A 60948-nucleotide genomic window follows, 5' to 3' on the forward strand; every position below is an offset into this window, starting at 1 on the left:
CGGTAAAAAAGTATCGATTTCTAATATTTTAAGACGAGCCAAAAATTCATCGATTATACATTTTAATAGTACATTGATTACAGAATCATTTGGTACCAAACAGACACCAGCGTACAAATTTTTTAACTTGATATACATAAAATAAGGTTGCGTCGCATAGGGTCAGCGGTAAAAAAGTATGGATTTCTAATATTTTAAGACGAGCCAAAATTTCATCGATGAATCTTTGGATAGCAGAATCTTTTGATAGCATGCAGACACCAGCGTACAAATTTTTTAACTTGATATACATAAAATAAAGTTGCGTCGAATGGGGTCAGCGGTAAAAAAGTATCGATTTCTAATATTTTAAGACGAGCCAAAAATTCATCGATTATACATTTTAATAGTACATTGATTACAGAATCATTTGGTACCAAACAGACACCAGCGTACAAATTTTTTAACTTGATATACATAAAATAAGGTTGCGTCGCATGGGGTCAGCGGTAAAAAAGTATCGATTTCTAATATTTAAAGACGAGCCAAAAATTCATCCATTATACATTTTAATAGTACATTGATTACAGAATCTTTTGGTACCAAGCAGACAACAGCGTACAAACTTTTTCATTTGCTATACATAAATTAAGGATGCGTCGCATAGGGTCAGCGGTAAAAAAGTATCGATTTCTAATATTTTAAGACGAGCCAAAAATTCATCGATTATACATTTTAATAGTACATTGATTACACAATCATTTGGTACCAAACAGACACCAGCGTACAAATTTTTTAACTTGATATACATAAAATAAAGTTGCGTCGAATGAGGTCAGCGGTAAAAAAGTATCGATTTCTAATATTTTAAGACGAGCCAAAAATTCATCGATTATACATTTTAATAGTACATTCATTACACAATCATTTGGTACCAAACAGACACCAGCGTACAAATTTTTTAACTTGATATACATAAAATAAGGTTGCGTCGCATAGGGTCAGCGGTAAAAAAGTATCGATTTCTAATATTTAAAGACGAGCCAAAAATTCATCGATTATACATTTTAATAGTACATTGATTACAGAATCTTTTGATAGCATGCAGACACCAGCGTACAAATTTTTTAACTTGATATACATAAAATAAAGTTGCGTCGAATGGGGTCAGCGGTAAAAAAGTATCGATTACAAATATTTAAAGACGAGCCAAAAATTCATCGATTATACATTTTAATAGTACATTGATTACAGAATCATTTGGTACCAAACAGACACCAGCGTACAAATTTTTTAACTTGATATACATAAAATAAGGTTGCGTCGCATAGGGTCAGCGGTAAAAAAGTATGGATTTCTAATATTTGAAGACGAGCCAAAATTTCATCGATTATACATTTTAATAGTACATTGATTACAGAACCATTTGGTACCAAACAGACACCAGCGTACAAATTATTTAACTTGATATACATAAAATAAGATTGCGTCGCATAGGGTCAGCGGTAAAAAAGTATCGATTTCTAATATTTTAAGACGAGCCAAAAATTCATCGATTATACATTTTAATAGTACATTGATTACAGAATCTTTTGATACCATGCAGACACCAGCGTACAAATTTTTTAACTTGATATACATAAAATAAAGTTGCGTCGAATGGGGTCAGCGGTAAAAAAGTATCGATTACAAATATTTAAAGACGAGCCAAAAATTCATCGATTATACATTTTAATAGTACATTGATTACAGAATCATTTGGTACCAAACAGACACCAGCGTACAAATTTTTTAACTTGATATACATAAAATAAGATTGCGTCGCATAGGGTCAGCGGTAAAAAAGTATGGATTTCTAATATTTTAAGACGAGCCAAAATTTCATCGATTATACATTTTAATAGTACATTGATTACAGAACCATTTGGTACCAAACAGACACCAGCGTACAAATTTTTTAACTTGATATACATAAAATAAAGTTGCGTCGAATGGGGTCAGCGGTAAAAAAGTATCGATTTCTAATATTTAAAGACGAGCCAAAAATTCATCGATTATACATTTTAATAGTACATTGATTACAGAATCTTTTGATAGCATGCAGACACCAGCGTACAAATTTTTTAACTTGATATACATAAAATAAAGTTGCGTCGAATGGGGTCAGCGGTAAAAAAGTATCGATTACAAATATTTAAAGACGAGCCAAAAATTCATCGATTATACATTTTAATAGTACATTGATTACAGAATCATTTGGTACCAAACAGACACCAGCGTACAAATTTTTTAACTTGATATACATAAAATAAGGTTGCGTCGCATAGGGTCAGCGGTAAAAAAGTATGGATTTCTAATATTTTAAGACGAGCCAAAATTTCATCGATGAATCTTTTGATAGCAGAATCTTTTGATAGCATGCAGACACCAGCGTACAAATTTTTTAACTTGATATACATAAAATAAAGTTGCGTCGAATGGGGTCAGCGGTAAAAAAGTATCGATTTCTAATATTTTAAGACGAGCCAAAAATTCATCGATTATACATTTTAATAGTACATTGATTACAGAATCATTTGGTACCAAACAGACACCAGCGTACAAATTTTTTAACTTGATATACATAAAATAAGGTTGCGTCGCATGGGGTCAGCGGTAAAAAAGTATCGATTTCTAATATTTAAAGACGAGCCAAAAATTCATCCATTATACATTTTAATAGTACATTGATTACAGAATCTTTTGGTACCAAGCAGACAACAGCGTACAAACTTTTTCATTTGCTATACATAAATTAAGGATGCGTCGCATAGGGTCAGCGGTAAAAAAGTATCGATTTCTAATATTTTAAGACGAGCCAAAAATTCATCGATTATACATTTTAATAGTACATTGATTACACAATCATTTGGTACCAAACAGACACCAGCGTACAAATTTTTTAACTTGATATACATAAAATAAAGTTGCGTCGAATGGGGTCAGCGGTAAAAAAGTATCGATTTCTAATATTTTAAGACGAGCCAAAAATTCATCGATTATACATTTTAATAGTACATTGATTACAGAATCATTTGGTACCAAACAGACACCAGCGTACAAATTTTTTAACTTGATATACATAAAATAAGGTTGCGTCGCATAGGGTCAGCGGTAAAAAAGTATGGAATTCTAATATTTTAAGACGAGCCAAAAATTCTTCGATTATACATTTTAATAGTACATTGATTACAGAACCATTTGGTACCAAACAGACACCAGCGTACAAATTTTTTAACTTGATATACATAAAATAAGGTTGCGTCGCATGGGGTCAGCGGTAAAAAAGTATTGATTTCTAATATTTAAAGACGAGCCAAAAATTCATCCATTATACATTTTAATAGTACATTGATTACAGAATCTTTTGGTACCAAGCAGACAACAGCGTACAAACTTTTTCATTTGCTATACATAAATTAAGGATGCGTCGCATAGGGTCAGCGGTAAAAAAGTATCGATTTCTAATATTTTAAGACGAGCCAAAAATTCATCGATTATACATTTTAATAGTACATTGATTACAGAACCATTTGGTACCAAACAGACACCAGCGTACAAATTTTTTAACTTGATATACATAAAATAAAGTTGCGTCGAATGGGGTCAGCGGTAAAAAAGTATCGATTACAAATATTTAAAGACGAGCCAAAAATTCATCGATTATACATTTTAATAGTACATTGATTACAGAATCATTTGGTACCAAACAGACACCAGCGTACAAATTTTTTAACTTGATATACATAAAATAAGGTTGCGTCGCATAGGGTCAGCGGTAAAAAAATATCGATTTCTAATATTTTAAGACGAGCCAAAATTTCATCGATTATACATTTTAATAGTACATTGATTACAGAACCATTTGGTACCAAACAGACACCAGCGTACAAATTTTTTAACTTGATATACATAAAATAAAGTTGCGTCGAATGGGGTCAGCGGTAAAAAAGTATCGATTTCTAATATTTTAAGACGAGCCAAAAATTCATCGATTATACATTTTAATAGTACATTGATTACAGAATCATTTGGTACCAAACAGACACCAGCGTACAAATTTTTTAACTTGATATACATAAAATAAGGTTGCGTCGCATAGGGTCAGCGGTAAAAAAGTATGGATTTCTAATATTTTAAGACGAGCCAAAATTTCATCGATGAATCTTTTGATAGCAGAATCTTTTGATAGCATGCAGACACCAGCGTACAAATTTTTTAACTTGATATACATAAAATAAAGTTGCGTCGAATGGGGTCAGCGGTAAAAAAGTATCGATTTCTAATATTTTAAGACGAGCCAAAAATTCATCGATTATACATTTTAATAGTACATTGATTACAGAATCATTTGGTACCAAACAGACACCAGCGTACAAATTTTTTAACTTGATATACATAAAATAAGGTTGCGTCGCATGGGGTCAGCGGTAAAAAAGTATCGATTTCTAATATTTAAAGACGAGCCAAAAATTCATCCATTATACATTTTAATAGTACATTGATTACAGAATCTTTTGGTACCAAGCAGACAACAGCGTACAAACTTTTTCATTTGCTATACATAAATTAAGGATGCGTCGCATAGGGTCAGCGGTAAAAAAGTATCGATTTCTAATATTTTAAGACGAGCCAAAAATTCATCGATTATACATTTTAATAGTACATTGATTACACAATCATTTGGTACCAAACAGACACCAGCGTACAAATTTTTTAACTTGATATACATAAAATAAAGTTGCGTCGAATGAGGTCAGCGGTAAAAAAGTATCGATTTCTAATATTTTAAGACGAGCCAAAAATTCATCGATTATACATTTTAATAGTACATTCATTACACAATCATTTGGTACCAAACAGACACCAGCGTACAAATTTTTTAACTTGATATACATAAAATAAGGTTGCGTCGCATAGGGTCAGCGGTAAAAAAGTATCGATTTCTAATATTTAAAGACGAGCCAAAAATTCATCGATTATACATTTTAATAGTACATTGATTACAGAATCTTTTGATAGCATGCAGACACCAGCGTACAAATTTTTTAACTTGATATACATAAAATAAAGTTGCGTCGAATGGGGTCAGCGGTAAAAAAGTATCGATTACAAATATTTAAAGACGAGCCAAAAATTCATCGATTATACATTTTAATAGTACATTGATTACAGAATCATTTGGTACCAAACAGACACCAGCGTACAAATTTTTTAACTTGATATACATAAAATAAGGTTGCGTCGCATAGGGTCAGCGGTAAAAAAGTATGGATTTCTAATATTTGAAGACGAGCCAAAATTTCATCGATTATACATTTTAATAGTACATTGATTACAGAACCATTTGGTACCAAACAGACACCAGCGTACAAATTATTTAACTTGATATACATAAAATAAGATTGCGTCGCATAGGGTCAGCGGTAAAAAAGTATCGATTTCTAATATTTTAAGACGAGCCAAAAATTCATCGATTATACATTTTAATAGTACATTGATTACAGAATCTTTTGATACCATGCAGACACCAGCGTACAAATTTTTTAACTTGATATACATAAAATAAAGTTGCGTCGAATGGGGTCAGCGGTAAAAAAGTATCGATTACAAATATTTAAAGACGAGCCAAAAATTCATCGATTATACATTTTAATAGTACATTGATTACAGAATCATTTGGTACCAAACAGACACCAGCGTACAAATTTTTTAACTTGATATACATAAAATAAAGTTGCGTCGAATGGGGTCAGCGGTAAAAAAGTATCGATTTCTAATATTTTAAGACGAGCCAAAAATTCATCGATTATACATTTTAATAGTACATTGATTACAGAATCATTTGGTACCAAACAGACACCAGCGTACAAATTTTTTAACTTGATATACATAAAATAAGGTTGCGTCGCATAGGGTCAGCGGTAAAAAAGTATGGATTTCTAATATTTTAAGACGAGCCAAAATTTCATCGATGAATCTTTTGATAGCAGAATCTTTTGATAGCTTGCAGACACCAGCATACAAATTTTTTAACTTGATATACATAAAATAAAGTTGCGTCGAATGGGGTCAGCGGTAAAAAAGTATCGATTTCTAATATTTTAAGACGAGCCAAAAATTCATCGATTATACATTTTAATAGTACATTGATTACAGAATCATTTGGTACCAAACAGACACCAGCGTACAAATTTTTTAACTTGATATACATAAAATAAGGTTGCGTCGCATGGGGTCAGCGGTAAAAAAGTATCGATTTCTAATATTTAAAGACGAGCCAAAAATTCATCCATTATACATTTTAATAGTACATTGATTACAGAATCATTTGGTACCAAACAGACACCAGCGTACAAATTTTTTAACTTGATATACATAAAATAAGGTTGCGTCGCATAGGGTCAGCGGTAAAAAAGTATCGATTTCTAATATTTTAAGACGAGCCAAAATTTCATCGATTATACATTTTAATAGTACATTGATTACAGAACCATTTGGTACCAAACAGACACCAGCGTACAAATTTTTTAACTTGATATACATAAAATAAAGTTGCGTCGAATGGGGTCAGCGGTAAAAAAGTATCGATTTCTAATATTTTAAGACGAGCCAAAAATTCATCGATTATACATTTTAATAGTACATTGATTACAGAATCATTTGGTACCAAACAGACACCAGCGTACAAATTATTTAACTAAAGATATTCGAAATCTGAAAGCGCGTGCTGGTTCGTAATCGTTTGTACCCGTTTGTACCGCTTTTCGTTTCGTTTGTACCCCCAGTACTGGGGTGAAAGTACCGGATTCTAAATGTAGGGGTAAGAGCTAACTTTTTTATTTTTAAAGATATTTGAATTGTGAAGCGGATGTTGCCTTCTAATCGTTTGTATATTTAATTGCGGAATCTTTTATATAAAATCTACGGTATAGATGTAAAAAAAATAAGTTGCAGGTTTGATATAAAATTAAACTAAAATTAAACTGAAATAAAATTCTCAATCTGAACTCAAACTAAAATTGAACTAAAAAATTAAACTGAAATAAAATTCTCAAACTAAAATTAAACTAAATTTAAACTTAAATTAAAATTCTCAAACTAAACTCAAACTAAAATTAAACTTTAATTAAACTCAAAATAAAATTGAATATTCTTTGATTGAAAATTTATGTCTCATTGATTAATCATTTTTTATTTCAGCGTAACTAAATAACAAAAACTAAAATGTAAATGCTTTGGTATAGTAAAATAAAAACGTGTGTGTGTGTGTGTGTGTGTGTAAATTGTGAAGTATAAATATATATAAATATATTAAAATGTAAATAATATGTTAAAACTTTACATATATTTTTTATTTTTTTTACCTTTTTTTATTTTTTTGAGGTTTTTTAATTTTTTTACTTTTAAACTTTAAAATTATTTTTGTTTTATAGACATTAAACGAACTTAAAATGAATAATTAAGATGTGGCACATATGTATAATAATAGTGTGTTTTATATTTTAATATATATTAATAAAGATAATTTCTTTTTTGTAACATCATTCTTTCTGATGCCAGTAGCGGCTTTTTATCTCTACAGAGATCATTATGAACTTCCCATTTTCCTGTCAGCCTGCGTATGTTTGCAATATAATGCCCTACACTTTCTGCATCTGATGTGCCTTGATACTCTATAACGGAAAGCAATTTATACATGCAATCATGAAATAGGAGATCTACGGGTACGTGGCTCAATGTGAATGTTCCTTCCCAATCTGATATATTTAAGTTTCTTGCTAGAATGTGAGGAATATCTTAACGAATTACTACTGGAAGGTCACGTAGACATTGTTAAAATTATTCGAGAAAATTGTTTAACATTTTATGTGACTGCTGCAGAAGAAATTCGTAAAAGATTACCAATAAATGACATATTTTTATCACAATTAATAGTTTTTCAACCATTTGCAAGCTTTTATAATAGAGAAACATCATTCAATAACGTTTCTTTCGTCATTAAAATTATTAGCGGTTTTGATGAAGATGCTTTAAAAAAAGAATGGATTGCATTAGCATCAGATTTTACAATGGTAGAAAAACAAAGCCTCACTAAATTAAATTTTGATAATGCTTGGAAAGAAATTTTACAACGTCGAGACACCAATAATAATGCTAAATATCCTAATTTAAAAAATGTTATAAATACTATTAGATCGCTTCCAAATTCTAATGCCGATCCGAAGAGAATGTTTTCTCTTTTAAATAATGTAAAAACAAAAAAACGTAATAAATTTTCGTCGGCTTCTGTTAATGCTATTTGTGTATTTAAATCTGCATTAAAGACGAGGGGAGAAACAGCTATAAACATGCAAGTTAATGAAAAACATTTGTTTCTTATGTCGGCGGACAAATTATATGCTACTGCTGTAAAAAAAATAAAAATATTTTAAAGCTACATGCTGCAGACGCTGATGTTGCCGACATATCTGGTCCCTCGTCTTATTAATAATACATTTTATTTAAAAGATGTCATGCTTAAAAGCATGTAAGAAAATTGTGTATATAAATATATATATACACACACACATACACATAATATATTTATATTGAAGTATATTGGGATGCAATTCACTTTTTATTAATTAATTATATATAATTGACTTTTTATTTCTTTTTTATTTATTTTATTAATTTTTTTATTAATTTTTTTTTATTTTAAATATTTATTTATTTTTATTATTTTATAATTTTAATATTTTTTTAATAATGACATTTCCCAATATACATTTTAAATTTTTTGACTGAAGAAACCACCACTTTGTCGCGGTTTCCGTTGAGCAACAATATGTACGTCGTACATTTCTTCTTCTTCCTCGTCGTATCTTCATGCCTGAAGAATCGTGACATTATGGTCATGTGCAGTGGCGAACCACCGTCGTCCAACGTTGGCGGTCTTCCGCCTCTCGGAGATTCTTTTGCAATGGTTGGCCCGTGATCTCTACGTCGTACATTAGTACAAAATAAATAGGGAATAAAAAGAATAAAATCTTAAACAATATTTATAAATTAAAATATTATTTTATTACAATTATTTCTTTAAAGATAAAAAATCTTTTTTAATAGAAAGGCGTAAGTAGTGATATAAGGAGAGTTCTAACCCATGGAGCAATGAGGGGGTGAGGGGCGAGGGGAACCCAGGGCGCGGGGGATGACGTCACGCGGGGAGGGGGAATGACGTCACGCGGGGAGGGGGAGGCGTCCGCGGGGAGGGGGAAGCGTCCGCGATTTTGGTGCCTGGTCCGCGAGGGGTCCGCGGGGAGGGGGAGGCGTCCGCGAGGTTAGGGTCCGCGAGGGGTCCGCGGGGAGGGGGAGGCGTCCGCGAAAGACCGCATGAAGCTTTTTGGATAAGGGGTCCGCGTGGAGAGAGGAACGCGAAGGAGAGCGCGAGGCGCACGCGAGAGAGATGACGCAAGCGAGGCGTATATGCAAGAGCGAGAGAGATAGTGCGAGATGGTTAGGTAGCGAGATGATGCGGCGATTGAGAGCGCGAGGTGTTGCAGCGAGGCGTATATGCAAGAGCGAGAGAGATAGTGCGAGATGGTTAGGTAGCGAGATGACGCGAAGGAGAGCGCGAGGCGCAGGCGAGAGAGATGACGCAAGAGCGAGAGAGATAGCGCGAGATGACGAGAGGTAGCGAGATGCAGCGAAGGAGAGCGCGAGGTGCACGCGAGAGAGATATCACAAGAGCGAGAGAGAGATGTTGCGAGACGATGCGGCGATGGAGAGCGCGAGAGCTGATGCAGCGAAGGAGAACGCAAAGAAAGAGGTGGACGCGAGAGAGACTTTTTTTTAATAATATTTTTTTTTTAAATTAATATTTTTAGGATGAGGAAGGGGAGAAGATCTAATCTAAAATAAACTATATATTTTTAATATTTAAAATAATTTTTATTATATAACTATGTGTGTGTGTATATTTTACAAAATGTTTGTGTGTGTATGTGTGTGTGTGTGTGTGTGTGAATTTAAAATTTAAAATATAATAATAATAATATATAAAATATAAAATATAAAATATAATATAAAATATAATATAAAATATAAAATATAATATAAAATATAATATAATCATAAAATCTAAAATATAATATAATAATATAAAATATAATATTTACGACAGCAACACATGGTTAAGCAATGCCTGTCTGAACGAGAGTGCCTGGATATGATGAGGCGGTCAAATGTTTGATGCAGCGCGAAGCGGAGGCGACGGCTGGGCGGGGACTCCTGCATAACAGAAATTTGTTATTAATTAATTTAATAATTTATAATTAAAAAGAAATACTTACTAGTTCCAATTTTCCACCACAGGTTCTGGTGGATATGGCTCTAGGCCAAACAGTTCCCGAAGAGCATACATGTTCTCCCATAGCCAACTGTTATTGGCATCCATTTCCCGCGCCTCTGCAGTTTCGCACCACATTTCTGCAAACATTTATCGATGTTCCCACCTCAGCATTCTCACCCACTCTCGTTCAGTTAAATCTTGCTCCACCACGTGTTGCGGCCGTAAATTTTGCACAATGTTATAGATCATCTGAAAAATATGAATATTTAATATATATCTAAACATATTGCAACATTCTGTACAATAGTTTTAAATAAATTGTACAACTTACTATTTCGGGGAGCGTACGGCGCAGAAAACTTCCAGTCATTTTTTTTGTTTTTTTTCACTCTTTTTTAAGATACTAACGTGTCAAACGCTAAAAACTTTATGACGAACATCGCGGAGACAGACCCGCTCACGTTAAAAAGAGTAGGGGAGTAGTATGACATAATAGCTTGAACGCTTACTCGGCACATGAGATAAGAAAACAGATGGTCCGAGACAAAGATTCCATGATGAGAATAAGCATATGAATAATATTTAAAATTGAAACCACCTTCGAACGTCAATAGAACCACGTTCGAATCACAATCGAACCTCGATCGAACCACGTTCAAACATCAATCAAACATCTTCGAACCACTTTCGAACCACATTCGTACCTCGATCAACCACGTTCGAACATCGATTGAACGTCAATCAACCACCTTCGAACCACTTTCGAACCACGTTCGAACATCGATCGAACGTCAATCAACCACTTTCGAACCACTTTCGTACCTCAATCAACCACTTTCGAAGCACGTTCGTACCTCGATCAACCACGTTCGAACATCGATTGAACGTCAATCAACCACGTTCGAACATCGATCGAACATCAATCAACCACTTTCATACCTCAATCAACCACTTTCGAACCACCTTCGAACCTCGATCAAACATCAATCAACTTCGATCGAACCACCTTCGAACCTCGATCAAACATCAATCAACCTCGATCGAACATCAATCGAACCACTCTTTTCATCATTATTTCTCGCGGTAATTTAATGTGGCATCCCGCACGCATTGGATTATACTTGTTTATATTTACAGTTAAATTGTTTATTCGCGATAATGCCCAACCACTATCGCGTTCTTGAAACTCTTCTAGCGATGCTAGTGTGGGGTCGATAACGCGGCGTTTGTACCAATCATGTAAATCGGAGGTGCGAAAGATTTCAAAGTTTTTCATATTGATACTTTTATTAGCACGCTTATCACCCGACACGAACTCGCCATTAAATATAGTGTTCACTTTCACATTAGTGTGTTTTTGCAACACTTTTTGCACGTGTCTGATCACAATGTCTTTGGCCTCCTCTAGAAATTGACGAGGTTCAATGTGATTATAGTTTATTACCGCACCAGTCAAGATGCGGCTCTCGAACGCCGTATCAATCTCTCGGCATATGAGTCCGATGTCTCGCGAACTGCTTCCGGCACTTGCATGTACAAAACGTCTGCGTACCGAATTCTTCAACCCTTCGAGACGCGCGATTTGGGAGACAAGCGATTGTCGAACTCCGATCGATAATCGTGGTCGTTTTATTCTACTTTGTTCTTCCAGTGATTCGATGTATTCGTCACATTGCTGCTCCCACACAATATATTCTTCCACCGAATTCACCCTTGCGGCTTGCTCCAACAAACTTGCTTCCAATTGTGCCATTTTTGAGATGCTCTTGCTGAACCTCTGACAATGATACTAACATGGTATGCCTCTTTACCATCCTTTTTATTTAATCGTAGAGATCATTGGCACTCGAGTATGTTGCACATTTAACCTTGACAATAATTCTAATATTTCATTAAGGATGATGTCATAGCAGCCGTGCATCGGCGCTTGAAAATTGCAATTTTACACATTTTGAACACCTGAGGGATGACAGCAGCCGGTGCATTGGTGCTTAAAATTTGAATATGTTGCATTTTGCACATTTTGACCTTGACAATAATTCTAACATTTCATTTGTGGATGATGTCATAGCAGCCGCGCATCGGCGCTTGAAATTTTGAATATGTTGCATTATTTTACATTTAATATTTCATTGAGGATGATGTCATAGCATTCGTACATTGACGCTTGAAATTTTGGATATGTTGCATTATTTTACATTTAATATTTCGTTGAGGATGATGTCATAGCAGTCGTACATTGACGCTTGAAATTTTGAATATGTTGCATTAATTTACATTTAATATTTCATTGAGGATGATGTCATAGCAGTCATACATTGACGCTTGAAATTTTGGATATGTTGCATTATTTTACATTTAATATTTCATTGAGGATGATGTCATAGCAGCCGTGCATCGGCGCTTTGATTGGTTGAAAATAATTTTGCGTGAGCAATAATCCTCACCCCATTGCTTTGTATCAATAAAAACTTGTAATAATGATTTAGTATTGTATCAATCACTTATGTGAAAGGTTCTTTTAAAATGTACTCCGCCAGCATGAATTATTACGTTCCAGTACAAGAGAGCAATGTTTTGTACAAGAAGAAATGTGACAAGTAAGTTTCAATATTATCTGTTAAATGAATTTTTCAATAAACAACTTTTTTTTGTTGTTAAATAATTATTTTCAATAAAATTTTTGTAGCGCTTCATCTCATCGTGCGGCTCGTATACTCGGAAGAAGATACGTCTTAATCCCAACATCCTATAAATATTTGGAAATAGGAATCAGCGTCGGAATAATATCCTATGTGGAATTGGCTCTCGGTGATAATCGAGGCAATCAAATAATATTACCCATTGAAACATGGAAATCTCTAATGCGTAAACGAGCAGACATTGAGCAGCTAACTGAAACTCCGCTATGGATTAGTGATCTAACACTCAAAGTGGTTAACATGTATACTTCAAAAATTATAAAAATTACTTCATCTGATAATTCTTTGTACATGAAACCATCAACGTTACTACATTTATTCGATTTCGACAAATGTATTGATCATATGTATTCCTAGCTGTGTGAGAATACTCATAGTGTTAATGAAAAATTTAAACAATTTGTAAATATTTTACAATGTGATAATATTCGCGATGTGAGCAATGCCGCAAAGGCGATACGTGATAGTAATATGTTTAATAGCGAATCACTTATAGATTGTGAATTGATAACTTGTGCTATAAATGAAATTATTTATAATGCTTGCAACAAATAAATTATTTTACTGTTAAACTGTGTGTTTAATTATTTCTTTCCCGCCCCTGTTCTATATGTATATGAATAGTATGATGTGCACATGCATTATCAGCAAAACTCTTCATCAAAAAATGATGAGTTAGATGATACTCCAGTTAGAACAGAGAGATGAAGAGTGATGTAGAATTAAAATCAAGAGGGGAGCAACATTATAATATATGTGTCGTGTCATAGAGTAGCAGACTTATACGTGCATGCTCGTGCTGTGCGGTTGCATGAAACTGTAAGATATATAATTCTGCAAGTGTTGTAAAGATGATAACTCTGGAGGAATACATTGAATTACTGGAACAACTTGTGTTGTGCAATGCTGCTGACCTGAAAGAATGGGATTTTTTCGGACTGCCTCCACATAAAATTGATAAAACGATTTACTGGATGTGGGAGCCAGATTGTGATGGTTGTATCAACTTGTTAGAAAGACAATGCCCGCAAGAACTAATGAGAATTTTCGGAATGCAAATCAACCCCAAGAAATTATTAATTGGAAATTTGCAGTCACGGACAACTCGAATCGCGCGACTTGAAGAAATAAGAAGATTGCTTCGCAAACGTTTCTTAAGCATAGATACCAGTGTTCCTGCGCTTTCGACACACACTCCGGTTAATTCAATTGTGCAGGCGATACATGGGCCTACCGGAAACTATGGGATGATCCGAAAAAACGCTCTTTCCTATTCGAGGTGAACGTTAAAAGATTTTCCTATGCTGAGCATAGAGAATCCTCTGAGGAGGAATAATTGTTGTAAGTATTTCTTTTCATTTAAAAATTATTAAAATAATAAATTGATAATAAAATAAATATATTTAATAAAAATTTCTGTTATGCAGGAGTTCCGCCCTGCCGCCTCGCAGCCACCGTCACCTCGCAGCCACCACCACCTCGCAGCCACCACCTCACGCACCGCCTCGTACCACAAGTGGTGATACATGGGTCGATCGTCACGGAATATCATATCGATCCATGTGATTCGATCACCATCGCTCAACACCTCCCCACATCCCCCTATACATTTTATATTTTAAATTTTTTAATTTACACACACACACATACACACACAAACATTTTGTAAAATATACACACACACATAGTTATATAATAAAAATTATTTTAAATATTAAAAATATATAGTTTATTTTAGATTAGATCTTCTCCCCTTCCTCATCCTAAAAATATTAATTTAAAAAAAATATATTATTAAATAAAAGTCTCTCTCGCGTCCGCCTCTCTCTTTGCGTTCTCCTTCGCTGCATCAGCTCTCGCGCTCTCCATCGCCGCATCGTCTCGCAACATCTCTCTCTCGCTCTTGTGATATCTCTCTCGCGTGCACCTCGCGCTCTCCTTCGCTGCATCAGCTCTCGCGCTCTCCTTCGCGTCATCTCGCTACCTCTCGTCATCTCGCGCTATCTCTCTCGCTCTTGCGTCATCTCTCTCGCGTGCGTCTCGCGCTCTCCTTCGCGTCATCTCGCTACCTAACCATCTCGCACTATCTCTCTCGCTCTTGCATATACGCCTCGCTGCAACACCTCGCGCTCTCAATCGCCGCATCATCTCGCTACCTAACCCTAACCATCTCGCACTATCTCTCTCGCTCTTGCATATACGCCTCGCTTGCGTCATCTCTCTCGCGTGCGCCTCGCGCTCTCCTTCGCGTTCCTCTCTCCGCGCGGACCCCTTACCCGAAAAGCTTCATGCGGTCTTTCGCGGACGCCTCCCCCTCCCCGCGGACCCCTCGCGGACCCGTCACCTAAAATCGCGGACGCTCCCCTCCCCGCGGACCCCTCGCGGACCCTAACTTCGCGGATGCCTCCCTCTCCCCGCGGACCCCTCGCGGACCCTAAAATCGCAGACGCTTCCCCCTCCCCGCGGCCCCCTCGCGGACCCTAACCTGGCCGACGCCTCCCCCTCCCCGCGGACCCCTCGCGGACCAGGCACCAAAATCGCGGACGCTTCCCCCTCCCCGCGGACGCCTCCCCTTCCCCGCGTGACGTCATTCCCCCTCCCCGCGTGACGTCATTCCCCCTCCCCGCGTGACGTCATTTCCCCTCCCCGCGTGACGTCATCTCCCCTCCCCGCGTGACGTCATGTCCCCTCCCCGCGTGACGTCATTTCCCCTCCCCGCGTGACGTCATCCCCCGCGCCCTGGGTTCCCCTCGCCCCTCACCCCCCCTCATTGCCCCATTGGGTTAGAACTCTCCTTATATCACTACTGGCGTATATATTGGCCAAGAGTGGATTTTTATATATAAAATATACTTATAATTATTAATTATAATTATTATTAATTAATAATTTTTAATTATTTTTAATTAAAGTTTTAAATATAAGTTACTTAATTTATGTTTAAAATATAATAATTTTATTAATATTATTTTATAATATTAAATATATTTTTTATATTTTATATTTTCTTTTTGCATATTGGGTCGCATCGCCTACTCGCTATCGCCAGTATTCCGGATTCGCTCGAAATTCGTAGCTCTATTCTATCAAAAGAAAATAAAGGACAAAAGATATATACCTGTCCTCTTCTATATGTTCGAAGGACAAGGGTTCTCATCTTTTCGGTGCGCTCTGCGCTGCCGACCTATCCCCTCCACTGCAAGATGGCTGTCGCGAAGTGGCTGTCGCGCGTGAAATCTTGCATCACTGCCTCTATCCCTCTTTCTCCGTTTTCCCTTCCCCTTTCACCTTCCTCCCTCTCATCGCCCCACTCTCACCCTCCCACGATGTCCTCTCTCCTCCTTCATCCTCGTCCTCTTCTCTCTTCTTCCCGCCTGCGCCTATAATCCTAATAGGATATCAGGACGATTCTACAAACTACTGTCTACACAATACGAGCACTGAACAAATCGTATCACGAGATATTGTTTTCAAGGAGGAATCGCTTGGAGAGTTAACGGTGAAGAACGAAGAGACTTGCAACGAGTACACGTTCTCTAATTACGAAAAAGACAAACATAATACTCTCGAGCAAGCAGAAGACATCGAGCTGGTATCTCAAGAAGAACAATGAGGACAAGAGCATGCAAAACTAATCGAGGACAGAATCGAACAAGAAGAGCCTATTTAAAATTGACAACTTTAGATCGGTCTTCGATTTGGAGGCCTTCTAGGTATGAGGTCTAGATAGCCGAGTATAATACAACTTCTTCCCCCTCCCTTACGGTTTCGCTGGCCGTGACACCGACGAGGAAGATGATTAAGTAAGTATTAATTTTCTATAAATAGCTTTAGTTTATTCGTATGCATGCGCACTGCTTTTCTTCCCTTTTTTATTGTGTAGTTTACGTCGAAATTCTTTTCGGGGTAAATATAAATGTGCATGCAGTATTTACTTTCTAGGAAGCAATAAACAGCTTGGAGACTGAGAAATGGATCGAGGCTATGAGGAACGAGTTCAACGCTTATAAGAGCAACAAAATGATCAAACGCAACTTAGACGATCGTACCGAAAAAACATAATCGGAAGCCCATCGATACAAAGTACCCGTGTTCAAAATGTTGCGAGATACATCGCGACAAAACATATCGCTATAAAGCACAACTCTGCGTTCGAGAATTCTTGCAGGAACAGTGTTTTGATTATACAGAAACCTTTTCTCCAGTCATGAGATTCGATTTTCTGCGAGTTCTATTTATCTTGGTAGTTGAAAAAGATTTGAAGCTCGTGCAGTTCGAGAGCTGTGAGAAGAAATTTACATGGAAATCTCTCAGGATTTCAACATCAAGGAAGCAGAAAACAAGACATCGTATACAAATTAAATAAATCGTTGTATGGTTTAAAATAAATACTTCGGTGCTGGAACGAGAAGTTTCGCGGTTCTTAAAAACAGTAATTTTCGAGAAACTTAGGCCGATAAGTACTTATTTTGTGGTTATGATTATGTTGACGGAATCAATGTATATTAGTCGTGGATGACAGGCTAATCGCAGCCAAATTACGTCGATTTAATTGTCAAATCTCTGCGAAATGCAAAATTATGTGTCGAAATTATATGTTCTCGGTGACGGGCACATATTTGTCGGAGAAAATAGAAAGAAATCGCGAAAATAAAATATTTTTCTGTCATCAAGCAGCACATACGAAGCGAATAATTGATCAATTTCAAATGAGTAGGACAAAAGCTATAAGTTGCTTGCCAATCTGTATTATTAATTTCAAACGATTCTGATGAAGAGAGTTAGGTAAAAGTATATATATCACGGTCGAGTCACTAATGTTTCTCGTTGTATCACGATCAGATATTGCGTATTCTGTAAGTAGATATTTAAATAATTACGACCACTGGAAAACCGTAAAAAGGATCTTTAAATATCTAATTGAATGGTCAATGTGTGTCCAAATAAAGTACAAAAACGACGGAAACATTTTCAAATCTATCGAGTTTTCAGAACTGCACGAGCTTCAATTTCACAAGCGATGTGGAGACTCGAAGGTCAATTATTGGGTTACGTGTTATGTGCAATTAATAATCTTGTATCTTGGTCGTCTCAATGACAGAAAACTTGTGACATTGAGCACGTAGACATATGAGATAATCCCAACATGCTATATATTTCCTTAGAATACAAGTTAGGTTAGGTTTGGCAGAACGGAGAGAGAGGCAAAACATCGGTGAATCTGTGTCCTTTTCTTGTACACGTATTGGTGACAGCAATGATCGGCAATCTAACTTCACCTGAAAGTATAAAGTATCGTGATGAAAAGAAAAAATTCTCCTATGTTTTACCTCTTTGTTCTGCCAAAGATATGCATGTTGGGTCTATCTTATATGTCTATGGTTGAGCACAACGGAAGCCGAATACGTAGTAGGTAGTAACGATTGCGAAAGAAGCGATATCACAGTATAAGTACACACAATAGCGACATTGAGCGAGTAGTCGGCATCTTTGATGTAGTTGTCCTAAGTCATATGACCCATTGCCACATTGAAAATTGTACATCGCTTAAATTTGAATGCTCAGAGTAAAATGTAATGTTAGTTTATATATAAATAAATAAATAGAATGTTAATTTTTATATTAGAAATAACTATTTTTAATATCATACACCTTTTCGAATTATAAAAAACAGGTTACATACACAGGTTAATACAGGTACTTAGCCGGGTCTACATTCATCGTAGAATCGTAGATCGTAAAAAAATTGACCAACCACAGTTGATTATTTTTGAAATAATCGACTGTGGTTGGTCAAATTTCTTACGATCTACAATTCTACGACCAATGTAGACCCGGCCTTACAGGTTATAATATCGTATATATGGGCGCAGCTATATCTTCAAATGTATAACCGACGCATGCGTACTGGAAATTTGATCTCACATAGAATAAAGAAGCGACGCTACTGTGTATATTTATACTATGGCGATACGGAACGACTGCGGAAACTATTAAAAGATCTTAGCTGCGTACTCAAGGGTGCGACGATTCTATTTGTCGATAATAAGAGCGCAGTTCGAATAGTTCATAAACGCATCAAACATATATGTAGACATAAAGTATCATTTCATAAGAGAAACTGGCAAAAACGATGAAATAGATGTGCAATATGTGTTGACGAATATGCAGCGAGCGGATATTTTTATCAAAGCTCTACCAAAGAATCAATTTAATTTTCTATGCAATAGTTTAAGCTTAGTTAAGACATCTACGTATTCGGCGGGAATTATGAATTTTAAGTTTTCTCCGACAGTCCTTCCAAATAGATTCTATAGATTGCGCAAGTGCAAGTAAGCACACTCATTCAATCTTATTGTTCTTTGTACATTAGTCCGACTAAAAGCATTCAAAAGAAAATAAAACTCTCTCAAACTCTCATTTTGTTTAGATCTTAAATAGGTACGCTCAATTACGTTAACATTGATCATAAATTTAGATACTCATATGTAGCAAAAGTATTACTATGTTATGATTTTCTTTCTGTATTAACTGAAATTTAAGATCACGAATTTAAGTTTACGGTTAGTACTTAATGTAACGTAACGTATTATGAAAAAGCTTGTGGTTGCCTTTAGTCTATGTGACTTTTAACACAATAGTTGAATTAATTTTTTTAAAGCAATGAGAAATGTAAACGTGAAAATTGACGGTTTATTCGGATGTGCTGCCTTTTGCAATATAATGTTATCAGAGAGCATTAGAATATCTGTTATCGACAAAAAGTAGTTCAAAGAGTCTAAATGAGGAACAGTCGGTTAGTGAATTACAGATTTTATTCGAAAATTGCATATAAAAGTTCATGATAATTTGGCAGCTGCATAGATTAAAAACAAAAGCCTATGATGCAGCTTTAGAAAATGTAAACCATGTTTTGTCAATCACAAAATGTGAAAACTATTTATGAAAGATATTGCAAAAATTCTATATATATTTTATTGAAAATAAAATTGAAATTCTTATATTAAGATCTCATCTTTCAGTAGTGCCTTTCTATATTTAATCCATTTTTTAAGAAGTCGTGTGTCGTATCTTGATCAAAATTGATAATTAATATATTTTGAAAGAAAGAAAAATAAAAGGGACTGGTTGGTTGAGGTTCTCAATATAAGTAGTAAATTTTTCGCACGTTGATCCATCTAGTAACATCCTGTCTAATCATTCTATGTATTACGTAGATATCTGTCATTATTGTCTTATATTTATAAGATTTTTTTTTAAACGATCCTAAACACTTCATGACCTGTCAATCAGCGCCGAACATATGACGTTCTGTAGATCGTGAACAAATCTCGGATAAATATTTTATATATATTGTGACGTGACGTTTTTACGCCCGTCACAGGGCCGGCACGGCCCGGCCGAGGAAGGGTCGAGAGAGAGCGACGAATACTTTTCGTCGACTCGCCTTTAGTTTTATTTAGGTACGTTCGATTCCTTTTCGTGTAATACCGAGTTGAAGTGAGTGGTCGGAGATGACCCAAATGTACCGAAGGGAGCAATCATCGTGGGATGGCGGATTTGCAGCGAAAGTGGACGACCTGGGTGGAAGCGGTGCGTTCGGGGACGCCGGATAACGCACGGTCACGTAAGGTCTTTATTGTAAGATAAATGAAATAAATAAGCAAGGGCCCGTTACTGTCGAATACGTTTTGCAGCCTCGGATAGCGGAAGGAACTAAGCGGATGAGCACATAAAAGGGTTCCGATATCTCGAGACAGGGATGGCTACTCCAATGGGGCCGCCGGCATCGTCCCGAAGAAATCGGAGACTGATCACCTCTCGGCGGGTCCCTCAGCAAGTCGACAAACATCTGAGAAGGAAAAGCAGTTGTTCGGGAGCAGCCATATTATCCGCGCCAACATTCCGAAACGTACCGAGAGCGGTTTCGAAATTACCGGGGCAACGAGGCCCGCAAGGATCGACTAGTGTCGAAATAGGATCAAGGATCGATTATCGGCGGCGCGCGCAGCGCCACAGGCTACCGGCTACCGGCGTACCGCGAGCCCAGAGTCGGGACACTGTTCGACGAGACGGCGGCGTGCGAACCACGTGAGACACCGACGGACCGCAGTAAATTGTAAGACCATCACTTCGAAATCTCGGTAAGAGCGAACTCGGCGGGGACTCGCGTTTTCATAAAACAAATAAGATTATTATCGAGGTTACTGTTGTAACGTCCCGTCATTTTCGCGAAACCATATTTTTGCGCGCTACTGTTTTTCCTGCGCCAATACTTAAAATTTAAGGATAATTAATGATTTTCCTCTTTACATATAATTGTTTAGACTAAAATCAAGCATTTATATTATTAATTACTAACCATACCAAATCTAGGGTCTCCAGTTATCTAGTTCTAACTAGCCGCTACCAGGAACTAGCGATCCGACCAATCAAACGTCATCCGAGACCCCTGAGCGTATACTTCAACTAACCAGTTATTATTAAATGAAACTAACCCTTAGCAATAAGAATATATTTTAATCATGACTAACCCACTTATATATGAATATTCAATATTAATTAAACAATATAATAATATTATTTATGGAATCAGAAACATAATAACTTGTCGAACTTTTACTTAACAATTTAAGACTTATAATAATGAGTTTTAGAAGTATTTTAATCACTGACAGAATTATTATGAGGAAGGTTCCATAAATCCTTATCTTGCGATGCATTGTAACGACAAGCCTGCGACAAGCATTCGATGAATTACTAAAAGTGTTCAAACACTTAATATTTTAAGATTTCATCCGCAATTATATTTACGAAGCCTTATTTCAGTCATTAAATGATTTCGATAACAAACCCAAGATTATTAAGATTTATTGAGTAAATTATTAAATGAAGAGACTTATAAATAAGGCCCAAGTGGATATAATTAAAGAGAATATTTTATTATAGAATTAAGTCAAACGAGAACAAGAAAGTCTCGATATTACGTTATGGAATCATAATTCTATAATTTAGAAATAACTTAATCTTACCCTATTGCATTAAACTCAAGTTTTATTATAAATTATCAATCATTAAAAATTCCAATTAATAACATAAAATAAATTATATAAGAAATGATTCCATAAACGTACAAATGAATATTTGGCGAACTACAAGAAACTTTAACATGCATCTATGCGCAGACCCCTCTAAAATCAGCTCACAATCAGCAAGTAATTAAGTGCCGATCGTAGGTGACAAGCCGCTTCCGTCCGTTATCTCCCTCGCGTTATCGGATGCTAGCGTTCAAACCACAAAAGAATAATAAATTAGACACTTCTTGGAATCGTCGCTCCTCATCTCAAGCTCACCGCCTAACTTCGATATCCGGTCCAGATTATCTAAAACTCGTAAATTGATAGTTGACACCTAGAGCGTTCGCTCCTGCGGGTCACCGTATCGTGACCTCTTAGTACAATTTATTGTGACATATTCCAAGAAAACGTCTTTCTTAGAAATCCCCACCAAAAGGGAATTGCACACGACACTCAGATTTTTCTCGATTTGATGGGTATATAAACCCTTAATTCTTAACTTCATGGCGGCATACCATCATTAGCATCTCACCGTAACTCTACGGCATCTCATTATCGAGATCCCACCGTAGCTCTACAGTACATAATTTCTGTAGCCTTACGATACTCTGTATAAAGTCACGCGTTTGCCGTCAACTGCGTCGACATACTCAAATTGTTAGTCGCGCATAGAATTATAAAGTAAAAGTTAAATAAAGAACTCTTGTGCTTCAAAACTCGAATACGTTGATTTTGCTAAACATCCCGCGACCGAGGTCCTAGAGAAGGGAAGAAGGCGAACGAGCGTATTACGATCCACTGCCTGAAGTTCACAGTCTATCACAAGGTAAGTACTTATAATTACCCAGACTATTTAACACGCCAATTTTAATTCTAAGTTACGTTAGACTGACAATTCTCTTTCAATCACTACCTTCTCCTAAAACAAATAAACGAAATCCACTGTTAAGCATTGCATGCAGCTAACAGTTTCCCGTTGTCAATCGGTATTTATCAAATTAGAATCTAACTACCTTTCCATAATTTATTCAAGGTATCAATATCAGAAACTAGCAATATTAACGTGTAGAAACAGTACTCTTGATATCACTCGGACGTCGTCCAATCCACATTTTACCTCTAGCCGTTGGACGTACCTTTCGTAAGTCCATACGACTCTCTACCATTTCCTCAGCATCCCGTCGTTGTCGAGCACCCAGCGATAGTGCCTGGTGACAAAGCTCCCCTCAACACCCTGCGTTATTTCCATCGTCGACGATAGGCATCCTTCGTATGCCCGAAGACAACTTCTCATTACCTTCTCTCGCCTAATAATATCGATAACAAGAGACAATATATCGCGTAAGAATTCTTAAATAGAATTCTAGAATTAATTTCGCTCTGGACGTGGTCCAATCCTCATTTTACCTATAGTTGCAACGCATACTTTTACCGTAGGCACAAGCAACTTTCTGCCATTTCCTCAACTTCCTTTCGTTGTCGAGCACCCAGCGATAGTGCCTGGTGACAAAGCTCCCATCAACACCCTACGTTATTTCCATCGTCGACGACAGGCATCCTTTGTATGCCCGAAGACATTCTCCTTAACCATCGACCTTCCTTTTGAATTCATATTTAAAACCAAATGAATAGACGTATCGGATATTGATATCTCACTCTCTCTAGTTCCCCTTCATGTTATCTCACGATAATCCTTATCTAACTCATTATAAATATATTATTCTCATCATTGCCTCTACCAATTAATTCAAATGCTACCCAGATCTACTGAATTAGACGTCCAAGGATTAACAAACGATGATGCAAATTCAATTATAAATATAATTATCGGGCTACTAACTGACGTTTTAGAAGGAACTATTGATATCGATCAACTCATAGTCTGCTTAGATAATCTTCATATCCCTGGTGCTCAAATAAGCGTCGAATTCACAGACGATTAAATAAATATCAAATTCATTTTATTAATTAGCCCCTGAATTATTATTATCATCCAGATGAATAAACAACTTCAAGGCTTAATTTGCAATACAATTTACCAATTAATACTCAATTTGATCTATGAATATTTGAATGGTAAAATAACTTTCGATCAAGTCATAACTATTTTAAACGACATCGAAGATATCGCTAATAGATTCGATACTCCCAACTAGTAACTAATACCCCACTCCTGTGACCTACAACATTCCCTAGATCCGTAACTTCGGTCCTAGCTCTCGGCGTCCCAGAGGTATAGCCGGTGTAAGCAGGTTGCCTCACAAAAATAGAGAGCGCCCGTTTTCTCACTAGCCTAGGCATAGAGAGAGAAGGGAGATCACCCAGACGTGACAATCCAAAAAACTTTGGTGGCAGCGGTGGGATTGCCTAAAGGACTGATAAGGATCCTCCTGTATAAAGGTCTCAGGAATTAATCCTCTTTCGCGTTAAAATTCTAAAAATTTAAATCGAAAGTGAATAACGAGTGTAACTTGAAATTTGATCAAATTGTCGCTGACAAGTGTGGCAACAATTATCGCTGTCGCTGACGAAGAGGGTGGCAACAGACGATTACGATTGAATTTTCAATTATATTCAATTCCTTTCCTAAATGATTATCTTGATTTGAGATTTGACTTAGTTGTCGCTGACGAAGTGTGGCAACAACACCAACTGTCGCTGACGAAGAGTGTGGCAACAGTTGAGAAATAAGTTAAAATTTCAAATACATTTTATTTTCCCTCATGCCCAGGAAAGGCGGGCGTCGAGTTCAAATTAAAAGGATTAATTTCCAGATCAAAGAAACAATCTCCTCTTTCCAAAATCCCCTTCCCTTATTTACCAAATTATACAATTTAACTAATAATACAAACGACCCCGAACCACTATCTAACGAAAATAAGAGTATCGATTACAACCCAACGCCAATAGAATTCGAATGCAAATATCCTGATTACAAAACAATTGAACGTACAGATCCCCGTCGCAAAATCTATAAAATTCGACATCTATTCGGTCCCGATTAAGCGACCGAACACTGTAACTAATCTTATTAATATATTTTCTTTCAGCCTCTTATTTCTCTCTAAGGTAAGTGCGCCATGCCGACTACACGATCGCAAAGTTCTAATCCTCCCTCCGAGGCTGAGGAAGGTGTATCACGATCCGAACTTGAAATTTTTAGTCAAATGTTAACAGAAAAAGAAAAATCACTCAAAGAACAACACAAATTACTGCAGGAAAAGACAGACGAATTTAAAGCACTATTACGAGAAATCGAAACAAAAAAATCAGACGACCAGCATGACTCAATATTAACTACCTTAGTTGAGCAAATCTCTCACCTTAGTGCTTTACCCAGACAAGTAGAGATTTTAAACCAACGTATTAATAATAGTCTGACTTCTGATGCATCCAATCAAAGAAGAGCTCATTTTGATTACCTCCCTTCAGAAAACACTCATGCGACTAGTCCCGTCGACATACCTTCTCCGATCCGTTTTAAAGACGTAGTCGATTCTATCCCTAAATACGACGGACACAAAATGTCTGTTTTTCAATTTAGTAAAATCTGCGAACGTGCCCGCGAATTAATACCACAATATCACGAACATTACTTAGTGCAACTTATAATTAATAAATTACAAGGACATGCTTACTCCGCAGTAGAAGGAAGAGAATATAACTCTGTTTTTTCATTAACAAAACAGTTAAAAGCTATTTTCGGTCCAAATAAATCTGTAGATCAGTATCGCGGTGAACTCGCAAACATCTATATGAAACCTAACGAAGATATTTTCGATTATATAGCCAGAGTAAAAGAATTACGTGCAGCTATAATCGACGGAGAAAGCGACTGTTACGGAGATATCGACGAATCCACCAAAGATACCATCGACCGTAGTGTTAGTACTAGTTTCGTTAACGGTCTCCCTACTGATTTGTTGATTAGAGTTAAATTAGAAGGAGCCTTCTCACTCGACCACGTCCTCGAGACTGCTATAAAATTATCAAAAACTCTAGAAGCAGAAAATGCGCGCAAACGGGCTACGTCCATGCATAGAGCTAACATTCCTCCTCGCGCTGATTTCTCGAATAGATCCGGACCATTGCAACAAACAATAACTCATGATCCACAACAATCCTCTCTATCAAAATCATCACGAAATAATATCCCCTTTATAAAACCTCTTATCCCAGGACAACCCGGACCTAATTACCCTACCGAGAAAATCTGTCGCTACTGTAAAAACCCCGGACATCTTATTGACGAATGTCGCAAGCTCGCGTACAGACGCTCCCTCGGAAATAATTCTTCCCCTCCTCACCCTTCTACCAGTAACAATAATCAGGGAAACGCCCAGAGCGTTCCGGTAACAATTGGCGCCCGCCGGAACGATGCTCAACCGGGACGCCCTTCTCTTCTCCAACGCGCACCAGTTACTACAGTGCGACCTCTAAGCCCGACTCATACCTTATCACCAGTATTGGAAGAATAGAAGAAAAAGCAAAACCCCATAGCTTACCCACTGTTGTCCTTTCATCCCCAGACCTTCAGGGAGACTGCCTCTTCATGGTCGATTCAGGCTCTGGAGTAAATCTCATAAAACGACACTGTCTTGATCGAAAAATAAAAATTCGCGAAGAAGATGTCCTAGCTCTTCAGGGACTATCTTCAGAAGTGATGCCGACTTTAGGCTCCGTTGTTATAAATTTTCTTGGTCTCCCTACCTGTTTTCATATAATTCCCGATACCGTCACTTTTCCTCAGGATGGAATTTTAGGAAACACCTTTTTGAAAACACGCGCCGCTACTATCGATTATAAAAATCGATGCTTACATTACGACGATATTAGAATTCCATTCTCAGAGGCAAGTTTTCTCCGCGTCGGACCGCGATCCGTCTCGCCCTTTTTCATTAATATCACTAACCCAGATAAATCATACGGATATATACCTCGCTTCGTGTATAACAAAGATGTATATCTCGGAGAAGCTATAGTCTCTAATATTAACGGTAAAGCTTACCTACCCATTATTAATACCTCTGACCGTGCTTATCACGTAGAGGTCCCTTCTGCCGAATTAGAAGATTTTGACTTTGCGGATACGTCTGGATCCACGATCCCAGACGGTGTCGTCAAAACCCGAGGGAATGAGACGACCGACGGTCCTTCTTCTGAATGCAATGAAAAGGTTAGATACGAAAATATCACTGCAACCTTAGGGCACCCAGTGATTCATAATGATCAATTAGATTTTGAAGACAATTCTACCCAAGTCGTTGCAACCCGAGGGCTCGTAACGACTTCTCCTTTATATATTAATAACCCTTCATATCTCGAAGAAGTTCGCAATGACGAAGCTTCTCGCGATCGCACATCTGCTACTATGCAGCTTCTACGATTAGAACATTTAAACTCCGAGGAGTTCAATAATGTCAAATCATTAATTCATAATCATGCCGACAGATTTCATCTTCCTGACGATAATCTCGGAGCTACTAACGCCACTCAGCATTTCATACCCACTACTAATGAGATCCCTATCCATACGAAACAATATCGATTTCCTCCTGTCCACAAAGACGAGATCAATAAACAAGTTAATGAATTATTATCCAATAATTTAATCGAATATTCCACATCCCCTTATAATTCCCCCGTGTGGATAGTACCCAAAAAATCAGATTCGCAGGGAAATAAAAGATGGCGAATGGTCATCGACTATCGCGGTCTCAATGAAAAAACCATAGGAGACGCATACCCTCTCCCAAATATAACTGATATTTTAGATCAATTAGGATCCGCTAAATATTTCTCTGTTCTCGATCTAGCCTCCGGTTTCCATCAAATCCCCATGGCTCCTAAAGATGCCCCTAAAACCGCATTTTCAACTCCATACGGTCATTATCAATTTAAAAGAATGCCTTTCGGTCTAAAAAATGCTCCAGCGACTTTTCAAAGATTAATGGATAACGTTCTTTCTGGATTACAGGGTAATGAATTATTCGTATATATGGACGACATAGTTATTTACGCCAGATCTCTAGAAGAGCATGAAATTAAATTTAATAAATTGATGCAAAGATTAAGAAACGCGAATTTAAAATTACAACCCGATAAATGCGAATTTCTACATCACGAAGTAGCGTACCTCGGTCATATTATCGGAGATGACGGAGTCAGGCCCGATCCAAAGAAAATAGCATCTATAGTTAGATTTCCCCCTCCGAAAAATGAAAAACACATAAAACAATTTCTAGGATTAGCTGGATACTATAGACGATTTATCCCTCAATTTTCCAAGGTCGCTAAACCACTCACAGACCTACTAAAGAAAAATAATACGTTTAATTGGCAACAAAAGCAAATAGAGGCTTTCGACATTCTAAAACGCTCTTTATGCTCTGAACCTATACTTCAATATCCCGATTTCACTCAACCTTTCATTTTAACAACCGACGCATCCGGATATGCTGTCGGAGGAGTACTCAGTCAAGGGCAAATCGGAAAAGATTTACCTATCGCTTATACCTCCCGCGTGTTAAATAACGCCGAACAAAATTATTCTACTATCGAAAAAGAATGCTTAGCCATAGTTTATTGCGTCAATCATTTTCGACCTTATTTATACGGAAAGAAATTCACTATTATTACTGATCATAAACCCTTCGTATGGTTACATTCTATTAAGGACCCTTCCTCTAGATTATGGAAATGGAGAACAAAATTGGCTGAATACGAATACGAAATACAATATAAGAAAGGGAGTTTAAATAATAATGCAGATGCTTTATCCAGAAATCCACCTATTAATCTCGCCATTCCTCTATTCGTAAATCACGAGTATGATGAACCTCCAAACGAATCATTAGTCGAACCTGTTTCTAGTAACCCTAATATTTATTGCAAAGTTATTAAGACTCCTCCACCTAATCCACATCCTCAGGAACCTGACGTAATAGTAGAAGAATATTCCAGTGACGACGACAGCAGCGAAGACGGCGACAATAAACGAAGAACAGTTATTGACCTACGCGAAGGAGATCACATATATGAAGAAGTACTCCAACTCGCAGAACCACGGGAAACAGATTTAATTCTAGTAACCGAAAGCCGCGACTGTTTATTAAGACAAAAAGACGATCACGTAATTTTTATTCAAATGGATGGAACTCCTTATGATAACGGCGCTAAAGAATATCAACAAGCAAATTTACTACCTGTATATGAGAACCTCACGTTTGAAAGAGTAAATGTACAAACAGTTAAATCAAAAACATTAATATCCATTCCTATAAGATTAAATAATCGTTCGCGCTTAGAACAACAAACGTTAAAAAATTGTATGCGTTCCCTTTTAGATGCCGTAACCGAATTACGTTTAGCCTCCTTTAGTATCAGTAAAACTGATCGTTTCGACGATATACCATGGCGATACGTGATTAGCCAAATTCAAGAATTTTTGAGAGAATTACCCATCCACATTACAGTCTGCGAAAACTTAGTTCGAATTCCCCCTGCCGAAGAACGCGAAACGCTCATTATCGAGAATCATTCCTCCGCTCACGGTGGTCATAAAGGAGTAACTAAAACTTATAACCGATTAAGACCTTATTACCATTGGAACACTATGAAAAAAGATATACAGCATCTTATTCAGAGGTGTCGTCAATGTCAGTTAAAGAAATTAACACGTGTAAAAACAAGACAACCCATGGTAATTACAGATACACCTAGGGCCGCATTCGACAAAGTAGCTCTCGATATAGTAGGTCCTCTCCCTATAACAAATTCTGGAAATCAATATATATTAACTATGCAAGATTTATTGACTAAATATTCTGTAGCCGTTCCTTTAAGAGAAGCTAATTCTTTATCCATTGCTATTGCGCTCACTAGAAATTTCATTTGCATATACGGCGCTCCTAAAGCCATCCTTACGGACCAAGGAACTAATTTTCTCTCTGGTCTCATACGAAATTTAGCTAAAATGTTTAATATACAACACTTTAAAACTACCGCCTATCATCCTCAATCTAACGGTTCTCTTGAAAGATCACATCATGTACTGACAGAATATCTTAAAATTCAGGTCCAGAAAGAGAGAGACTGGGATAGTCATATTAACATGGCAATGTTTTCTTATAACACTAGTGTTCATGAAGGAACTAAATACCCACCATTTGAGTTAATCTTCGGTAGAATAGCCCGATTACCCTCCGCTCACCCACCTGTCGAAGGAAATCTAGAGACTACCTATCGAGATTATCTGACTGATTTATTTAACAGAATACATGACACACAAGAAGACGCACGCAAAAACCTCATAAACTCTAAAGAACGAAGTAAACATTATTACGATCGAAAAGTTAACGAACAAAATTTTCAAGTAGGATCACGTGTATTTTTACTAAAGGAACCTGCAAAAGGAAAATTCGCCGACCAATATACCGGACCCCATGAAATTATAGAAGTTCTACCGCAGTGCAACGTCAAATTATTAGTCAAAAATAAACCCAGAATTGTTCACGTTAACAAGTTAAAAATTGCACATGTTGAACCAGGATAAAATAACATGTATCATCTTTGTTTACAGATGTTGGCAGCGCCAACGAAACATTATTCCAGGACCTAAAGCAGTTATCCTCTTTAACAGCTCTCCATCGTCTGTGACTACGAACTGCCCCTAAGGCCCCGGATCAACTTCAGGTGGAAACAGTTCTCCTTTTTATCAATACTGTTTTACGGATCACCTGACATCTTTTATTAATTAACTAATTAATAAATTTTCCATTTCTAATAAACCATCTTAATTTCTGCTTAAATGCAGCAACCGTACTAAATATTTCTACTTTATACGCATAAAAAAAAAAAAAAAAAAACTTTAACAACAATAAATACTAACGCTATACTTACTAATTGCAAAATGTGCATCGGGAAGAATTTTAAATACAACCCACATCCCTTGTTAAAGCATTTTCCAGAACTATATGAAATAAAATGCCTACGAATATCTGGCTACCAAGCTGAAGAAAGTGGCAATAGACTTTGTATTAAATGCTATAACCGCACAACCCCAAAGGGTTATAAACATATAATTGGTCACGGAGTTATAGACGGAGATATGAGCCCTGCCGACTGTCAAATCTGCAGCAGCGAAATAGCCATAGAAAAACGCTCTGTTTTACAATGTAACGATTGCTTTATCGCTTATATAGAATTCATGAACGCCTTTAAAACATACTATTCTAACAAAATCGCACTTCTAGTTCTGGACACTGCTACCCTGGATGTTCTTTACCTCTCGGTGTACGATAACGACACTGGCTTCGAAATTGAATTGAGAACCCCAACCTAATAACCAAATAATCTATTTACTAAAACAAAATCTATTTTCTAACATTTACATACTCCTACGTAACCTATATTATAACCTTGATGAGTTATCTAGTCATAACTAAGACAATTCTATAAACGGTCTCTAGCTTAACATTTATTAACTAAATAAATCAATAATCTATAACAAAGTATAGAATAAATTATATCTTTATTATAACCTTATAAATACTTAAGTCCAAGGCAAATGCAATTCCGCGTAATTAACTAAAATTAGGAGATACAGTAAACTAGTTATACTACATTTCGTTAAACGTACAGTCTAAAACGTAATATGAAAATTATACGCAGCATTTAATCATTATTAGTGTTCAAATTTATAGAGATAATACATATATATATATTAAATGATAATATATCGTTAAAATTATATAAAATATATATTCTATATTACTACTTTTAACTCTAAGTATTTTAATACTTAATGAAGACATTGAACGAAAACATTTTGGAAAATATACTATACTTTAAGTAACTTTAAAATGTCCTATCTATTTAATCCTAATACGATAAAGTGTCCTATCTATTTAATCTTATATATATAAAATGATAAAATGTCTCTTTATAGCTTCCTTCGATCTTACTACTATAATTATTCTGGCGAAACAATTACATTACGACAAATAACTAGTCTTAAGCAAATATGGCTGACAAATATCTGATTTATTTAATCTTGATCGTAGATAATAAAGTGCTCGTCCTATTTAATAAATAAAAAAAATAATAAAAAAAAATAATAAAATATATATATACGATAATTAATACGATAATAATATAACAAAGTGCATTCTTAAGCTTCTTTCAATCTTATTACGAATCATATATATATGGATTTAAATCATAAGAATATATATATTTTAATTAATGAATCTTAATCATAAACAATAAAATGCTTCTACGGTGTTTCCTCTAATCTTACGAGTATATAAAGTACTTATGAAGGCAGTATGAAATAAAATAACGCAGTTTCTCGATAAGCATAATTTTAATAATTACGTAAAATACATGCGATAATAATTATTATAAAGGAACTATTAAAAATATATACGTTTGCAATCGCGCGCGCGCTCTTCAGAATAACCTGAATCGATGACGCTATCAAGGCAGTTCTGAAACAATGCACAAAAATAATGTAATGTCAAGCAATGAGATAAACCCAAGGCAAAACAAAGTAAAAGAAAGCTTACTTACCTAATTCTTATAGAATCCCGCTTGGCGTAAAACTTCTTCACGGTACTCCGCGTCTTCAAAATCATCGTACCCCGCGTCCTCACACCTCCTCACCGGCGCCGCGAAATCGATCATTCTCTGCACCCTTCTTTCAGCACGTAGTCTACTCATCTTCACTACGTTCTTCCACAAGCATACCCTCCACGGTGGTCCACAATCCCAGTCGTCCTCTAACAAACAAATAAAGGTTACATACATCGAATTATCAATTATATATTAACAAACCGCGTCAATAAAAAAAAAAAAAATTTTTAAAGAACTTACTGAGCATCTCATCGGTGATCAGAAATCTCTCTCTGAACAATCTCTCCTCCTCGCTCCATTCCTCAAATAATTTATTCAGGGAGAAAATATCATCCCCTTCCTCCTCCAGGAAAGCCTCCCAGCGCCGTCTCTCTTCGGCTCTCACTCGCCGATCTTCGCGATCCTTCTTCGTGTATTGATACACAGAAAGAATAACGTCGGGCTGAGAAAGAAAACCCTTAATTATTATATTTCCCTATCTCGATTGCCCCGTTCCAAATTATTAAGCAAATATCAAATATCATTAATATCAGAGGTAATAGCATTAATAATAAAACAGACTCATACACATTCATGAATAACTACTTACGTTCTCCTTATCAAACTCCATCACCAGAATTATCGGTAATCGCCTGATCACCACCCTCGTTTTCGAATACGGGACTTCAATTTCCATTATAAATTTTTCTTTTCTCACAACACTCTTACCACTGCAAAAACTAAAGTGCGACTGTGCGATTCTTCTTCGTTGACCTGCACGTGGAAAACCATTTTCTTTTTCCTCCCATTCCCCCTCTACTCACATACACTTCTACCTATGATATGTTTACGACTTGACACGCCCTTTCTAACTTACCAAAGACGTTAAAACACAACCTTTCCCAGCGAAAAACTACACATATGGATGCAATATCAGACCCTCGCAGCTTGGCGGCCTGATTCAGAGAACTAGCAAAATACGAAAGCGTCCTCGAAAAAATAATAACAAAAAGAGAGAAGAGAATTTTTATTTATCATTAAGCATCTATGTAAGTTAATATAGTATATATTCCTCGCTACGATAAGCTTCACCCTAAATAATTAACATCTACGCATTGGTTCTAACTGATCTAATTAAAGTAATTTTAATGAAATATATATATATCTTAAGTATAGAACGTACATATATACCCAAGTACAATTCTTATATCTTACTCAGTTGCAAAATAAAGTTATAAGACATATAGCATATATATATAAAAAAAAAAAGAAAAAAATAATAATTTACATATTCATAATTTTAGAATAAAACGTGCATATAATCTATTATAATTCCATACTTTACTCGGTGACAAAAGGATACCTCATATACTATATATATATAGATATATATATAAAGAAAAAAAAACCCCAAAAAGCACACAAAAAAAAAAAAAAAAAAAAAATATAATAATAATAAAACAATATATATATATATTTACGTATAATTAGAATAAGAATATATATATATTCAATAATAATCACATATATATATATCCTACTTGATTACAAAGCTATAGGAATACAAACATACACATATAATCATAATTTTAAAGCAATATCACATACACGAACAATTAGATTAAGAATATCTATATATATATACTTCACTATGCATTATTACAGACATGTTGTCGTACTTCGCGATTCTCGTTCTCGTTAATCCGATTCACGCTCTTATTGGATTCGATTGTGGCGGACAACACCTGAATATTACTTCGGTATCGTTGCTCGATGTTGGAGAATGCAATCTTGATATACGGAAACCCAATTCGACTGACGTCTACATGCAACTCTTACAACTCTCGGACTACAATCATGCAGAAGTCATCCAGTGCAAGGTGGAAATATCACGGACAATTTACCACTGCGGAATGCACTCGCATGTCTCCATAGTCCATAACGGAAAGGCAGATTATATCCACGAAACCGGATATACAGTGTGCCGAAGGGCATTCCAAGATGGAACATTCTCTCTCGGAGATAGCAATATCATTCACGGACTAAGAGCTAATCAGACTACTTATCACAGTCTCACCTTAGCCGGACGCACTAATAACGACGGAACCTGCAAAGGCACTCAGTACTCCGACCCTTACGGAACCTGGGACAACGTCGTTGTTCAAGCCGTCGTCAAGATCTCCTTGAGGACATCGCACGTTCCCGTACAATTAAACTCCGGAAAAATAATATTAAAATCCGGAACCATTTGTCTCTTGAGCGAAGGATTTTGCATCGATTCCGAAAACGGATACTCGTATTGGAAATCCTTGCCAACATCTGCTTGCAATTTCCATCAATATGACGTTCTTTATGAGGGTTTAGCAACTAAAATTACAGATAATTCAACTAACCCTCTTTCTCCAATTATTTATAGTCTGACTACGCAGGACGTCACGTTCGCACTTACGAAGACAAAAGAACAACCCTTGTGCGGATACACTTTATTTCGCACAGAGCACCCTAAGCTCTTTATCCTAGAGACAAAGCAAGGCGATACCTTCGCCAGCCGAGGTATCATCCCCGTGGACAACCTGGATATATTCACATATATGAATTCTAAATTCGTGTATGTGGAAAAACACATCCGACAACAAATGACTTCATTATATTATAATGTTATGCAACAAAAATGCGAATTAGAAAGACAGGTAATCACCAACGCCCTGTCTTTCGCTACTCTTCAACCAGATGAATTCGCATATCGCCTTATGAAAGGACCCGGCTATATGGCAGTTACAACCGGGGAAACCACGCACATCGTCAAATGCATACCTGTAGATGTTGTAGTAAGGAAAACAAAGGAATGTTACACGGAATTACCTGTAACCACCCGCAACACTTCCTTGTTTCTCACCCCGAAATCCCGGATAATTTCTAAATATGGAAATCAAAGGGAATGCAGTTTTGAATTACCAACTATGTACCGTATCGAGGATACATGGGTTCAATTTACACCTGAACCTCAAATCAGACAGTTACCTCCGCAACAATTAAAACCAATGACGACATTAACCTGGGATTATTTGACGCCAGGAGCCCTCGCTGTCAGCGGAATATACTCCGAAGAAGATATAGAAAAACTGAGGGATCACATTATGTTCCCCGCAGAGAAACCCGCTCTTCTAAATACAATTGCAAGAGGAATTACGGGATACTCCATTAACTCCGACGCTGTCTCCATGTATAATTTATTGGACGAAGCCTCTCTCAATAAAATTGCCGAGAGTGCCGCCTCACGAGTATGGACCGGATTTATTTCATTCGGATCCGCAACCGCTGGAATCCTTGGCATTCTAATAATTATTCGCATCATAAAAGTCTTCGTCGATACAGCTATTCACGGTTATGCCTTACATTCCGCCTATGGATGGAGCATGCATTTGGCTGGAGCCATTTGGAGCTCTCTCACTCATCTACTACTTCATCTCGCACGAGGACCTGTCGATAGGACCGATAATAAAAAACCAGCCAAGGGACCACCGTCACCTTCTGCTCCTGAAGACCTCTCCAAGGAACCTACCGTAATCATTAATGGGTTTTCAAGACCAAATGATACTGCCTCATCCAACATCGAATCAGCAACTACTAATAATGTTTCTGATATTAATTCATATCAGAATTTAAGAGATCGTTTAAAAGATCTCGAACAAATTCCTTCGAATACATCGCAATTTGTTCTTAAATAAGGGGGGAGGTGTAACGTCCCGTCATTTTCGCGAAACCATATTTTTGCGCGCTACTGTTTTTCCTGCGCCAATACTTAAAATTTAAGGATAATTAATGATTTTCCTCTTTACATATAATTGTTTAGACTAAAATCAAGCATTTATATTATTAATTACTAACCATACCAAATCTAGGGTCTCCAGTTATCTAGTTCTAACTAGCCGCTACCAGGAACTAGCGATCCGACCAATCAAACGTCATCCGAGACCCCTGAGCGTATACTTCAACTAACCAGTTATTATTAAATGAAACTAACCCTTAGCAATAAGAATATATTTTAATCATGACTAACCCTTATATATGAATATTCAATATTAATTAAACAATATAATAATATTATTTATGGAATCAGAAACATAATAACTTGTCGAACTTTTACTTAACAATTTAAGACTTATAATAATGAGTTTTAGAAGTATTTTAATCACTGACAGAATTATTATGAGGAAGGTTCCATAAATCCTTATCTTGCGATGCATTGTAACGACAAGCCTGCGACAAGCATTCGATGAATTACTAAAAGTGTTCAAACACTTAATATTTTAAGATTTCATCCGCAATTATATTTACGAAGCCTTATTTCAGTCATTAAATGATTTCGATAACAAACCCAAGATTATTAAGATTTATTGAGTAAATTATTAAATGAAGAGACTTATAAATAAGGCCCAAGTGGATATAATTAAAGAGAATATTTTATTATAGAATTAAGTCAAACGAGAACAAGAAAGTCTCGATATTACGTTATGGAATCATAATTCTATAATTTAGAAATAACTTAATCTTACCCTATTGCATTAAACTCAAGTTTTATTATAAATTATCAATCATTAAAAATGATTGATACATAAAAGTACCTATATCGATATATAGGTACTTTTATGTATCAATAGACGTTTCTTTTTCCAATTTGGAGTTTATTAAATAATATATTTAATAATAATATATATTTGATTAAATAATATATTTTTAAAAATAATAACAAGTAGAATTTCGTGTTTTGTAATATTCTAATAACATAAAAACAAAATTCTTTTTTTTTTTAATTTAGCATCTATTATATCTCTCATTCATTAAATATATGCGATTATGATATTGTTTTATGTAATAAAAAATTTAACAAAAACTAAATTTTTTAAATATAACAAACCAGGAAATATGGAGACACAGTAAATTTTATATCATATTCCTTTTTATGTTTTATAGCGATTACAAGTCTTTGTCTGATGTTCTTCATTATGTTTCAATTTTTGCCAAATTTTCTCGATGTCATTATACCGCTTAACGAATCTCGAGAACATAGTTTCGCATATTCAGTTGAATATTTTGTCGATCAGAAACGATATTTTTATCCTATTTTAATACATGGTCTATTGGCTGCTAGCTTGGGAGGCGTTGCAGTAATCGCTACTGGCTGTATGCTTGCAGGATACATATTGCGTTATTAAAGGCGACTGGAAGTTTGCCTATTACCGTACGTCATATAGAAAGTATTATTCGTATGGCAGAAGCTAGTGCTAAAATGCATTTGAGAGATCACGTTCAAGAAAACGATATGAATCTTGCCATCAGAATAATTCTCGATAGTTTTGTGGATACGCAAAAATATTCCGTTATGAAATCTATGCGCCAGGTATCTCTTTTTAGAATATCTATTTTTTTCATATGTAGTTTCAATCTGCATTTAATCCGAAAAGGCATTTAATCTAAATTTTTTTCAATACACATGTAAATTTCATTACAGACGTTCCAGAAATATCTATCATATAAGAAAGACCATAGTGAACTCTTATATTACATACTATGACAAATCACTCTAGATACTTTGGCGTTTCAAAAGGCGTTTCACTTTGGCGTTTTGCATGGCGGACGTATCACGACTGTCGAAATTTCAGAGAAAGATTTATTGGAACGGGTAATGTAAAAGATTTAAATGAAATTTGAAAGTTATATATATTGAGTTAACAAAGTATATAATCAACCACAAATTATTTCAATGACTTGGATTGAAAAAATCTTTTTATCTTATTTTAATGTCTAATATTTATATAGAAAAAAAATCTAACTTTATTATTTTTAATATCATAAAAATAATTGATTCAGGTTAATGATCGTATTTTGAGAGATATCTTTCCATCTATCTTTGATTGCCGAAACAACCAAGGATTTAGGAACATTTGTGTATAAAGACTTAACATCCAAGGATCATGCATTCATTATCTTTAATATTAGCGCTCTTAATGCCTCTTCCAAACGACCAGCTATCCCTTACATGTGAAACAGGCCTCTTAACAGACCGAGATATAATGTCCCTCAAGTATACCGCTAGATTGTACGTAGGACTGCCAATAGAGGATACAATAAGTCGCAATGGAAAGTCTTTTTTATGCACCTTTGGTAGGCCATATATTCTAGGAAGATTCCCATTACTGCAAGCCAAACGCTTGAAAGTCATTTCATCAATTATATCGTTTTGTCGCCATGATCGCATTAAAGAGTTTAAGTTATTAGTCAATTTTTTTAAAGGATCTTTATCAAGCTTCTTATAAGTACTAGTGTCCGCAAGTAAAGATGTCATATTGTTTATATAATCAATTCTGTTCAAAACGACCGTGATCTGACCCTTGTCGGCCTTTGTGACAAATAAGTCTTTGTTATTTTTAAGGAATCTATCACATTGTTGGTATTGAAAGCGAATTACGTTATCAATATATTTTGGATGTTTTTTGCTATGCAAAAATTTTTTAATAGAGTTTACAAATCCATTTTTTATAGTTTCCTTAGATTCATCAGATATCTTGTTATTATTCGTTTCAAAATTTTTTATATGTTCTATAGCTACGAAGGCACGATCTTTAGGATTCTGACAATTAAGATTAAGACTAAATTTTTCACCCAAGCACAGTATATTTTGAACAGAATTGGGAAGAGTTTTATCGCTCAGATTTATAAGCCATTTAGATTTGTCAATGTTTTCCAGAAAATTATCCTTAACTATATGTTTGTCTAAAATATTATTGAATTTATCGACAAGTCTGTTTTTCTGAGTATTCATTAGCTGAGATAAACCTTCATAGTTATAAGAGTAAAATTCATCAAGAAAAGAATCAGATAACAAGGATGACAATTCACATTCGATATTATATCGTTTATTTTTTAAAAATCTAATGTTAAGATGTAGATCTTTTATTTCAAAATTTAATAAAGTTTTCTTGTTCTTTTCCATCAGATTATAATTTAATCTAGAGACCCAGTTACTATGAAACGTGAGATTAAACCGTAAATTGCTGATATGCGCCGGAAGAACATCATAACTGCGACATTTTAGTAGGAATTTAAGTTGTTGTTCTGATTCCATGATCTTCCTGTTCATCCAATTTTTTAAACAGATAATATGTTCCTTTCCATATTTTCTCGAGATTTCATCGAAAAAACTTCTTATTTCAATCAACACCATTATTAGGTCCAGGTGTGTAAATAACAAAATGTAAGATGTGATTGCCAGTCGAATTTTAAAAACAAGGTTAAGAGTATTTTATTGACCAACACTGGCTAAAGCAATAATTCTTTTATTACGACGTTTCGACCCTAAATTGGGTCCTCTTCAGGCTACAAAAATTGATCACAATACAGAGTCGTTAATACATTTAGATAACACTTTTGATTTATAGTAATAATATTGTAATTAGTAATACCTATTCTTTAATGTAACGTGGTAAACCCTATACGCACATGATGTTATGTTAAAATGTGAGTTAAAATTGACAGAATCATAGTCAGTATCAATTTTTAATCCAAATGTTTTCCGTAAGTTATGAAAAATGTATATTCTAACATTATTAGATTATTTAAGAAAATTTAAAAAATGTATAAATTTTTAAAAAGTAAAAATATTTCTAAAAATATTTCTCTGTAAAAATATTTTATTTATATTATGATTATTTTATACATTTTAAATATATAAGAAGATATATGCGTATCTAAAAAACAATAAATATATGCCGAATATTTATGCTACGTAATAAATAATACATATAACATATACATATAAAATAATAAAAAACAAAAAAAAATTATGCCATCCCAAGTTTTGAACCTGGGATCCCACAATTACTACTATTACCGTCGTATTAACGACGCGACTTTTGACTTCGAAAATGACTTATTTCTTGGGAATGTAGTTAATAGTTACTGCATTGGCCACTACTACGATATGGCGCTGAAATCAGTGAGAAATGCCGGTCTCGCCAGGTCTTTTTCTTTCATAATAATAACTACTTTCATGCTACCATCTTATTATTTCTTTTATAAGTATATAATTATTGATGTAAAATAAGGAAGCAAATAAAAGCTAATAATAATAAATAATGTAAAAATAATAATGTTATGAATGCTATGTACTATAAAAATGTATATAAATTCTTTATTATAGCTTCCTTATTTTACATCAATAATTATGTACTTATAAAAGAAATAGTAGGATGGTAGCGTAGCATGAAAGTAGTTATTATTATGAAAGAAATAGTAAAATAAAATGGTAACGATACATGTGATATGCAATATACTACATACATGTAATATGCAATACTACTTATATGTGATATATTATATTTTTTTCATAATAATATGATTAAATAAAATCTATATATATTTAAAAAATTCAAAAATAGTGTTAGAAAAATGTATATGATTTCATTTTGTAACGTCGAAATACACAAGACATTCAACTTACCATTTCATTTCGATATAATGAATCATTATTTAATTTGTTTTCCATTGATTGTAAATCAGTTTCAGTTTTTAACGGTAGATCTTGATAGATATCTATTGTTTCTTTTTCTTTGGCCTCAAATGTGATTGAAATTTTCTTTAGAATAAGTTTTTGACATCTTTCTATAGAGTTTAGTTTTAATTCTAAACTTATAAATTTATTAATGACAAATCGTTCGTACGGGTCAGATTCTATAAAAAATATTCAAAACACATGTTGGTTATATTTATAATTATATCCCAAACACCACGTATTTTCAAAAAATGTATAGAATAGAGGACAAGACGTTCTCTAAACATCTTTTGAATATATGTACTTTAAATTAAAGATATATGTACAGATAAAATATTAAATATAAAAAATGTAAGATACATATGTGTGATGTAAGATGTATAAAAATAAAATATAAAATCTATATATATTTAAAAAATTCAAAAATAGTGTTAGAAAAATGTTAGGAAAAATAGTTTAAGAATAAATGTGTGTGTATACTATATAATTCTGAACTACATTATAAATAATCAAGTAATTGAAATTGAAATAAAGAATTATACATATACACTAAAATATACAATATAATATATATATATATAAAAAGTCGTAACTAAAATAAATGAAATTATGTGCATTATACTTTGCTTATTAATCAATGAATTTGATGATGCCTTGTTTTTCAATTGAATTGGCATGTTTGCATTAACTTCATCGACTTCATCAAACAATTGTTCTGCGGATGCATCAAGCACATTTTTATTACAATGCAGAGCTAAAAATAAAATGTTTATGTTATCATATTATTCCAACATAATTTTTAAAATTTAAAAATACTAGGAAAAATTAGTAAAACAGTAAATGTTATATTTTTATAATATATAAAAAATAATCGTAACTAAATAAATAAAATTGTGCATTGTACCTTGCTTATAAAATAAATTTGACGATGTTTTATTTCCTAGTTGAATTGGCAATTGTACATTAACTTCATCATCGGTTTCATCAAACGATGATTGTTCTGCGGGTGCATCAATCAAATTTTTATTGCAATTTAGAGCTGAAAATAATAAAATGTTTTTATTATATTATAAATGTTTATATAATATTTTAATAATTATAATGAATAAGTTAAAATCATACATGAATCATCTGTTCTTTTTTCTATATTTGTGTTTATGTTTGCAAACTTCTTTATTTGTGTTGCTGTACATTTTCTTTCCAAATTATTAACATCTGTAATTCATAAACAGTGTTCTATTATTAAAATATTTTCCCTACTTAAATCTATTATTGTTACTTTTATATTATTATTAGATCGTACTTACCTTTTGGTGCATTTTTTGTAATTTTCGATGTTTTACTAGTTTCTGCAGTCATGGAATGCTTGTTTGGAAACTTTGGAATTTCTGAGACTAGTATCATTTCGTCTGATGATTCATCAGCATCGTTACTTGTTTCGTCAACAATTTTAGCAGCTCTAATTTTTCTCGACTTTTTTAAATTTTCTTCTATATCAGCGCCAGAGTTAATGTCGGATAATTCTTCGGCATCTTTTAGCTTTTTCCTTGCCACTCCATAGTTTTCTGAAAAAGTTTTTTTTAAATAAAACAGTAAATAATTTAATACAAATTTAATTTTATAAAATCATATTTTTTTATATTATTACAAAATAGCAACATATATATAGTGGCGGCCTAAAGCTATTTAATGTATCTTAATTACGATTTTAACATAAAAAGATTGAAATTTATGAAATGTGAGACATTTATTTTTTAAACAAGGGATCTTAAAAAGTTGGCCGCCACTGTATATTTATTATTTATTGTAAAAGAATAGTTCAGAATAATATATACAAAAAATATAACTATATTACTTACTATATTACGAAATGTTCCATATATTTTTCGAATAGGATGCTCCAACCAAGTACATTCTGGCTCCTCCCTCAATTTAACTGCTTTATCATACCGCTTGTTGTTCGTAAAATTTGGCCAAAAAGCTTTTTTTAAGTCTCCACTTAACCAATTATTTGGTGTAACTTGCAGTCCATCTTCGAATTCCACGATTGCATAAAATTTATCAGTCATTCTGTGTCAATGAATATTAATTACTTATATTTCATTGTGTATTAATGGGAAAACTGCGTATTTAACATTTTCGTGTGGCAATTTGACATATTTTTTTATCACATTTTTCAATAGCCATGATTTCAAATCTGATAATGATTTTACGGAATAAATCCCAAGCAACGATGATGAGCAAAGTATATTAAATAAATCTTCCTTTTCCAAAAATTCGTATCCAATAATAACTGGAATATTTCGTTTTTTGCAGTGTGCCACGTTTTCAATACATACTATAGCACCGCAATTTAAACCACAACAATTATCTGCATGTGAGCCAGTTTTAAATGTTATTCCGTTGACATATTTGATAATTTTATATTGTGGATTATTGCAGTCGAGTAAAAGTGGACCATCGTCATGTAATGTAATTAAAGTGGGATGTATCAGGATAGAATCTGACAAATTAGTCAATGTACTTAATCTACTTGATGTACTTAAATTTTCTTTTTCAATACATCTTCGTACTACTTGTTCCAAAGGTTTTTCTGCTTTTTTGAGATATTTTTTAAACACTTGCATGTGGTTCTCAAACCTGAACGCATTAAAATTGTCGAGTAGTCCAAATTTTTTTACATCGTCAACAAGATGTACGAGACTATGAATATTATGCGACACGTTTTGCACTCCATAAATCTTGATAAATGTTTTGATAAAAAAAAGAATCATATCTTGTGCATAAGATAAATGTTCATCATACAAAATTTTTGAACACAAGATTCTAATAATAACATGCAGTGTCATAAAATGGTGTGTACACACTTTTTTTCAATATTGAGTTGAAAGCCAATGGACCTGTATACAACAATATTTGTCTATATTCCGTAGCTTTCCATAATTTAATGTAATCTATTTTGCGTGGCTTTCTTGCGAATTCTACAGGTATCGATGGCTTTAATTGAGTTGTTAGACGTGTTGATATTTCTTCAATGGCTCTATGTTGTAGCCGATAATAGAATTCTCCATTCAACCATAAATACATTAATTTCCGCATAATTCCCAAACACACTAGGTGCATATAATCCATGGGAACATTTGTAACTGCTTTGAAATGAGGTATTTTGAGTAGACTGCATGTTATATCTGGCTTATGATAACTGTCATCAATTTTTTGAATAAAATCATTATCTGATCTAATTGGTGCATCAATTTGTGGGAAGCATATACGATTTCCGACATATTCTCCTTCTGTTGTGCATTTAGTGCAACTTGAATATCCGGAATGCCCTTTTACACATAGCACAAATGCTTTTGCCGGTGTATCACATATTAATGCTTCTATTCTGCATTGTATATTACGACTATTGACATATATTCCATTTTCACACATTTCTGCAGACTCGTTCACAAAATCTTTTAAAAAATCATTAACATTTGCAGGTTTTTCAGTTCCATGATAAATTCCTATTGTAAATACATTATTATATGGAAAAATTGAACCAAGTATGGGCCAAAATTGTTGTTGCGATGATTTTGAGAGTGGTAATCCATCGACATTAATAGCAATTTTTATACTATCAATATTGTTCTTCATGGAGGTTAATATATTCAACATAGACTTTTGCCAAAATGATAGTAAATTCCTGGCTCTACTACACGTATATCTTGTTTTCTCGGAGTTTTTAAAAGTGAACGTGCATCTACAGATAATGATGAAAAACATGAATGTTTTTTTAATCTTTGAAGTAATGCTTTTAGAGCCGTATGTGAAATTTGGTGTTGCACAGCCCAGATAGCAAGATCATTTTTCAAATTGTCATCTGTTACATTTGCATCTTCAGATGCTAAATCAGTTTGTGATTCATAAGAATCGCTAACGGAAGACTGTTGCATGTTTGATATATTGTTACTACTTTCGTTCCACTCGTGAACATTATAATTTTCGATTACAGCATTCTCAGCAGCTTGAATGTTTTTTACTTCTGAATTTACTATAGAAACATTTTCCAAGTGTTCTGTGCATTTATAAGTAATGTTACTATATGACGCTGTAGTCGTACTTAATAAAGCATCGCAAACAATTTCGGATTCTTGTACAGCTAATCTTTTTAAATGTCGTTTTGATACACATGCAGCGTCTTTTTTTGAGCACTTTTTATCCATTTTTTTTCTTTTCTGTTAACATATTGTGAAACTGATAAATATATTAACTATTAAATATATAATTTAATATTTAATTATTATGTCGATATTATAATATATATATATATACATATATATGTTAATAAAATTGATGTTATAAAATAAAATATTGCTGTTAAAATTGTTAAAATATAATATTGGTAAAATTGTATGGTAAAATTGTAATTATACAGGGTGTCCCATTTAAAAGAATACATTGGAATATCTGAAGGGAAAGTATTTTAGAGAAAAATATTTCAAACCAAAAAGTTGTATGGCTTCAAGAGGGATATAACATACCCACACAGAAAAATGATATGTATTAGATATCTGCTAGATATCTTCAATGTCTACCAGGGATATCCACAGGATATACAGAAACAGCTATTAGACATGCTATGGATATCCAAATGTCCGCCATTCGAGATCTCATAAATATCTATAGGATATCTACATAAATATCCACTAAGTATCCATACAATATCCAATGAATATCTACATAAATATTCACTAGGTATCTATACAATATCCAGTGAATATCTACAAAAATATCCACTAGGTATCCATACAATATGCAGTGGATATTTATGAAGATATCCATTAAGCATCCATACAATATCCAGTGGATATTTATGTAGATATCCATTGCATGTATACTGGATATTCATTAAATCTCTGTGTGGATATCCATTTAATGTTCCATAAATATGCATAGAATATATAGGCCAATATCCACTGGACATCTACATCAATATTCAGACGATATTTATATAGATATCTACTGGATATATAATTGATATTTATTAGATTTTGGCATGGATATCCATACAATGTTCTATATATATTTTATAAAAGATATTGGTAATAATGTTTATTAAAATTAAACAGTTTTAAATATCTTTTAAAAAAGTTTTTATTTCTTTCAATATGCATATGTATGTAATGCGTATCTCACATTCTCGTACAGAATGCGTATCTCACATTCTCTTGCTTCATTAATAAGCAGTACAAATAGAATTTAGCTAAACTTAAACGCAAATAATTAATAATTAATATTTAATCTGTTTAGCTATTTGGAACATAATACGCGTACGGATCATAATATTCTAAGATTACAGAATTTATAAATTTATGTTTAAATATGTGTATTAACAGTAGTTTAAAGCAAAACATTATATATACAGGGTGTCACTTAAAGATCGCCACTAAATACTCATTGTTAGCGTTATTTTTTAATAAAGAATTAATTGAAAAGTTCTAAGTAATTTTTGTCTATAACACTCATTAAAAGAGTGGCATCTGGCAGTGAGCACACATGATTAGCCGCACGATTCACGTGCATTAAGTTAAAGCTCGGCGCTGTTTGGCCGTATTGTACGCAATTAACTCCTTTATTAAGTATTATAGAAGAAAATTACTTACAACTTTTCGGCTAATTTTTTTCGTAAGAAATAACTATATGTACTTAGTGAGCGGCTTTAAGTGACACCTTGTATGTGTGTGTGTGTGTGTGTGTGTGTGTGTGTGTGTGTGGCGTGCGCGCGTGTGTGTATGCTTTGTATCGCTTTTAGACTCAGTCTCTTAGGAATTTACAGACATACAGGAATTTAAAAAGTTTATATATCATTTCCTCACACACACACACACACTTTCTTCCTCTCTTTCTGTCTCTTAATTCTACTTGTAATTAATTATAACGCAAAAAATATATATATATATTGCTCCAAAAGTGCACGCATACATTATATATCATACAGCATACATATAATTACATACGCTTTAACTTAACAATTACGCTTCAACTTAATCATATTTATTTATACGCTTGTAAATAACCTTGAAAAAAATAATGCAAAAATTCATATTTTAAAAACATTGATGAGGAAACATCATCGTATGTAAAATAAATAAATCAAAACTTTTAGGAAATAAAAACGTAACAATATACGTATAGATATCTCACTATAAAACTGCATCTATATAAAACTACAACATTTAATTTTATAATAAACAATGAAGTGAAAATTATCGAAATAAAGGAAATAGACAATAACAGTAATTGTATGGGTAAATAACTTCCATATTACAAATTACAATTTAGTTAGTTTGATCTAATTGGGTTGAGTCAAAATATTTAATATAACATCGTAAATTTACTATAAATCATTATTAGCAAAAGAAGCTTATTTAAAATTAATAAATATTGTATACATATTTAATAAAATGTTATTATTCAACCTTTGCAAGAGGATTTTGTGTTGATTTTTAAATATACCAATTATTCTTAATCATCTAAAATTAATCCCGTAGAATGTACAATAATACTTTTGCAGAGAAAACAAATTGATTAATTTCGTAAACAAAAAAATAGTATTTTTATACAATGCCTAGAGAGAGAGAGAGAGAGAGAGAGAGAGAGAGAGAGAGAGAGAGAGAGTGTTATATTGAAAGGAGTTAATCAAATACATTTACTGTTATTATCTATTTCCTTTTCGACAATTTTCACTCTCCACTATAAAATTATATAACACTGGATAGTAACATTTTCTCTTAGGACCGCAAAACTAACGAATAATACTATGAAATGAACTAACGATGATCTTTATCATCCTTATCACAATTGTCATAATTGTACGTTTGCACATTCAGTTTTTCTGGGACGCTATATAAAACATACCATATCTTTCTTCAGATGAGACTTTTCCATTATTTCGAGCGGCGATGGCAGATACGTAAACAGTGGAAATCTCACGATGAGATAGCCCATGTACGACAATTGCACTAGACACATTTGACACAAATGACAGGCACATCCACGTCATATAAGTATTCATCAGTATGCTTCTGGCATCTTATTGCTGAAACAATGAAACAAACCATTCTTTTTAGTTTGGAGTTTAATGTCTCGAAAGAATGCGCAATCTTTGAAATGTGTATACAGAACCGTGTATACAGAATTAAGACCTATAAGACAGTAATAGATAGTTATTAATAAATATATTTAACGTAAACCCTAACCTGCGTTGAATTATTTTGCCGTCGTTTCTCATTCTCAAATCTGTGTTTTGCGTGTCGGAACCAATCTTTACATTTTATTTCAAAATCTTTCTCCGTGACGCAAGGGAATGTTTTCCTGACAACTTCTGCAACAAACAAACCACAGTTTTTATAAATGTTTTATTTTCAGTGTACTTTCATACTATTTCTATTGATAGAAATGCGTCTTCGCGATATCATATTTGCAGTAAACGAAAAAAATTGTTTTCAAAAAAATTTAATTTTTAGAATATTTAATTGCCAGAATGTTTAATAAATAACCTGATCTATTTATTTAAAAATTTTAATATTTATTGATATTTCAATATCCAAATTATGTTTGATAAACACTATTTGAACTTACTAAACATTAATTTCATTATTTCCAATTGATTAAGTTTTCGTTTTCCCTTTCCTCCTACCCAACTGTATAAACTAGCAACTTCATTTGTAAAAATATATAAAAGCATTCGTTTAGACATTTCTTCATAGGTACTTCCACCAATAGCTGCCAATATATTAAACTGAAAATTTTTAAAGCATGTACAAAATGAATGATATGTTAAAAATGAATATATATATATATATATATATATATATATATATATATGTTAATATGTATATATATCACTTTACGTAACTCACCATACGTTCTTTTGAATTTTCCTCGTTTGAAGAAAGCGTACTCTGTAAAGATTCCATTTCTTCTATAGTTTTCAGAGGGAAAGACAATTTGCTTAATTCATCATCATTTGACATAGGGCTAAGACATTCTGGTGTCAGATTGCCACCATTTGAATTTATTTTAGTCGATAAAAGTTGATGTTGCTCAACAAGATTATTTATGTCAAATTTTATGTCTGCTAACATTCTCTCAATACGTTGAAGATAATCTAAGAATAACACAAATATATATAAATATAAAAATAAATTATACATATATATATATATACAGGGTGTCCGGTGGTTCGCGTAAAACCTTTCGTGGGCAGGTAGAGTGGGTCAAACCGAGTAGAAAACTACTCTACCATTTTGCGAAATTCGCAATAATTAATGAGATATTAATTAATAAAGATCGGCATAAAAATACGCGCGCCTACAAGCGCGCGGCGAGAAGAGACAGCCCAATGTTACGTTACTATGCACGCAGCGAGAAGAGACAGCCTAATGTTTTACGGTTACTAGGCACGCGACGAAATTTTTTTATGTATTGCGCTTAGCAACTGTAATATTGAACTGTCTCTTCTTGCTGCATGCATAGCGACCACGTAACACTGGGCTGTCTCTTCTCGCCGCGCGCTTGTAGGCGCGCGTATTGGTTGATCTTTATTAATTAATATCTCATTAATTATTGCGAATTTCGCAAAATGATAGAGTACTTTTCTACTCGATTTGACCCACTCTACCTGCCCATGAAAGGTTTTACGCGAACCACCGGACACCCTGTATATATTATACATTGAGATATAAAATTATGTTCTTACTTTTAATTCCAATATATTCATCTCCTTTTAGTGTATTGTCGTGTGTATCTGAAAGAGTATAAAAATTATATTATCAGTGTATATACAAATATTTATAAGATATTACAAAACAGATTTAAAATAAAAAATAATCATCTAAATAATTGCTAACAGACATCTTGTCTAAAAATGTACGATATCGAATTGTCTTACTTTTAATTGTAGTATATTCCTCATTTTCTTTTTGTGTTTCATTGTGTGCATCTCCTTTGTATGTATCTGAAAGAATATATAAAATTGTATTATGAATGTACATACATAAATTTATACGATCTTATAATACAGAAAATTGTTGAAAGTATTAAATGATCAACTAAAGATGAATTGTCTTACTTTTAATACATTCTTTAGCTTCTTTTTGTGTAATATGTTTGCTTGAATCCCCTTTGTACGTATCTAAAAGAATATATAAAATTGTAAAAGTGTAAAAAAACATGTATATATATATATATATATACATATATATTTAAGACCTTTTACAATATAGAATAAGATTATTGAGAAAATATGAGACAATATTAATATCGTGATAATTGGACGTATTTTGATATACACTGCTAGTACTAAAAATCTATAATATACGTTATACGTAATGTAAACTATAAATTTTCAATACTAACAGTGTATATCAATGCCCTATATTTATGGTTTATCAAAATTCAAAATATTCTTTAAATATGTTATTGCTCGACTATAAAGACAGATTCAAATGGTTCTTTTTTTTTAAATTTTTTTCAATGCAAACCATATTTACTGATCTCAAACATATCTCAAATATATCTCAAAAGACACGCGTGATAAAAACAATTTTAATATTACTTGTATAAACTCTAGGCGCTTTTGGATATGCTGGTAAGCATGATGGATTGCTATCATCACTTTCATCATCGGTATCGCTTTCATCATCAGTCTCAATCTGTTTTCTAGCTCTGACTTTTCTTTGTGTTTTATCATCAATATCAGTATTAACGTCGGAATTCATTTCAGCCTTTTTTACTTTACTGCGTGCTTCATTGTAGGAATCTAAAAATGATATATTATAATGATTTTTATAAACAATAGGTTTTTCATAATAGTTTGCAAACAAGACAGACAGTAAATTAAGAACTCTTGTGATACTTACCATATACACCAAATATTCGTTTAATTGGATACGTGAACCAATTGTCTTGAGGAGGTTGCCGTTTTTTTATTGCTTTAATAATATCATGATCTGTTTTATAATTAGGATACGAACATTTCTTGTCTTTTTGTATCCAATTATCAGGTACTACTTGTATTCCATCCTCAAATTCTAGTAAATGGAATAGATTGTTCGGAAGAGCCATCTTCCAAATTAAATATATTAAATCTGAAAGATAAAAATGTATAAAATGTATGCAATGTATACAATATACATATCAACGAGAAAAAGAATAGATATACGTACATTATGCAACAATGGTAGAAGTACAAATAATGTATCAGAAATGTTGAATTTTACATATTTTATTTTCAGAGAAGTTAAAGGCCAGACCGATAAATGTTCATATCCTGTCGATTTATATATTCCTAACAAGGAGGAATTACATGGTTCGGTATATAAATCACTTAAATTGATAAATTTTCGACCAATAATGAAAAGATCATTAACAGCATTACTGACAATATTTTCTATGATAACAATCGAACCATCGTTTAAACCACAGCAATTATTTGGATTATGAATAGATAGGGTAAAATCTGCTCTTGAAAATGTTGAATATCGAGGACCATTCATTCCAGGCAACACTGGGCCCGCATTGTGTATTCCATGTACACCCATTTTTCTATGTTTTTTTTCAAACGATAAGCAATGTTCCAATTCTGTCAAACGATTGTGAATTTGTTGTAAAGGACGTTCAGCTTTTCTAAGATATTGTTTTATTTTTTTTAAATAATTTTCATATCGAAAAGCGCTGAATGTATCCAGGGGTCCAAATTTTCTAACATCTTCTGCCAAATGAATAAGTGCATGTATATTGTAAGATGCATAATGTGATCCATATAAGATTATAAATGACTGCACAAAGTGTTGTAGTAAAGACTCCGCATAAGTAATATGTAAAAGATCTGGAGAACACAATAGCCGAATGGCTACGTGTAATGTTAAAAAATTATTGTAGACATCTTTTTTCATATAATTTTTCAAAACAATGGGACCAGTATATAAAAGAAAAAGTCTGAATTCTGTGGCTTTCCATAAGCTCAAAAAATTTAATTCCCGTGGTCTACGGGCAAATTCTACGGGTATCGATGATCGCATTTCAATAGACAATCTGGAAATACTGCTTATTGATTGTGCCGGCAGTCGAACATTTAATGGTCCGGATAACCAAAGATTCAAAATTTTCTTGACCACACCAATGCAAACCAAGTGCATATAATCCAATGGGATGTGACTTATCATTCCAAAATTCGGTATATCTGATAAAATACTCGACCCAGTGTGATGTTCTATCTGTCTTTGTATAAGGAAACTTTCATTTGTCCGACTAGTACAATTTATATCTGGGAAACACATTCTCCCACTAATATATTCACCTTCAGTTGTACATTTTGGACAACTAAAGTAACCGGTATGTCCTTTTGTGGCAGTTACAAAAGATTTTGCGGGTGCATCAGCAATTAATGAATCTATGGATACACGTATAGATTTTCCTTTATACTCAAGTCCTTCAGCTAGAATTTTTGCTTCATCCACAAAATCACGCAAAAATTCATTACAATCATACGGTTTCTTGGAACCATAGTAACAACCTATGATAAAAATATCAGAAAGGTTGGGTCTCACCGAGCCTAAAATAGGCCACAATTGATTAGTAGAGGATTTTGAAATTGGCAATCCATCTATACTGATTTGTACTGAAACTGAATCAACGTCATCTTGACTTTTTTGTAGAAACTGCATTATTCCTGATCTTAAGCCATTATGAAAGTATTCACCTGGTGTAACTCTCCGTACATTAGTATATTTTGGTGTTTTCAGCATTGTTTTAGAGTTTTTTGGCAAGTTATCAAAGCCATGGTTTCTTAAAATTGACAATAATGCAGTAACTGCTGTATGTGATATTTGAAATTGTACTGCCCAGTTTGTTAAATCTTGCCTAATTGTTGCAGCTGTGGACGAACTTGTACAGTCAGCATTTTTCTTGTTATTAAAAGTGAATGCAATCGGACATAAATCCTCCAAATTTAAATTACTATTATAATCAAGATTATATGCAATATTTTCATTGTCAGGAACATTACAATATTGTCGTGGTGGTTCATTTCTTAGTGCAACATTTGTTGCCTGATCAAGCTCGTAATTGACATCAGTAATTACGTGTTCAATAATATCGCTTGAATTTTGTACATCGTGTACCTTAGCAAAATCCGTCGACAATTTATTCATATTTTCGGCAATTGTGATATTACGTGCATTGCATTTTAATCGATGATAATGTCTTTTTGACATCTCTGACAGTAATTTTCGTTTTGGCATGATTGATATTTTGGTATATCCTACAAAAATATTATAACTATCTTTTTCTGTTGTGTATAGATATTTAAATATTTTTTTTAAGTTAATTATATTACTTTTATAATAAATAATAAAACAATTTATGTTCTAAACACAAAACATAATATGTACTTATAACACACATCTTTGTAAAACAATAAAGATAAATCTTTACCGTAAAATTATTAATAAAAAACAAATATATTTTAATCGCAAATAGTAAAAAAATGGGCTGCTTTCGCGAAAAATCAAAATGAGATTCAATCTCATTGAAATTTTATTCAATGAAATTTCAGATTTGACCAATCACAGCGCAGGGTCATTTTAATCTGGATCATTTTGATTTTTCGCGAAAGCAGCCCTGATTAGAACCTTAATATACTTACAAGGGAATTGTCGGAAAATGTCCCTCATTGATTTTGATGCGATTTGGATATGTTGTAGAGGATCGAAAAATATTAGACCCATAATTTTTTTAGCTGTGTATCTCAATATCTAGAGGTTGAAACAACCCTTCGAAAATAACGGATTTTCGTTTTTAGCAAATATCTTCGAAAATATAAATATATAAAAAAATGTTTTATGCAAAACTTTTATGGTATTTTATACTTTTTACAATGGTGTAATCACATTTTTCGAAAATATCAAACTTTTTAATTTAGCCCCACCCATTTTTTTTGCAAAATTTAAAAATTTTATTAGAACAAAAATTTAAAAGCATTGAATGCCAAATCTATTCATGTAAATTAATAGTATGTTTCCACGATTTAATTTTTGTGAAAACGAGATAATATCGTACTATAGGTGCCGTAAGTAGATGTTGAGTTATTTTTTTCAGTTGCGCTAACATGTTACATGACAATCCCATAAAATAAAACCTCACAAAGATGAAAAAAAAAATTCGCCATGTACATAAAAAATATTCTTTAAAAAATTAATGTACCTCTAAAAAAATAATACTTTCTTCTAAAAAATTATGTATCTTTAAAAAATATAAAATTAAAGCTAAATATGAAATCAATAATTAATTAGTCAAGTATTTACAACTAGAAACAATTCAGTTTGTGAGAATTTGTGTTGAATATTTGTCATAAAATCAATTTTGCTTATAGAAATATTAGGTATGATAGATTTTCTCAAAAAATTAAAATGCATTTTATTTTTATTAAGAAAAATCTAATTTTCAAAATATGTTTAATTTTGTATTGTATGTGGTATATAAAATTACACTATTATATTCCAAATAAATATTTTGTATGATATACATATATAATTGTACTGTTATGTTATATGTATACATCATTTTTTAGAAGATATATTATTTTTTATAGGTACATTATTTTTTTGAAAGATATTTTTTATGTACTTGACATATTTGTTTATCTTTGTGAAGTTTTGTTTAATAGGATCATGTCATATAACACATGTCAGGGCAACTAAAAAGAAATAACATAACACCTACCTATAGCGCGGCGCCTATAGTACTATGATATTATCGTTTTCACAAAAATTAAATCGTTGAAACATAATATTAATATACATGGTTGGATTTGGCATTTGATATTCTGCAATTTTTTTTATAAAATTTTTAAATTTTGCAAAAATTATATGGGTGGGAGGGAGAGGTAAATCATAAAATTTGACATTTTCGAAAAATTGTGAATACAACATTATAAAAAGTATAATAAATATACCATAAAACTTTTGTGCAAAAGATTTTTTCATATACTTAATATTTTCGAAAATATTTGCTAAAAATAAAAAAATCTGTTATTTTCAACAAGTTGTTTCAACCCCTAAACGTTGAGATACGCAACTAAAGAAAAATATGGATCTAATATTTTTGGATTTTCTACAACATATTTAAAGTGCATCAAAATTGGTAAGGGACACTTCCGACTGTTCTCTTATTAGACAAATCTGATAACCTTAAAAATATGACTTTAACACGATTTCAGAAATATTAATATTAAATTAATATTAAAATTTAAATAATTATAAAATAAAATAAAAAGATACCGTATACTTTTTCAATTAAAATGTAGAAAGTAGAGAAAATGTATATTACATCAACAAAATTGTAATATGTATAATTGCTATACGATTATTTAACGATTATTTAACACGTATCACTTCTGTCACCACATCAGACATAGTGTAGTACAATGAGATAAGAACATCATGCATTTTATGTAAAAGTGATTGTATTAATGAATGTATATAAATACACTCAAATTAGAAATAATAAAGGACTATGAACCATTTCAAAACTAAAAACACTAAACAACTCTTAACAAATTTTACCACTACATCAAAAATTGGAGTTTCATAAAAAAAACATTCATAAAATAAGTTTTTGTAATATTAAGTCTAAGCATCAACCATATTATATATTTCATTAAAAATATATTGCGGCAAAACAGTAATAACACGGTGGTACACAAAATTCTCTTCCAAGTGTGATAATACGTTTCTGATAATACGATCATGAACCAAAATTCATTTGAAAGCTCTTGAATTATATTTTTAGCTGCCATTGAGTATATTTAGAAATTAGTTTTCTTTTAGCTGCAATAAAATGTTAAAAATGACTAAAAACGCCATTTTTTGCCCCTTTCATATCAGTTTACTCAAAATCCTGACGTGCTAGGCAAATTCTGACGACGGCATTGTGTTCAGCGCGAAAAAATCCTCAAGAAACGTACTATCGCACTTCGGAGAGAAAGAAAAAGTAATTTTTTGTATCACTGTGTAATTGAATAAAACAAACAATATTAGCAATATGCTAGAAACACATTGCAATACGTTACAATATATCAACATTAATACGGTAGTGTTATTTGAGAAAACTACTATAATTTTAGATTTATCTTAAGAAGTGTGTATTCAGTAAATATTTAATTACTATGCTCCTTACTTTCAGGAAAAAAACTATTATTTATATTTTTTAAACAAAGTTGCTAAATTAATATTATCGTTTCTTATTTTAATTAAACACATATTAAATTTTTTCTTAAAAAATTTTAAATTGAAAAGCACACATATTCCATGTAGTACGCAACAATTTTTTTTATTAAGGGAGAAAATCGTCAAAAGAATATAACAGCATTAATAAAAAAATTTATAATTTTTAATGCTGACATGCATATTAGAATTAAATGCAAATAATTCATTAATTGTAATTGAAAAACTACGAGAAACTGATGAATTTGAATTTTGATTATGTAAAAGTTAACCATGTGAAAACATATTCTGACAAATAATGTTTATACAGGGTGTCTACTTAAATTTTGTAAAAAAATTCCCTGAGAATTTCTTGATAAAAATAAAAATATAAAACAAAAAATAATTTATTATAAACGTCTCAAAAAATACTAATTTATTTAAATAAATTTATTAAATTATTATTTATCTAATTATTTATTAAATAAATAAGCAGATTAATTTATTTAAATATAATCTATTGAAAAATTGAACAAATTTCCATGAAATTTATAATTTATATAAAATATTGGTACTAAAAATAGATTGTCAATAAAAAAAAATCACAAAAAACTTTAATAAAAACTTCAATATTGCCAAGATATGTTAGACATATGTTTCTTAAATGCTAAATAAGAATAAAATTACTAAAAAGATTTTTTTTTAAATTCCCTGAATTCCAATCAAATTCCATTCCCTGATTTTTCAAGATTGAACAAAGTTCCAGAAATTATCAGGTTTTTTCCCGGGAGTATACACCCTGTTATAACATCTTCTAACTTTCATAATAGTTAATTTTAATAAATTACTATTGTTGGGGTGCTTAAATGAATAAAATAAATAAAATTGTAAAAAATGTTTAAGAGAAATATACTGAGATAGTACTAGCAATATAAGTAAAAAAGTAATATCCTAGAAATACTTAATATTGCAGCAATAACAGCAATAATACAAACAATAAAAGAAGAATATTAGTAATAAATTCTCATCATCATCACTAATGAAAGAAATACAATGGCAATGTTAGTAACAGAATGTAGTAACAGAATGTGTTGTCTTGCCAAAAATGATAATCATTGTACATTTTTTAACAGTTCATCCCTCGTATTAAGTATCAAATATATATGAGGAATAAAATATACAATCAAGACAAAAATCAGAAAAACGCAAAACAATAATTTATAAATTAATTCATATGACATGAAAAACATATATACCTGACAAATCCTGATGCCCAACTCTTTGAAACGCACAACGTTGAGATCTTTTTTGGAGGGTTAAAACTGTATGGCAAATACCAATGCCAGAATAAAATGTAAGACACGGTAGTCTTTCCGACTGTTGAAATTGCACTGCAACAAAATATTCAAATTTATTTAGATATATATGTAACTCTGAAAATATATTCAACACTATAATATAGTATTTATTCAATCTAAAGCGATAATAGCTAATATGACACGAAAACAGCTAATGTGACTGACAAAAATTTTGAATGAGAAGTATCGCAAATCAAGAATATATGAATTTATTATAATGTATATATGAAATTATTATCGTCCTTAGTTATAGATAAAGATAAAACAAAGGCAAACATATATAAAGCAAAACTTTTATAATTAAAAAAGCAAGATTGCAAAAAAATATTTAATTATACTAAAAATAACTTATCAGAAACATACCTGACAAATTCCGATCCCAAATTCTTTGAAACGCACTAGATCGAGATCTTTTTTGGAAGGTTGAAACTACATGCCAAATACTGATGCCAGAATAAAATGGAAAACATTGTAGTTTTTCCGACTGTTGAAATTGCACTGCAACAAAATATTCAAATTTATTTAAATATATGCAACTCCAAAAATATATATATTCATCGCAAATATAGTATTTATTCAATCTAAAGCGACAGCATATATAACATGATGATAATAAGTTATTAGAATGAGAAGTGATGCAAGTCAAAAAGATATATAAATTTATTATCATCCTTAGTTATATATTATAAAGATAAAATAAAGACAAACATATACAGCAAAATTTTTATAATTGAAAAAACAAGATTGCAAAAAAAGATATTTAATTATACTAAAAATAACTTATGAGAAATATACCTGACAAATTCCGATGCCAAATTCTTTGAAACGAGGACCTATTAGAAGCACTAGTTCGAGATCTTTTTTGGAAGGTTGAAACTATATACCGGCAAATACCGATGCCATAATATAATGTAAGACTCGGTAGTCTTTCCGACTGTTGAAATTGCACTGCAACAAAATATTCAAATTTATTTAGATATATATGTAACTCTGAAAATATATTCAACACTATAATATAGTATTTATTCAATCTAAAGCGATAATAGCTAATATGACACGAAAACAGCTAATGTGACTGACAAAAATTTTGAATGAGAAGTATCGCAAATCAAGAATATATGAATTTATTATAATATATATATGAAATTATTATCGTCCTTAGTTATAGATAAAGATAAAACAAAGGCAAACATATATAAAGTAAAACTTTTATAATTAAAAAAGCAAGATTGCAAAAAATATTTAATTATACTAAAAATAACTTATCAGAAACATACCTGACAAATTCCGATCCCAAATTCTTTGAAACGCACTAGATCGAGATCTTTTTTGGAAGGTTGAAACTACATGCCAAATACTGATGCCAGAATAAAATGGAAAACATTGTAGTTTTTCCGACTGTTGAAATTGCACTGCAACAAAATATTCAAATTTATTTAAATATATGCAACTCCAAAAATATATATATATATTCATCGCAAATATAGTATTTATTCAATCTGAAGCGACAGCATATATAACATGATAATAATAAGTTATTAGAATGAGAAGTGATGCAAGTCAAAAAGATATATAAGTTTATTATCATCCTTAGTTATATATTATAAAGATAAAATAAAGACAAACATATACAGCAAAATTTTTATAATTGAAAAAACAAGATTGCAAAAAAAGATATTTAATTATACTAAAAATAACTTATGAGAAATATACCTGACAAATTCCGATGCCAAATTCTTTGAAACGAGGACCTATTAGAAGCACTAGTTCGAGATCTTTTTTGGAAGGTTGAAACTATATACCGGCAAATACCAATGCCATAATATAATGTAAGACTCGGTAGTCTTTCCGACTGTTGAAATTGCACTGCAACAAAATAATTTAGTTATATCAAATTAATTTAGATATATGTATATGCTACTGCTAAAATAAATATATGAAATATATTATTACGCACATTATTACGTGTATTACGTATCACGATTAACCAACGTGGTCACAAAACGCAAAATAATTTTTAAGTATATCTTCATACAGAATAATCAAAAGGAAAAGAAAATATACTTACAGAACAAATTCGTGCACAAAAGGACACCCAAACCGATGCACAATATACAAATAATGTGTTGGATTTTCATGGATTTATCTTGATTCACACACGGTACATACGTCTCGCGTAACAATCACGTAACAATGGCCTCGTGCTACGTGCTTCCTCATTCTTTACCGGATACCGGATGCCGGCTTGACTCGGCAGCTCACATGTTTCCGATTAGCTAATTGCGTGTCAGATCATATGCGCAGAACAACATCGCGCAGTTAAGGGCGCCATGAATTGGAAAGTGGCCAATTAATGACAAAGTAGCCGCGGCGCGCACAATCATCGGGATTTTCATGTTCAGGGATATATATGTATACACATGTATTGCAGTTACGCGCCTAAATACAAATAAGAGTGCTGCGGTTCTTTGGGTGAGTTTGCTCGCAAGATGAAAATTACGAAAGTGAGAGATTCACTAGATTTCGACGAATGAAATCGTAGATAATCTATTAGTGAATCGCTCACTTTGTAATTTTCACCTCGTGAGTAAACTCACCCAATAAAGAACCATAATTATAATAGGCACCAAGAAGATAAACGTATGCGTATTACGCACATAATACAAAATGTAAAATATCGAATAGTTAATAATAATATTAACTATACGTATATAAAAAAAATTCAAATATAACTATTTAGATTTTAATTTCTAATTAATAATGAATATATGCTTATTAAATATTTCTGGCAAACATTTTTACGAATAAGAAATGAATATGTAGATAACACGTGGATCTCTAATAAATATCTTTCGTAGCTATTTGGTGGACATGGATATTATGTAGATAACATGTAAATATGTAATGAATATCCTCGTCAGATATTCAGTAGACGTGGATATGTGGACAATAATCGGATATCCACGAGATATCCTTGTTAGATTTTTAGTGGACGTAGATATGTAGAGAATATGTGGATGTCCACTAGATATCCTTGTTAGATT

At 33.1% G+C, this 60948-nt stretch overlaps 5 protein-coding genes across 11 annotated transcripts; 1 reads left to right on the plus strand and 4 right to left on the minus strand.

Moving 5' to 3' along the window:
- Positions 1 to 32562: 32562 nt before the first annotated feature.
- LOC145934016 (uncharacterized) lies at positions 32563 to 33761 on the minus strand. Its single transcript, XM_083034157.1, has 4 exons — positions 33355 to 33761; positions 33006 to 33207; positions 32703 to 32911; positions 32563 to 32620 (listed from the first exon to the last, which is right to left on the minus strand). Exons 1-3 carry the CDS (start codon positions 33439 to 33441, stop codon positions 32703 to 32705), a joined length of 498 nt encoding a protein of 165 aa, XP_082890283.1. The 5' UTR covers positions 33442 to 33761; the 3' UTR covers positions 32563 to 32620.
- Positions 33762 to 34408: 647 nt separating this feature from the next.
- LOC145933691 (uncharacterized) lies at positions 34409 to 36472 on the plus strand. The gene has a single exon (XM_083033665.1). The coding sequence runs from the start codon at positions 34412 to 34414 to the stop codon at positions 36470 to 36472; it is 2061 nt and encodes a 686-aa protein (XP_082889791.1). The 5' UTR covers positions 34409 to 34411.
- A 4202-nt stretch (positions 36473 to 40674) lies between these two features.
- LOC145934312 (uncharacterized) lies at positions 40675 to 43437 on the minus strand. The gene is made up of 7 exons (XM_083034678.1): positions 43163 to 43437; positions 42603 to 42860; positions 42418 to 42510; positions 42200 to 42334; positions 41918 to 42049; positions 41245 to 41474; positions 40675 to 40731 (listed from the first exon to the last, which is right to left on the minus strand). Exons 1-7 carry the CDS (start codon positions 43362 to 43364, stop codon positions 40675 to 40677), a joined length of 1107 nt encoding a protein of 368 aa, XP_082890804.1. The 5' UTR covers positions 43365 to 43437.
- A 1511-nt stretch (positions 43438 to 44948) lies between these two features.
- On the minus strand, positions 44949 to 45503 carry LOC145933604 (uncharacterized). Its single transcript, XM_083033450.1, has one exon. The coding sequence runs from the start codon at positions 45501 to 45503 to the stop codon at positions 44949 to 44951; it is 555 nt and encodes a 184-aa protein (XP_082889576.1).
- Positions 45504 to 46447: 944 nt separating this feature from the next.
- Positions 46448 to 60575, minus strand: LOC145933603 (uncharacterized). 7 transcript variants are annotated; one of them, XM_083033449.1, is made up of 15 exons: positions 59973 to 60555; positions 59618 to 59770; positions 59182 to 59316; positions 58700 to 58852; positions 58268 to 58402; positions 57803 to 57937; positions 51204 to 51431; positions 50900 to 51103; positions 50414 to 50476; positions 50234 to 50299; positions 50042 to 50089; positions 49203 to 49450; positions 48922 to 49081; positions 48540 to 48664; positions 46448 to 48379 (listed from the first exon to the last, which is right to left on the minus strand). In XM_083033449.1, exons 1-15 carry the CDS (start codon positions 60040 to 60042, stop codon positions 48374 to 48376), a joined length of 1929 nt encoding a protein of 642 aa, XP_082889575.1. In that variant the 5' UTR covers positions 60043 to 60555; the 3' UTR covers positions 46448 to 48373. The 7 variants fall into 7 exon arrangements, 6 of the variants coding, with proteins under 6 accessions (XP_082889575.1, XP_082889571.1, XP_082889570.1 ...); XR_014424901.1 differs by lacking the exon at positions 48922 to 49081; XM_083033445.1 differs by lacking the exons at positions 46448 to 48379; positions 48540 to 48664; positions 48922 to 49081; ... (3 more) ...; positions 50414 to 50476; positions 50900 to 51103 and adding exons at positions 51510 to 52897; positions 53045 to 53605 and having other exon boundaries at positions 51293 to 51431; positions 59973 to 60572.
- Between the last annotated feature and the right edge of the window lie 373 nt (positions 60576 to 60948).

Source organism: Prenolepis imparis, unplaced genomic scaffold (assembly GCF_030444845.1).
Source record: "Prenolepis imparis isolate NDT839.2.m4 unplaced genomic scaffold, iyPreImpa1.0 SCAF_3, whole genome shotgun sequence".
NCBI classification, from domain to species: Eukaryota; Metazoa; Arthropoda; class Insecta; order Hymenoptera; family Formicidae; genus Prenolepis; species Prenolepis imparis.

Coding starts and splice junctions, on each gene's coding strand:
- LOC145934016 (XM_083034157.1), bottom strand. CDS start 33,441: ATGGAAATTGAAGTCCCGTATTCGAAAACGAGGGTGGTGATCAGGCGA. Junction 33,208..33,354: donor TGGAGTTTGATAAGGAGAAC/GTAAGTAGTTAT, acceptor TTTCTTTCTCAG/CCCGACGTTATTCTTTCTGT. Junction 32,912..33,005: donor GATCACCGATGAGATGCTCA/GTAAGTTCTTTA, acceptor TTTGTTTGTTAG/AGGACGACTGGGATTGTGGA.
- LOC145933691 (XM_083033665.1), top strand. CDS start 34,412: ATGTTGTCGTACTTCGCGATTCTCGTTCTCGTTAATCCGATTCACGCT.
- LOC145934312 (XM_083034678.1), bottom strand. CDS start 43,364: ATGACTGATAAATTTTATGCAATCGTGGAATTCGAAGATGGACTGCAA. Junction 42,511..42,602: donor TACAAAAAATGCACCAAAAG/GTAAGTACGATC, acceptor TATGAATTACAG/ATGTTAATAATTTGGAAAGA. Junction 40,732..41,244: donor CATTATATCGAAATGAAATG/GTAAGTTGAATG, acceptor CACTGATTTCAG/CGCCATATCGTAGTAGTGGC.
- LOC145933604 (XM_083033450.1), bottom strand. CDS start 45,503: ATGGATAAAAAGTGCTCAAAAAAAGACGCTGCATGTGTATCAAAACGA.
- LOC145933603 (XM_083033443.1), bottom strand. CDS start 60,042: ATGAAAATCCAACACATTATTTGTATATTGTGCATCGGTTTGGGTGTC. Junction 59,771..59,972: donor TTTGTGCACGAATTTGTTCT/GTAAGTATATTT, acceptor ATTTTGTTGCAG/TGCAATTTCAACAGTCGGAA. Junction 53,606..57,802: donor TGGGCATCAGGATTTGTCAG/GTATATATGTTT, acceptor ATATTTTTGTAG/GATATACCAAAATATCAATC.